The following is a 65,972-nucleotide window of genomic DNA, read 5'->3' as shown; positions in this document are numbered from 1 at the left end:
TGCACATTAACAGTAGCGGCAAAAAAAAACAACGTCCCAATGTCCCTGCGTTATGATTAAATCTTCAGGACACAGCTGACTTTTTCTTCTTTGAGGATTTATGGTAATTACAAAGGACAAGGTTCTTTCTCCAAGCTGGATTTAAATGACTGCCAAAAACGAAGAGGGATTTTCTGAAGGCTCAAATAACTCTTGAGTCTGTTTATTCGTCGTGTTTAAAAATAAAACTCCAACCATTTCTTTTGGCTTCGTGTTTACTCTGTGGTATCTGAGCAAATGGACTAATGTGAACTATGTGATGAAATGAGATGTCAAAATGACAGCCCGGCCTGTTGTCACACAGCTTAACACTCAAGAAGCTGTGGTCGGGGAGCCATACATAACTGTTTATTTTTCTGCAGGTGTGTGTGTGTGTGTGTGTTCATACGTGCATGCATGGGTGTGTTTGTGTATATGTAAGTGCATGATGGATATAAAGTGCTAGCAGCCTCATGTGTTTGGGTGTTTGTGCATTTGTACATGTATGTGCTGTTGGTCATAAATGTGTGTGTGTGTGTGTGTGTGTTGCTGCAGCTCCTTCTGGGCTGGCTTGTGTTTATCTTGGCCCGATCCCAGACCTTCATCACTTCTCTGCTGATAGCTCCATTCCTCCATCCCTCTGTCCCTCCGGCTATTTACAAGTCTACCGCAGACTGCTTTTCCCTGCGTGCCAACATCCAATCCTTTTTATACCCTCTCCTCTCCATGCTGTCGTCATTTGCTCTGTCTCATATTTTTTTGTGTCCCAACGTTGGTCTGAAAAAAAGGAAGCAAAAAACCCCCCAAAACCCCTTCTCTCGCTGTCAGCCAAAATAGATTGAATGATGGCCAAGTGTGTGTCCATCTCCGCCCTTTCCTCATTCTTTCCTTTGTGTTATTGGTTGTTCGTGTTTTGATTTGTGTTGCACTGGAGCACAGTCTTATGAATAAAAGTGACGACAGTGTGATGAAAGTGTGACAGCGATCCAACTGAAACTCAAACAGACTTCAGCCGTGATTAATTCAGTCGGTTACACCTGTGCTCTTCCGACTGTCATGTCAGAATCTCTTCGGTTAAATGGACAGTTTTTAACAGACTGTTTTAAAATTAAATCTCACAGAGTCCCTAAATCTGCCCCTGATGAGAATCACTATTTGTAGTTTTCTTTAGTATGTTTTACTTTGAAGTAAGCTGGGAATTGTAGTCTGATTTGTGAACTCTTAGGCATTAAAAGGAATTGTGGGACACTCATGTTTTACTGTGAGAAGGTTGTATTTAGGGCTGCCACAAACGATTATTTTGATAGTCGACTAGTCACCGATTATTTTTGCGATCAGTCGACTAATCAGATCATGCATCCATTGGACGTAAAACTACAGCTTATTGCACCAGCATGAGTCTGCTCTTATATAACTATCATTAGCTTACAGCTTTAAGTGTTTAAAGTATGTGCTAACTAAAAATAAAGACAAGATGATAGTTTATTCAATTTTAATGAATTTTGCAGATTGTTTCGGTAAAGTTTAATAAACTCCTTGCTATCTAAAATATAACAGGACACCGGAGTAAATTCTCCAGCATCTCACACTTCTGATGATCAGTTGTCTGCTTGACGTTTATTCAGCTGTGTAAAAACTATAACTTTAACCTCAGCTAAACCGATTTACTCAGGAACAAATAAAATACTAAAAAAAGCCAAACAATAACATTTTTAAGTTATCTAAGTGACTTATATTACATGTTTAACCTGAGTAGCGAAAGACGGCGGTGGGTTTGAAAACGATTTGCCGGGAGTCCGGTGTTCTCACCGGCTCTAGTGAGCCTTGAACCCCGGCTAACACTCGAGCTAGTGGGGAACAGACGTCTCCGAAAATATGTGGTGTCTTGATAAACTGAGCAGATATTTGAGGTTTACATAGTTACATTCTCGCCTGAAAATATGTTAAACGTTTATTTTGTGGCCCAAAAAGAATAATAAGAGTACTATTAAAACTAACTAGCTGCTGCCATTGTTGGAAACTGAGCTGGGCTGCGCTATGAATTCTGGGACACAGTCCGTTATTACACTCTTAAATCCTACTATTTATTCCTGCGTCTTTTGTGATCTTACAAAGCTTCAAACGACGCATCGACTTTTAAATCAGTCGTCGACGATTTTGATAGTCGACGTAATTGTGGCTAGTCGACTAATCGTGGCAGCCCTAGTTGTATTTTGATGTAACACATCCTTTCACTGAAATGACCTAATGTTGTGACCATTGACTGTAGTCAATGGTCGTGACTAAAACAAAGATGAGGCAATATTTTAGCACGTGGCACGATTACATAAAAAGTCTATGCAAAGACTGAAGCTGAAGCAAATTTGTGCCGGATGACCAAATATTTCAGCTCCGGTGACAAATTTACTTGACGCCTTGTCGTGAAAGTGTGTAAACTGAGAGCTTCACGTGGACTGTGGATTCTCCTGACAGCGTAACAATAAGACATAGAAAACAAGCCAGTCATGTTGTTGTTTGTGGACAGCTAGTGTGATATTATTCAAGAACAAAAACAGGTGAGGGCACAGAGGCAAGTTTTAAAAACCACAATCCTAAGATCTGAAAAGGCTGCTGTTGCTAAATTCTGGTTGTTGCTCTTTGGAAGGAAGTAGTTTTGCTATTTGCTGGTGTGAAAGTTTCTGGGTGGTGAAATTGGTGTTGCAAGTATGCAACATAAATCTTTGAATGTTTGTTTTCATGTGGTGTTTGGTTGGGTTCAGTCAGCAGAAATAGATGATTTAGTTTTACCCACTAAAACTAAACGTGGTTAGGTGGAGGTAAAAAAAAAAATATAAAAGAATGTAAAGATGGCTTGGTCATGTTTAGGGGTCCGAATTGCTCGGTTAGTTTTTGGAAAAGATCACAGTTTGGGTTAAAATGCAAAGCTTACAACTATATTTTCAACCTGAGATTTTGCATGCACTTCTATGTACAGCCACTAGAGGTCTCCTAAATTATCTGTGTCTGTTTATCACTGGAGTTAATAACAACAGCCTGCTGAGTCAGCGCCCCGCATCTACTGCTGGTATGTATGGGATGGGTGACAACTGATACTGACCATCGCATTTGAATCGAGTGGTTCCTCACTTTCTTTCAAATCTTGGTATGACTACAGTAATACCCACCAACTAAACATGACCCAAAACCACCTCGGAGGCGCTTCGCCCTTGTCAGCTCTTATTGACTGCTTGCTGACAGCACCACGGCATCAAAGGGACTTTTACTGAGACTCATACACACACAGTTATGATCTTGCTAGTAGGCAAAGCTGTCTCATTCCCATGGATTTCCCTGGGAAGTCGCCCTAATTCTGTTGTGCTTGCGGTTTCTACAAGGTATACTGCAGCATTCCTCCGCCGTGTGTTCATCTAAACAGAGCTAGTTAAAAAAGACGCGCAGCAGCTCGGGCTACACAGTTGTGGCAGGGCTCCTGTGGGTGGTTCCTATCTGACAGAGGGCTAAGAAAGTCTTGGGTTTCCTACGCATGTCAAGATAGGTTAGCTGTTCCCAGTGTCGGTCCACTCTGAGGCCCCGGTGGGCTATCAGTCACAGTGGGTCCTCCCTACTCTCTTTCCCCGTGTCCACACCCTCCTCCCACACACCACCTCGCCTGCACTGATGCACAGGCCGTCCTCTGGCTATCATCCTAAGTTTAGTTGTCAGTTTTCGATGTCTCTTCGCCCTTACGTTCCCCTCTGTCTCACTCTTTGTCTTCCACTAAGATCATGACATCTCAAAATACAGTCCTGACACATCATCTTCAATTTACACTTGCATTGAAGCAGACTCCTGCTGTGATCGAACACTCTGCACTTTGCTGTTGGGTAGGTTTCGAAGACACACTGATTCATTTTTTGTTTTCCCAGAAACATAATCTTTGCATATTGTGCAGCCCAAGCTAAAAACAAGAGAAAAGCTAAAAACTAAACACCAGCTTTACTCACCGTCTTCTCTGTGGTGTCATCTTATTCGAGAGATTGCCAGGAAGCGAGAAGGAGACAGCCCAGTCCTGCTATCCCACCTGTCCGCGCATCAACACATAAATAATCACACCACTTCCAGGTTTTCCTAGCTCGTTAGCATCCCGCGCTTACAACACTTTTGCTTAATTGTGAATGCAGGCAGTTTGTGAGTCAAAACTAAAATAACTTTATGCAAAGGAAAAATAAACTGACAGGGATTTTTCCTGAGAGGAAACCTTTAGTTTACTATATGACATGTTTCTTAATAGTGCTAAAGTGTTCAGTGTTCTTTAAATAAACAATGTGGAGTTTTGCATAGTGGGGCATGAAAGAATGCAGGAGTCTCACTGCCCCCTCGCACAGATGTCAGCAATTTGGCTGCCTTGTGTATTTTGGATGTTGAAAAAAAAAAGGAACATTTCAAAGTAAACGAAAGAAGGAAAGTCTTATCCGCCTGGCAGCTGCGCTCTGGACCAAATTGCTTTCAGCTGATGCGCTGCAGCTCAAACTTGCTTGGGTAATGTCAAGTGATGCATTGCAATACTGAGAAAACAACACAGACAAAAAATAAATAAGGAAAAAGAAACGCTGGAAAGTTCCACTGCTTATTCAGGCAGAGCCCAGAAACGCCCAACATGCAAACATGCTTGTGAACAATTTTGTTTTCCGTGTTTAATTTTTTCCTTGTTAAAAAAAAAATTCATTAATTTGTATTTAGTGATCTCGAGTAGAAACATTAGAAGTGCTGCACATACCCAGTGCAAGTAGAAGGACATAAATACATATCTAAACAAGAGCGGGGGCACAGCTTTTCTTTGTCAGTGAACAATGAAAGAAATCAAATATCAACTTTTGCACATGAAAACTACCTTCAGAAATTACATATAGTTTAAAGTAACCACATGAAAAAAATCAATGGATCAAGTTTTGCATTTGCCTCAAACACACATCGCAGAACTGGACGTGATGATGATGATAATGTAATCGACCTCAAATGCAGCACATTGTGTAACTCCATGCTGACATCTCTACCTGCTCGACAAACAAAGACTGGATTTCTGCACAAACTAACAAACGGGCAAACAAATTAAAGGGAGAATTAAGCATCATGCAAGATGTGCCCTTTCTGCATGCTGGCATGTTTTGCAAAGATGTACAAATATTACATCTTCCAGCACATCAATAAAACCCTCAAATCAAAAATGCACTGAAAATACACATTGGATTTAGATATTTTACTCCCAAATGAAAACAAACACACAGAGACACACACAGAATAAATCAAATGATATTTTGGGGATTTTCAAGCTAACAGCTGGAGATCATTGAATTTTCCATGTTAGGGGTCATTTGTAGTGCAAGCTCAATTGTTTCTGGCAGTTTACCCCATCTGTGAATTGAAGACTTTATTTTCTATATTTTATGGAAGTGTAACATTTTTGTTTTATTTTTCTGAGTTTAGTGTACTTTTGGATATATTTATCAGTTTTCCTGACGTGTAGGAGGAATGATTTATTTTAAAAAAATCCTTTGATCAAAATGTAGGTGTTAGGAAATAATGAATAAATGTTTCAAAGCAACAGTAAATATTACCCACTGTTTAAAGACAATTTTTGAATTTTTGAGTGAATTCATTCATTTATGCACAACTTTATCTTTTTTTTTTAACTTGTGTAAAATTCTAAGTGCTACACTTACTGTTTCACTGTTGTATTCATAATTACAGTGAATCACACAAGTCTGGCTATTTATTTATCATACATAATAAATACTACTAAATAATTATGTATTTATTTGCATTCATGTATAAATAGAACTGACATATTTTTAGAAATGAAATCAGTTTTTTTAATGTATTTACATGTTTTTGCACTTTGATAACATCTTTACACTTATCACAGTTATATTTTGTCTTCACCATCTTATTCAGCAAAAACAGGGTTTCAGATTTTTTAGTAGTGTTTTAAGCATTTAGATTTTTTTATTTTAAAGTGGGAAAATCACGTATGTAGAAACCCATATGGAAAAGATATATATAAATCTTATAAAGTTTGTATCTGTCTTGTGTGAAACTTGTATGAAAAGCATATAAGAGTGAAAACAGATATAAGATACCTTAAAAAATTATATAATGAAACTTGTATGTTTTGGATACTTACTAAAACAATATATGAAAGTAATGAGAAAGTGGCCACTTTCATGAGTAATCACATATAAGTTTTTACTATTTCTTTTCCATATGGGAAAGGACTGATGGGAGAGAATGAGTTGCTTACAAACAGCTTGACCTAGAGACACTGACATTATCCATTCAGTAACAAATACCACTGTGGGTGTGGAGCTTGACTCTCTGATGGCAGGGCCAGAAAGAAAGAAATCTACTCCAAGTCAGGAACAGCACTGGGAATCCTCCCCACACCCTCTCCATGATGTGTTGGACAGTTAGAGGAGCACAATCAGCAACCACAGGAAATGATTCCTAATACCTGTGAGCATCAAATTTTACAACTCCCTATAACACCTGGACTATTTACACTTGCCATAGCTAGTATATGTTGTACACAGTATTTTTTGTTGTTGTTGTATTGTTGGCTTTTCATTATTATGTTATATATATGTGTGCTATTTTGTTCTTTTTTATCTATCATTCTTTGTTTTAACATGTTAAATTGCACCTTGAATGGGGCACCTTAAACACATTTTATATACAAGGTTTATATTTTTCCATCTTCTATTTTTAATCTTCCACGTTGATTTTGTAATTGATTGTCTGTAACCAAGCAACCCAAAAATCCAGACTTTTTTTCCCTGTCTTTCTGTCAGCAGAAACAACTTTGGATTTTTACCATTTTTAATTTGAAACATGAAAGTGATGAAACATTGACACTATCCAAGGATATCTGGTTCATCTCAGCACTCTAGCCCTGACAAAATATTTCCCCCATTGAGAGTCACCACCCAAACACATCCTTGACTCTTTGTGCAAATAACAAATCACTTAAAAATAAAAGGAGGGGCGTGGGGGGGGTGTTTGGAAACCTTGGTCCTAGTAAACCAAACCAAGCAGATCGGTCTGAGCTATATTGTGTGACAAGAACACAGCAGGTTCACTTGCTCTCTCACAGCCCCGGCTTTGTTTACATTCTCCTGGAACGGGGATCTGGAAGTGTTTGGCTCAGCTCTGCACTCACTGGGAACTATCAGACAATTCACATTTTAAACTATTTTGATATCAGCTCTGTAGAGAGTTGCTGTTTCCCTGAGAACACGACCTGCCTCTGGGCTCTGGGGCCTGCTACACCACCAGAAGAATAAACAGTAAGAGCGAGAGCGAGAGAGGAGGGCGGAGAAAAAAACAGAGAGGCTGATGGGAAGAGAGAGAGTGCGCACTGTGGATATATTTCTATAAAAAAAAAATATTAAAAAATATAATCTTATGAATGGAGACAACAGTGTGAATACAACATGCAGATATTGGTGACTTATTAAAAAACCCAGAATCAGCATAATAGAGGTTTTCTGTTGAGTAGTCGGTTCTTATGTTGAGGTTAAAGGTGATGGAGTAAGAGGGGAAACCTTCAGCCTGTGTTAATTAGGTAAGTAGTTGTGCTTTAGCCTGCACATACATCGCCCAAAGCAGTTTGTGGATATGTTTATGTGCACCTATAGCGGGGGGGGGGGGGGGGGGGGGGGAAATAAAAGAGGGTACTCACCACCATCACCAGTGTAAAAAGTATCTCAGGATAAACCATGTCAACGGATGGGGCACTGTAATGTGTGGTTACACTGAATGAAATGTAACGAGTTCTTCTAAAAGTGTGACTGAATATTACTGGAAACATCTGGGACAATGTAAAGCTAGCAGACTATAAAAGAATAACATGAAAATGTTACATAGGCTATTAAACAATTAACTCTCTGAGGTCTAGGTCATATGCCCAACATAGCCCCATATATAAGGCTAAACAGAAATCTTTAACTTTTATAAATCTTATAATAGCCACACATTAAAAAATACTGTCTGCATTTAAATTAAATAACCTGCAGTGGTGAACCTATTTTAAACTATATCATTTACATTTAAAATGTTCAATACATTTATAAAATGCAGACATAAGAGCTTTGGCACAGAATAAACCATGGTTTTTAAAAGTAAAGAGTATATAAGGTTACTTAGACCAGCTACAGGATTAAGGATGTGGATTTATAACACAGATTCCATCATATATATCTCATCTGCTCCTTTTCTGCCTAATAAGTAAAGCCCCTTTTCATGCATTTAATACATGATGATGACATTAAGCTGTTTCTTAAACTGTTTAGTACTATGTTCTTTGATTGTATGGTGTTGGTCCAACCTTATTTTGCCAGAGGCTTCTTCCTGTTAAAAGCAAGTTTTGCCTTCCCACTGTCGCCAAGTGCTTTCTCTTAGAGGGTTGTGTGACTGTTGTTGTTGTTTTTAATAACATAGGGTCTTTACCATGCAATATTAAGCAGCTTATGAATTGAACTAAATAATAACATGACATAACTCAATGATATAATAGTTATCATTATTATATTGATCATTAATAATAACTTTGAGGCACTGAACATTATAGTCTTTATTACGCTAATGAAATGGATTTGCTTAAAACACAGAAATGCTTTAAATATACTTGCGTGAAACAATAGATAGGTAACTATTATATCTGTCATTGTCTGACAGTTTCAGGAACAAATTAACTTGCCTATTCCTGTGCAGCTGTGTTTTGTTGTCCCAGATGTTGAAGCATTCTCCCCTTTACAACACTGCATAATTTAAAAAATGAATAACGATCCAGAAATCCAGGCAGGAACTGTCTGCGTCGAAGTGCCTGTGTTTCCTTAAATGCTATTAAAGCTGACACACACACATTGCTAATTGTAAGTCAGCAGTGTGGCTCATATGTGTCACTTGTTTCCTTTGAAACTGTGATTTACAGTGTTTGCTGTAATTTCATGTGACAGACTGAACAAAAACCAAATGCCACAAGCTGTTTTATAAAGTGTTTGTGTTGCTTTCTTTGCCTTTTGTCTTTCCCATTTCAGCACTTCAGAATAAGTAGGCCTACTTAAAACAACCTTCGAGCCAATCAGCAACCCCAACTTCTCCCCTTCAGGTTTGAATGACCTATTAGCCAAATGTGTTTATTCAGTGTTTAGTCACTATTACCCTCGGTATGATCCCTGCACTAAAGGGCTAATGGCTGAAAATTTCCCCCCAGCCTGACTTCAACGTAAAATAATTGATCGCATGTGAGCGCAACTGGCACGCGTTCCCTCTTGTTTTCCTAAAGAGGTGATATCATGCGGTCAGGCTGCTTGTTCGTCACCAAGATAGTGTGATTGCTTCCGGTACTGCAGAAAGAAAGATGGGAGATGGATGAGAGGGCAATGTGGTTCTCAGTGAGGATTTACCGCTGCAGTAAATCACACATCAAATTATTTGGTGTTATCGTTTAAAGGCCGACAAGCACACAAAAAAAGCCCCTCTGGAGCAAAGCCAAAGTCAGAACATGATTTGTTTTGCAAGCTGTGTTTTAAATGCTCCGTCATTACATCGGCAGGAAATTGTCCTTCATCAAAAAACAAACTTTTGTAGTTTTTATCTTTTGAAGATAAAATTTCAGCTGCAGGGATTTATTGTTGGGTTGTTTTTTTTTCCTGAAACGTAATGTCAGATAAAGATTTAGCCAGTCAGAGCTTCCCTTTTTAAAGGCAATTATTAACATTTTTGTTTTAGCCTAGGTTATTTAATTATTTCTGTCCCCATTCAGCCAGATACTTCTTCAGTGTTTCTTCTGTTTATATTGCCTGGTTAATATCTGGCCTATCCTTTATCAGTAGGGATCATACTGATGCAATTATAACGTAGACTGACTTTGCACTTGTAGTGAAGTTAGAAGTCGTAAATGTGTGTTTTTGTGGTCAACGCCAGATATCATGTAGATATGTATGTGTTTGTATTTGCAATTATTTATTGTGTGCATCCCATGTTGTACAACCCAAAGTGTGGCTGTGTCCACAAAGTGAAGGGACATGTGTGTCAGTGTGCCTTGGCTGCCAGTTCGTGTTTGTCTGTATGCTGGTGCGTGCGTGCGTGTGTGCGTGTCCTATATGTTACATTTACCTAAACTGCTGCTCTGTCGTTTTCTTGCTTCATTTTGACAAATTTGCGTTTCCAGGAAGTCTCTGAGGTCAGTGCAGCATCTGTTGCTAATTAGGTGCATGATGCAGCCGTGAGCACCGGCGTGCACACACTCACACAACACACACATACATGATGCAGGAGCTGCCCTGTATGGGTTACTGAGGAGCTGACAGCCAATCAGACATAAAGGCGTGTTTAAAGTTTCTAAAGTGACGTTAAAGAAAAGTCCATGACTAGACGTTCAGGTAAGATGCGATGTGGTGTGTGCTAAACCTTTAGAAAATAATTTAAGCATTATGGCCTTTAAAATAATAGATGTGTCTAATGCTTATTGCATGTAATATTTAAAATGATGTAATGTGAGTGTCGGGGCACATGGCTGCAGTCTGAGAGTGGTTTAGCTTTTCTTCCCCCTGTTTCCAAGTGCTTGCTCATAGTGGATGATTGAATTTATTTATATTTAGGTTAATACTCTGCAGTCTTTACCTTACAATGCAAAACGATAAAAGCTGTTTGACTTCATGCTCCTCTGCATTTGTCTGTTTCTTCTTTTGATATTAGATCACTGACATACAGACAGTAGTGCTTTTCTCTGACTTCACCGAGCAAACACTACAGCCTGATAGTTACACCGACCACATTGGTCTTTCCTTGGCTGCCCACCGCATTAGCTCTTCACCTTCGACTGTTTAACTCTGTCAGTTTTCATTCCCTTTCATTCACGTCTCTTTGCCCCAAACCATATTCATGCCCAAACAAGGCCTGATCCCATCAAAAATGAAGCTTCAGCATACATCAGTGAAAACCCTCTGATATTTCAGCAATGCCACAGCAGTAGAAGTGCATAAGAAGATTACGCCAATTTCGCTTCCATGGTTTCTGGAACGAGATCGAGAAGACACTGGGTAGTAAGATGAGAGAAGCCAGACGTGTAGAAAAACTCTGCAAGTTTCTTTTCTTGGTTTGGGCTGAAGCCACAAGAACTGGGCTTCACAGCCAAGTCTCTGAGCCGAACCGAGGTAACCTCAGTGGGTTAAACAGAACCCAGAACTGCAGATTGCAGACCTCTGTCTCTCTATGTACAGGGGCCGGGATACCAGCTGAACCTCAAGTTTGTTAATAGAATTTGTGCAATGAAGAGAGGCACAGATTAAAATACACATATTTAAATAGATTGTAGTAATAGATCACACAACTAAATTTAATGCACAGCAGACAGCATTCAGTGCCTTGGATTGGGCTTTCTGAAAGCACCATCTTTAGGTTGTCACCATATGCTTTGAAGGCTGCACAGAAAAAAATGCATCAGATAGCAACTTTTAATGTTTTGTGTTGGGAATTGACATTTTGAATGAAGCATATAGCAGCGTAGTATTTCTTTTTCATGCTCAAATCATGCAAAAGAAGTCTCCGGGGTCTCCTACTGGATATTGAACTGATAGATTGAGTGATTAGAATTGATCGTTCTCTTTCTTTAAGAAATGCGGTTGTTTAATTTTGTGAAACTGGTTGTTTATTTTCTTGTTGGGCATTAGAAGAGAAGAAATCACTCTTGTGTTTTTATGCTAGATTTTGTCTTAAGAGCTTGGACCCGTGCTCACTATAAAACTATAGAAGTAGCTGTTGTTTTTGGGGTAGGATTACATGTTGGACTATCACTTGCACGGGTGGAGGACGTCTCATTTACTATTTTCGTGTGTGTTGATTGAAAAATTAGACATTGTAGCAGTGATGAGGGGGGCAGGCAGTGCAGCAGGGCAAGGTTGCCACGGCAACTTCATCTGATCATGTAATTATTTGGAAAAATGCATAGCTTCCCAAGTCTTCAAATGACTTTCTGTGTCCATACATTGGGGTTGGAGTTAGATTGCATAGGAAAGATGGAAGTAGCCACCATGTAGTAGCAGCCGCGTGTGAATGTCCGTCTTCAACAGAGGGAATTAGCAAGTTCTGCTTTGCTAGATGATGTCATCTGGTTGTTAAGTGATGACATCTCAAGTCTGCTTCTGGGCCCAAGCCCCTACTGCATTCATTAATTTTGTTGTGTTTTGATCATGCGTAATGCTTCATATCTTGTTTTATTTAATATAAATAAGCCTCTGAAAAAAATAGTGGTCACTTTAGGCTTCTCTACTACTATTCATGTGCACCGCAGCCTTAGGTTAAGATTTCAATGGGTATATAATGCTTCAGATCAGTAATCCAAACCACGAAGAAGCATATTTGTGACTAACCTTGTGCTAAGGATGGATCATTTCAGGTGTTCTCTTGACTGACGTTTGGTCTGTTTTCAGCATCTTTTTCCTCCCCTGTGGTTGCATTTGTCCATTGGAGATCTTCACATTCACTTAAAGTTAGAGCTCATCCTACATATTCGCTGGCTAGCTCTGTACCCAGCCACCATTATATGCCAAATTCAATAACCAAATAAACATTGCTGCTGTTTAGTTTTCTGTCTTCATTTATATCGGCAGAGATAGGAGAACTGCACGTTGTAGTGTTTTAGGAACCCCTCAGTATCAGCTTTAGGTGGAAACTAGCAAGCTAACTTTATGCTAACTTCAAACTCCATTAAACTTTATAAATCCTGTCTTTCTTATGGATAGTGATAACAATAAAAGTATTTGGGCTGTTTTTAACTCTCAGTGTTGCCACAGTGTCTGTTTGAGTTTGGGAACTGAAGAAGAGTTTGCACCAGAAACGGCTAACGACGTCACGCGTATTGCTCCACATGAAAATAAATAACCCTGCTTCCTATCAATTTTCACATGCTAAACTAACAGTTTTTAGAGTCTTCTTTCTTAGCTGCTTTTGCACTGCTACAGTGAGCCGTGACTGCTGCTTCTACACTCCACACACACATGCAGGGCACACTAAGATGTTCGGATGTTTCCCTGCAGGTGATGGACTCACCGTGGCCTGCCATGTTAACAGGCTAGATGTGTTCAAGGATTGAGGACCACCCAACTGCAGCTTCTCTCCACAAAATTCAACCAGATGTTTAATGAAGGCCCGTGTATGTGTGAGGATGGTGTGTGTGTGTGTGTGTACTGTATGAGTGTGTGTGTGTGTAATCATTTTCACCTGTGTGCTGATACAACCCCTTGTGTGGAGGCTAATGGATGCAGGCTAGCTACACCGTTTCTGCATGTCTCTCTCCCCTTTGTCTTGCTTCCTTCCCGTCACATTTCTGCAGCTTTTACATCGCCTCACCCTTCACTTTTCCTTTTCTTGTGTCCAATCCTTTCATTTTACTATTTGCACCATTTTGATACCCTCCCCACCACCACCACCGCTGTGGCTTACATGAGGAATTAATTTTCATATTCCACTTCCCTTTTTTCCAAAATCCTGCTCAACTGACAGCCCTCCTGCTTCCCTCACCTCCCCTCCGCCCTCTCCTCCCCTTCATCCCTCTAGCCCTACCTTACAGCTGTTGTTTTGGATTAGTCAAATGGCTCCTGTCAGATCCAGTGATCCTTTTCCTTTGCCACCCACTGAGCTGCACTGCACTGTCTGCTTGCTGCCTTTTCTGTCTCCTCCTCGCTGTGTCTTTCCCGTGCACGTGCACACAAACCACACTGATGTCTCTGACAGGTGCGTGTCAAGGTGTCTTTGTGGGCAGAGCCGTGAGTTCGCTGCAGTTTCTTTCCTTTCAGGTCCAGCAAAGCGCGACGGTGCTGGCATACCACTCACACCTCTTAACAAAAAAAACAAAACAAAAAAAGGTTTGTTGTTCTAAACCGGACAAGAAGCCTAACCAGGGTAAATTCCCGACGGCTTCCCTCTCTGGAATTCACCTTACTTTTCAACTACTCCTCGATTCCTCTTTGAGTTCTTTCTTACAACCAACATTATTTTCTTTTTCCTTTTTTTTGTCTAATTTTGACAGCTGTAGGTCTGGTCATCCACGCTGGCTGAGACAAACTGACACTAAAAGGCGTTTTGACATGATGATGGCGAGAGTAATAGTGTTATTTCAGTCATTTGGAGAGAAAGGGGAGCCAGTGTGTGCGCAGAGTCCGGCTGCAATAGTGCAAGCAAAGATATGCATCGAAGCAGAAATGGGAGAGGTGCTATATAATAATTTGACAGATTCACGTCAAATCAGTTATGTTGTTTCAGCGAGTGAAGAGACAGTGCCCCTTAGTTTTCAGTTTCAGTGACACGACACCTGGGTGGCGTGCAATGATTGCAAATGTATTGGCGTCAATGAAAGAGTGCTAGAAATGTGTGTTTTAGATTGTATGACATTTAAATGTTTTGAAGGTATCCTTTTTTTATTTGAAATTCTGTGCAAAACATTGGGTTTTGATGAAGCTTGCAGCCAAAAAGAACATTTTTAGGATGCTGGAGAACTGTGAGCTGGTTTGAGACTGTGTCAGTAGCCACCTGAAGAGATGGAGGTGCTGATGTAGGAGTGGGATATCTAGGTGGGTCCTGTGAAGTATATGTATGACTTTTTATGTCATTGTTTTACATTAAATTCACCATTTGCACCTTTACCTTTAGCGCTTTGAATTCAACTTTAATAATTAACATAGACGTCTTTGACAAACGCTCGCTAGCTTTGTGGCTTTCATTGCTGTATTGCACCTCTTACACAAACAAGCAAATCAAAAAATCAAAAGCCAATCGTGGTTCATTGTTTATGGCCTCCGTATGCTGATCTGGCTGTTACAAGATTAATTGCTCTTGGGGGAATGAATGCTGTGTTGATTTTTTTCCCCCTCGAAATACATTAAAACCTTCTTCAAAAGTCTAGTATTCTTTGAATTAGGCCACTGTTTCCTTTGTTTCAGGCTGCACGCATCAAACATGGTAGCTGTTAACTCTTTATGATTATATAAATACTGTATCAATCACACACACACGCTTACGCACACAAAGATTGATGTGGTGGCTTTAATCAGCTGAATGTTTCTGTGCCAGGGAGGGCATTACAGTCCAGTTAGCCGACTCTATTATAATGCCATCAGATCCTTGCTTGTGCGATAGAGGTGCATTTGTATGTGTCAGAGAGACTGCTGACCTATATGTTACAAAGACTGACACAAGTTTTGTTCCCCTGCAAACATAAGCTGTCTCGACATAAGAACAAAATATTGTGAAATTTGTTAACTCAAAAACTGAACTATTTCTTTGATCTTTGTTGTGTACGTACACATAGATTAGCTAACAGTTAAACCTGGCCTCCTCCTGTTTTTTTGGTCCTACCTCTTCTTTCTTTATCTCCTCTTGGCCTCATCTTTCCATCCCTGTGTTTTCTCTCCATCAGTTGCCCCATGTTGCCCTCCAGCTGAGGGCAAGACTGACCTCCTCTTCCTCACAGGCATCCTCTGCAAGACAATGGCAGGACAAAGGAGGCGTGTGTACAGAAAGTTAGCAAATGAATGCATGAAGGTGTAATATTATTGATCAATAGTGTGTAACTTTTTTTTTACTAGTGGTGGGGAGGTATTTTAAATATCTGTGCATGCGTGTAAAGTAGGATTTTTAGGGTGATTAAGAGGTGTGATTTTACTTATAAATTACTTGAATGTTATTGAGTGTGTGTGTGTGTGTGTGTGTGTGTGTGTGTGTGTGTGTGTGTGTGTGTGTGTGTGTGTGTGAACATGCAGATTTATGATGCAGGAAACAGCAACTGTGTCACTGTAAAACAATAGAAGATTCACGGCGCTACTGCAAACACACACACGTGCACTCTTTTGGCACTTGTCCTCAGACCCCTGTGCGTCTACGGCAAGGAACTCCCTTCCTGCTGCATTGCTGGAAGAAACGCACACACTGAGTGACACATCCCCCTGGACTCACAAGTCATCCGGATAGCTTCGTACATCCTCTTTTCCAAAGTGGGTACAAAAAAAGAAAGAAAGAAATAAAGCACAGGGGAGACGACAGAGACAGGATACAGGATATAAAAGTGAGATGTATGTCAGCATGTGTGTGTTAGATTTATGAAGCTGCGAGGGGGGCAAAAAAGAGAAAAGTGTGTCAGGTGTGTGTGCACCACTCATACATCAGCTCGCTCGCCTCGTGTGTCATGTGCAGCCATATTGCAATCACTGCATTATTGTTGCAAAGAAAATGATAGATTCCCAGGGTGGCTTGTGCTAGCCTATAGCCTGCCCGCTGTGTGTAATCGTCATGAGACAATGGCGTTGAGTGCCAGTGTTCACTTATAATAAGCTTTCTTTCATGTAACCCTTCCCCCCTCTGTTTCGATGGAGGCACTGAAGGCCCTCTTCAGACGGTCAAAGATGTTGCAGCCACTGTTCCCCTTCCCCCTGTGAATAGAGACAGTCAGCCAGAGATAAAGGTGATCGAGAATACAAGAGATTATGGTTGTTTCATTGAGCTTTTCCTCCAGTTCTCTTTCACAATGCAATAACAGTCAATCACCTGCATAAAGAAGCCTAAATATAGGGTTTAAGACTTGTTACACCACTACCCGCAGCCTTGGCTTATAATTGAAACTTTTCCATTCTTTTTTTTTCCCAAATGCTTTGGCTGCCGAGGGGAGATTGGCAGCTCTGAGTGGCCAGCAGATGAAGCGGCTGGCGCGGTAATGAATAGAACGCTGATTGCAGGATCCCCAAGATGCAAATTACCATGCCTGCCACCCCTGACGACCGGCAATTACCGGGCCGCCGCGGCGGACGCCTCGTGCATATTCATTGCACCCGCTGGGCATATTGATCAACAACTTACTTCAAGCAAGAAGCACTGAAATGTATCATGTCGCTCTGTCACTGCTAAAGAAACACTCTTTCCTTTCCTGTTGTCAAAATTGACACAGTAATATCTGGTAGGACAAGCCCTTTAACTAGGCAAGGAGTATTTATTTTAATCAGGCTCAGGTACAGGCTAATTGTTAACGTGTCACATTGAAAAGGAAGTGACAAAACATGCCATTCATTAAAAAATAGTCTTAATTCAAATATTAATTCCTGCTTGTACTTAACCTAATTAACTGCACTTAAAGTTCACTGCCCCTAACAATGCTGTGCCGGGTTAGAATTAAAAAAAAAAAAAATCTTTCACAAACACTTGTATATCAGGCGTTTCTTCGTTCATTTATAGCAAACCGATGTGCGTAATACATTTATTTCTTAAACACTCTACATCAAAAAAACGGTTTTAACTGAATAATTAGTCTTATTATCCTTTACAAAGTGTGTTTAAAATATTTTTCCCCTTTTTTCATGCTGCTCAATATTTAACCCTCAACTTTGGACTGCAGGAGACTTTTTTTCTTTTAGTTATGAAATCATTCCCGAGGAAATGCACACACACAAGCACACACACACAGAGTGAGTGCAGACTTCAGAACATGGCATATGAATATGAAAGGGCTTCTTTCAACAACAACGGAAAAACAAGAGTGCTGCCAGCAGTTAATGGGACCAAATGAAGGAAAGCTGAGCAACATCGGATTTTGAGCTCTCTGCCTCAAAACAAACATTCAATGATCGCATTAGCGATGGATGACAGAGATATATCATTATTGTCTTGTGTGTCTTCTCTGGTTTACGGCCTCAGCCTCACTCGTTTTCACCAACATAAATACATTTTTGGAGAGTTTCAGTAAAATTAATTTACACCGGTTTCTCATGGCCAGTGTAAGATGACTGACCTGCAAGTGACATGTGTGCTTTATGACAACAATTTGGATTTGAGCTCCTTATACCATCCGCTATGCACAGTATGGAACTTGTGGGACCCAGTGCTGAAAACATCAGCTTACTGGAAACATCATGCTTACAGTTTAACAGTGTCTAACATGCGTCTGTGCACATTTGTTTATACCTGGCTTCATTTAAAAATGTAAAAAGTAAGCATCTTGAAATCCCATGAAATCCTGTTGTCACATCTTTAACATTTCTATGAATATTTGTTGATATATGTCTAAATTATTAAGTTACAGGGTTAAAAAAAAAAACCCAAACCCCCATCTGACTATTTTTTAATGAATTTAACGGCCAAAGAGTCAGTTAAACTCCTACAGTAGTGCGCAGGTGTGGATTGGTCAGACTGAGAGTGCTGGCAGTGTTTCCAAAACTGTCATCACAATTTAATACAAATATCATTTAATTATGTGGGGTGTGCAGCAACATGTAACAGCTCCTGTTCTGTAACTTCCTATAAATGAATCATCATGTGAAAGAAGAAGAACTGCTGCAGCAACACTTACAGAAAAAAGCTGTTGTGGGAATCATGTAAGACAGGATGTAGATGTAAGGCATCAAATCTAAATACTGTTATTATAGAAACACTTCATATCAAGAAGAAGCGATGGTCCGATGGTTGTCTTTCAAATATGGGAACAGAGTACTATATACAAATTTAGATAAAAGTTGAGGTCATGCCCAGTATGAGATAAACACGTTTAATTGTATGCAAAATATGTAAAAACCACGCAATGGATTAAAACAATCCCACACATTCAAACTGAGAAAATAGTTTTCAGAGCATTTAAAACTTAGCGGTAAACAAAAAAAACTCCCCTGTAATGCAAAACCTGCATCAGTTGGTTGTACTTCACTGGGAAAAATGCCCAAACATATTCCATATTCATCAGATTTACATAACTGACAGACGCACGGTTAAATAGGTAGTTTTGTGGTGGGACAGTTGCCTGCTATGCCCATTCAGCTGGTACTGCTGCCTTGGCAGGTGAGCTTGAAATCAGAGCCTGTGCGGTTCAAACCCTCACTCTGAGTGTTTGTGGGAAATATTACAGCTGCCAGAGCGCCACAGAGCACAGCACCAAACTCAATACAGTGGTTCAGCTGTCGGCAAGATAGGTTTGTATCGCAAAGCGGCTCCCGAAGGTGCCGCCCTGCCTCCTTCTGTTGCTACTTCCCCAGGTCATGTACAGGATAAAACAGTTCTTAGCCAAGTTTCCCCGTGGTTTAAACACACACACACACACACACACACACACACACACACACACACACACACACACAGACCTCTTTCCTTTCAACTTTTCATACAGTCACCAGCAACGCATATAGATCTGTATCTTAAATATTGCCAAACCCCTTTTGATAAGAATCTACACACACACACAGAGGTCTGACGTGTTTCCGTCAGACAAAAGCAACCTGCACTTAGGCGGCGGTGGGGGAAAGGAAAGCCCAAATGAGGAGGGGGGGACCTGATAGTAACAGAAGAAGAAAAGAAAGAGCAAGTGCAGGTGCTGACCTCCAGAGTTGCTCACATATGTTGTTATCTGTGTGTAATTTCTCCACTGCAGATTGCTATCTCCTTATCAGAGAACGGCTGGTGAACTGAGGTCCGCCTATCAAACGCTGACTTGGGGCCCAAATTACATCAGGGTTTGGAGTTCCTTAAACCACGGGAATAATGAATTCACTTCCACTGGTTACCTTAGATTTAAACATTTGATGAGGAACTGGAAGAAACAGAGCTTGAGAAAAGCCTGCAGGCTTGTTTGTATTACAGTAAGGTGTTATGAGTAAGGTAGTCACAGTGTGTTATGGTAATCAACACATTGCTTTATGCATAATTCAGGCAAAGAGAGATGGCTCTCAGGAGTTTGTTACATTTAAGAAACCTCCCTTTATGCTCTCCTTCTCCCATCATACCTCATTTGAAGGAGGACAGATATGTCCAAATGAAAGGCTTTATGATATGAACAAAAAAGGAAAGCCTCTGTGTCGCTAACACAGTAGCTGCTGAATAATAAAGTTGGAAAAAGTGTTATTAGACAAATTATGATATTGTCTGTCATTAAACTTTTAACATCTTTTAACATCTACCACGTCTCCGGAGGTATGTTATGGTGTAGGACTGAATAATTATTTGGCCAAACTTCAAGCAATGGGCTTTGTTTAATAAGAAAAAGCTTGTGCTTCTAAAGCTTGTGGCTAAAACACTTCCTAACATGAAACCTGAATGGGTCATCGTGGTCTGGCGGATGTTAAAAAGTTAATCTGAGACATGACTAAACACAGAAGACGAGCATAAAATGTTTGCTAGTCTTATTGGGCATGAAATCCATTATTTTAAAAGGTCTCATATTTTTTTAAAGAGGCATCTGTGTACAAAAAATGCACATAGTATAATATTTGTATATAAAGTTAAGGATAGACAGACTCACAGATGATGCGCAGAGATACACTAGACATTTCCCCAGTTATGAAAAGCATGTGCAAGAGTGATTCCAGGCACAGGAAAATGTTCGGAAGAAAATAATGCCGAAACGTTTTGCCAAGCAGTGAACTGAAGCATTGAAGCACGTCTTCACACAGACTACCTGCTTAAAAAAGGTTTTTCCTTAATTTTTACAGACTTGCCCCCCTAAAGAAAGGAAACCTTTATATGTAGCTTGATTTCTCAAAGAAGAAAACTCATTACATGGTTTTCACAAGAGAGAGGAGCACTTCACTTGGATCAATCAGTGAGTGAACTTTAAACTTGGACTTGAATTACTACTAGTTTTCAATCATCCCACGTTTTTGGTTTGATCAGCATGAGAAACGAAACCCTGCATTTTTCTGAGCACACACACACACACACACACACACACGCACACACACGCACACACACACGCACGCACGCACGCACACACAAAAGCTGAGATATTTTTCAGTCTTACATTTTTTTTCTGGACTGAATTATTATGGCAGGAAGGCTCCAAAGCTCGTGGAGCTAAATTTGTCTGTGTGTCTGTATTTGTTTGCCTGTCAGCCAAGCAACATGAAAGCTTGTGAGGGGAGCAGCAGAGCTGTAACAGGAAGCAATATCACTTCAGGAGCAGAATTATTATTGGGAGGTGACTTTTCACGAGAGAAGAAGCGAGGATGATGCACAGCTCCAAGTCATCTGAAGTTAGTTTCATGATGGTGACCTGCTCCACAAGCCAAAGAAAGCACTTCTGTGGTTGTGTATAAGTGATGGCTGTCACATTTGTGTATTTCTTATGACTTTAGTCTGCATGTGGTCATCAACTTACAACACAATATGTTCCCTGAAATTAAACGGTTATATTCACAAAAAGTATAAATCATAAGTGGTGTTTTTTCACACTGATTTCGGCGTAAATTCAACATTTCATTGTAATATTTCAGAATCAAGATGAACCATCGAAAGACTTTTACAAGTGTAATTTGTTGCATATTGCTTTAAAAGTGATGATCTTACCTGGACATCCTCAGTACCACAGTATCACAGCTCTACTTTCTTTTACTGGTGTGCAATTTGGCTGATATGGCCATATGATCATTTGTGACAGGGGTCATGTGGGTCAAGTGGGGTCATGAGTAGTATCCTGACATCCTGGCAGTCTAATCACCTGTTTATTTATTTAACAGCCAAACTCTGATCGACACCGACTAAAGCAGAGAGCGAGAAAGTGAAAGTAGCAGGAGGGGTTGATTAAGGTTCAGAGCTCCGTGGCTGGTGTTGGCGTGCATATCTCATATCCAACTGTTTGTCCAGCTTGTTATTCATTTTATAGATTGCAAAAATACAGATCCAAAAGTTCATAAAGATGTGAAAAAGAAATTTGGGAGGAAATAAAAAAAAAATTAAGCATCGTGTGCATAAAATGATGCCCGATTCATCTACCTGTAAATTATTTTCATCTGAATTAACGTTTCACCCAAATAACAGAAAAAAACTATATTAATTAAACTGCAAAACTATATGTGAGAGGGTTAAAATAATACTTTTTTGTTTTTAATATCAGTCATGAGCTCAGTTATTGTGAATTTTGCCCTTACTACATTCAAAAAGGAATACAGCCTTTCATCTGGACTGTAAGGGAAGTGCAGGAGCAAAGCTTGCTGCTGCCCTCTTTTGGAAAGCTCTGGTGCTACTTTTAGATTAAACTTCGCTTGTATTTACAAGCCTTTGCCACACAGTGGAGACGCATGATGGACTATTATTTCAGTATTTAAACACCTCTTTCAACCACTCACATAAGTATGTCCACTTTGGTTTTTGGTTATCTTACTGCAAAGTCTTCCTACATAAATTTCTGCACTTTATTATTTTAATGATCAGTTCTTAAAACTAAAGTTTACCCATTTGTTTCCTGTTTATAATAATAATAATAATTATTGCATTGGTTATAGATCTTGTGTAATGACTACAGCTGAACAGGTCGTCCACTGATGTCGGAGGTTCGATGCCCAGCTCTGAACCTGGCCTGAATACATCCACCAGCAAACAGTGCGTATGGCGGATGAGGCTCTGGATGAATGTGTGTACAAATAGGCAAATGGGGCCTAAAAAAGCAGGGCGTGTACAGTTACATTCATCACAGGACTGATGTCATCTTTCTGATGATATGGTATTTAGCCAATCACAAGAGTGCTTGGTGTTTATAAAATCTATTTTTTTCCTCCTTTCTTTAAGGAGGAATCTTGAGTGTTGATTTACTAGTTTGCACAAGACACAAAATGTAAAAGTTATAAACAAATGTGTTTTCATTTTATCGCATGCAGGACTGAAGAATTCTGAAAGTCTAAGAATGAGATGCAAATAAAGATATTTGCTATGCTGTGAGACGCACGCGTTATTTTCATCAGACTTCAATTTGAATATGATAATACAGGCTGGAATCACATGCTTTACCCGCATTTTAATATCAGCAGCACCACTATTTCTCTGAGACTTTGCATAGACAAAATTCACAAGACCAGAGTAAATGGAGTCCCTGGTCTTTCTTCCTCTGTGGGAATTTGAGGGTATAAGCATGAAAAGGAGCTTCCATAGTAAAGAACGCATACACAATTAGTTTAGAGGTTAAAATTTTAAGTACACTGAAACATTTTTCTGTCTTGTTCCTCAGTGCACCAATTACAGAAAGCACTGATCGTTTGGCTAATTTTCTCATCCTCTACCAAATTTGTGTATAAGTGCTTCCACCAGCAGCTTTTCCTTCTCTGAGTGACTTTTTGAATATTTCATCTCCAGCGTGGAGAAGGAGGGTTGAGTTACAGCAGGATGAGTGACTGCAGGGCAGGAGGGTTGCAGAGATCCACAGGTGGAGCCTCGCACACATACGTGCTAGCGGTAAAAGGCTGGTGGGGCTAATTAGATATTCAATAGCACAGACACATGAGAGCACACACATTATTGTGATGAGAGGTGGAAACTGAACAGCACAGTAGCTACGTTTTGAGGATATGCTGGTTAAGGAGTATTAGTTACTCAGAAAGTTACTCTAATCAATGTCTTTATATCACTAATAAAAAATTATTGTAATGCCTTGCGAGCATCTTTGTGCTCACTGCTTTATGGTTTTACACCGCAGCTCTTTTACTCACTACTTTCATCAGCCAACCACAACAAGCCATTGCTACCCAGCAGACAGGTTATCAGCCCACGGAATGACTGTTATCATCTGTTAGCGTCATTCAGTAGGTGATCATGCAGGGCAGCTCTTGTAGCCGTGAGAATATGTAGGCTTACTTGTAAAATTTCATGCTTGGAGGCTTTTGGGGCTTTCTATATGGTGGAAGTCTGTTTTTACCCAAACCCTGGCTTTCCCTAGTTACAACCAAGTAGTTTTGGTGTTTACGCCTGACCAAACAGCAAAAAACCCAAAACCTAAAACAAAAGACATATGAAACTCAAGTCTCTTCAGTGAACATCACTGATTCTCTTAATGCAAAATTTTATTGTGCTTATAAAGCGGAAACACTGGGCCTGAACGTCGTTTCAGTAACACAGGACTAACACACCTAAATGAGGTGACATGAACTTAGTTTGTGGAACAGGCCAGATAGTGTTGATATGTCTGGGAATGACAATAACTGACTGCAATCAGTGAGGTGATACAAACAAATGCAAAGTCATCGGCAAAAGAATGACCACAGTGGATCATTTAGCTGCCAGTGAGACTCGTATTACTCCCAAAAAGACCAAAATAGAAGTCCACCACTTAGCCACAAAATGAAAATCATTTCTGCTGAATATTGTGCGTGTCCCTCTCAAACTATACAGATCAGAGCCACAGAAAGGTCTCGGTCAACTTCTTCCCTATGCTAAACCAACAAACGATGAAATCCACAAGATTGCTGAAGGTGTCTAGTGGTATCAGACAAGTGGAATTAGCTGTAGATCCTGTGACTTTAAAGGTGAGGCCTCCATGATTTTATACTACTTTTTTCCAAACACATCTCGTAAATGCTTGTTCAGATTGAGGTCTTGGGAATTTTGAGGCAATTTCAACTCTTTACTATGTTCTGCAAACCATTTATGAACATTCAAGGACTTCTGTTGTTTCAGTTATGAGCACAAGTCACTGTAACGGCCACATGAATGCCAGGTTTCCTAGCAGCACCTGTCAACCTGGCTTCTTCCTGTACTGCATCACATTGTCACCTCTTCTCTCAATAAATGACACACATGCGTTTGTTGTCAGTCGCATGAATTAAAACAAAATGTAATTCCTCAGACCAACTCATACTATTTCATTGATCGGTGGTAAGTTGAGCACACATGCCAATTATAGGCGCTTAGGAAAGAGGTTAGCATAAGAACTTTTGGTATGTTGCAATGCGTTCTGCTTTCTTTCTATTATATCCTTTTAGTAGTACCTGCCATTCTGGAGATGATCTGACCAAGAGTCTTGCAGTTTCAGCCATCAACAACTATGCTGCCCGTTTTTCCTGCTTCAACGCAGCAATTTTAAGAACTGCCTGCATGTTGCTAGTAATGTTTACAGGTGTCATTTTCCTGAGATAAACAGTGCTACTCACTCTGCCTGATAGTGGTTTTAAATGTGTGCCTGATGCTGTGAAACCCGATGACTCCATGAGTGTCTGCAGAAATCTATAGAACATATTATCGGGTTTATGAGGAGATCTAAAGCTCCTATCCCTACCATCACCTCCCAAAAATGTAGCACCTGGTTTTTTCATTATGTCTTGCGTTTAGTTTACCTGTTCACTTTTCATCGGAGTTTAAACGCAAATAACAATGACAAAGACATAAAGTGAGCAGGCATGAGTGGGAAGAGCACCCTACCTTTCTCAAGACCTTCAGGTGCATTAAACACACCTCTACTTGAGAGTTAGATCCTCCCACTCCCGCTCACCTGCATATAAGCACACCTGTAGCATCAGCAGCAAACAGAGCCTACTACATTCTTCTGGATCGTAGACTGACTCTACCTGAACAAAGTCCTGGTAAGGAGAATATATATCTTGTTGGTTTTATTCTTTTATTCTTTATTTTTAGGAATCAGACTTAAATGAAACAGGTAAATATTAATTAGTGGTTTTGCTTGCTTGTTTAATACATTTAATTAGTAATAAGGTTGTTATCATGGAATAATTATAATAATGCACTGACATGAATCCAAATAAAACTTCTAAACTTCTTGCTCAGTTTCATTCAAATGGTCAGCACACATATTAGTCAGTTGATAGCGTGATGATGATCCCACATTATAAAATGCCCATTTCCTGCTGTACAGCGTGTCCCGTTGTGTTGCTGGAATTCACTCTGAATATTTTCTAGATCATTTTCCCAAGCTCTATCTCTCATCTGAACAAGGACTGTCTGTCTCCTGCTGGGTCCTTTGTAGTGTTGTGGGAACGGTGTTGTGAGGATCAAGTGACAGAGAGACAGAGAGGTTCCCTTGACCGCTAATCTGCTACTGAAACTTTGCGAGCGTACACACACACACACACACACACACACACACACACACACACACACACACACACACACACACACACACACACACACACAAAGCCACCCTGTCCTTCACTACGTTTGACATCCAAAAAACAGTTAACCTTTTGTAAAGTCAAGGAAATACCATGAACACCTGTTGCGTTGGTACTAATATTACTGACAGTAACATCATTGATCATTAAAAACCGATTACAAAGACGTGCCATTTGAAGGCGCATAGACACCTGTATCCTTCTCTGTTTGCTTCTGTTCTTTTAGAAATCCTCTATCAGTCTCTTCTTGAATATAAAACACATCTTATTATCAGACGTAAAAGAATATGTGAGAGTCCCACAGTCTCAGTGAGAGGCTCTTCTTCAGCCCATAGCCGAGCTGTGGTCATTTGCATTTAGATTTTATGCTGACTTGAGTTGAATTATGTCTGCACAGAGCTGAGACTGACAGACTGAAGAGTCTCCGGCCACGAAGTCAGTCATCTCTTGATGCAGATGCTTAGGATGAACAGCCACGAGGCAGCCGTGCATACGCTCATTGAAAGACTCCTTTCATCATTTTCAGTGGGCGATCAGTGGTCTTGAATATAAGACCCTACTTGTATTTCCATCAAAGTCTGCTGAAATGCTAGAATAAAGCACATTTGCTCAAGGATCACAAAAGAGCTTTTCTACAACCGGATCTCATGCAACACTACATTTAAATGACTGCCAAAGGTCAAACAGACTGGCTTTTGAAGTTATGATGTGTGTAATTTAAACATTCATCTGCTCTCTTCGAAGATATGAACCTGTAAGAGACTAAACCTCTGTGATTGTGCTCTGGTTCTGTTTCTCAAGTTTATGCATTTCCTCCGTCTTGTCTTCGTAGTTAAAAATAAACGTATAAGTACCCCAAGGGTAAGTCATGCTACATAGCCAAACTTAGCTAATATGTAATAACAGAAATTAACCATTTAATGTAAGATGAGAGCAGGTTTCAGCATTAAAGACAACTAAAAGTAATGGCTAGCAATGGAAATACACAACCAAAATAAATGTACATATGCTTTAAATACAAACAACTGGCTGAGATTAGTAGCTAACATTATAGCTAACTGTCAGCTAATAGCACAGAACTACTAAAATCAAGTTTAAGCTGCTCACTTGTTAACTTATAGGATGGATAAATAAATAAATAAAACACATTTAAAAGTTGTCATTAAAGTTATTCTAGTCAGTCTTGAGGAAAAAAATATCTATTTACCAACTGGTTGGCGAGTGTTTGCTGGAAGTCGCTGGCTGTCGGTATGAAATCAGCTGCAAAGAGGAGGCTACCTTTTTAATGTTTAATGCAGATTGCCACAGTTGCCTGTAGTTTGCTTGGAAGGTGCCAGTTGTCTGCAAATAGTCACAAAATACTTGCCGAGCAGTAGTAGAAGTTTTAAAAGTTTGAGGCAAACCTTAAACGAAGAATGTTCATCTTTAAAGTAAAATTTGTACTTCGTTGCCCCAACCAACACGTTTCAAAAGGTGCAGCTTTTACTCTGAAGGCGCTCAGAGAGTAGTTAGTGAATCTTTGCACTCAAGAGCACATGCTCCACGGAAACTACCAACCAACAAAATCAAGCTTTTTGCCAAATGGTCGGGTATCTGGCAAGATCTGTCGCTGGCTGACGGGGCAAGGCCTAGCATCAACCTCCAGCGACCATTTGCCATCAGGTTGGGGAATACACATTTTGCCCTTGCGACCAATGGTGTCCAGGGCTGTGTAATTGGCGTCTTGTTCAACTGACCTGACATTTGTCACATTTACAAAAAATGCTAGACAAGTTAACGCCATGCGGTTAGTGGTCACATGACTGCAAAACCTTGATATTGTAAGGTAAAAGCTGTCCAGATCCAGTTTAAATTGAGTTGATAAAGGGGCCGTGAGGCATATCAGAAAGGTTGGGAACCACTGGCTTGAAACACAACATTGTTTAACCCCCGAACCTTTTTGCTTTGTTCTTTACGCCTTCACAGCCGCCAATCATGGCCTCCAGTATTTCAATGAAAAGCTACTCTATTGGCCGTCAGCCCTCCTTTTCCAGCCGTTCGCTGATGGACACCGGCCGTGCTCGCTCTCGGGCTTCTGTGTCTTTCGCTGTAGCGAGCCCGCTCACCCGTTCAGCTTCCATCAGCCAGGATCTCAACGGGCCAGCAAGCCTTCAAATTAACGGACTGCATGGCAACAGCACCAATGAGAAGGAAGCTATGCAGAGTCTCAACAACCGTCTGGCCAACTACCTGGACAAGGTCTGACAATAACACAGCACTCCACTGTTACGTTATCAGCCCAGGAAATAACACAAGCAGTAAGCTGAAAGACTTTGATCATTAACCTGTGTCCTCCCTTCTCTGTGGCTCTTTGTATCCTCCAGGTGCGTTCACTGGAGCGCTCCAACGCTGATCTGGAAATGAAAATTAAGCAGCTGATGCTCGAACGCATTCCCAAAGGTCATGACCTCGATTCCATGATGGCCCAAGCTCATGCTGTTGAGCAAGAGGTAGGCATCGAGTGGCAGGCAGGCAGGGGAAAATGTCAGGTCAGCATAAGATCTGAGTTTAGAAGGGGCAAGGTTATAATGACTGATCACTTTACATAGACAAAACATTCATGCAAATATCAGATCTATTTTAGCAGGAAGTGCACTAGGAGAGTCATCACAGGCAGAATCAGCTCATACTTCTAGTTAACAAGTAGTAAAAGAAGCCAGGCCAGAGTTAATGATTGTTTTGTGCTTTTTAAAACAGAATTAGTCACAGTTCAATGAAGCTCGAACAAATCCAACTCTTAATGTATCATTTAGAAACCTTGTTGCTATTAGTGTAACACACAAAGGTAACATGAACATACACTAAAGTTAAATTATATTATATAAGCTTTAGTCCAGGATTTAATGCTATTATTGACCTATGTTAATATTTATCAGGTGAGGAAGAAGACCTTGGAAAATGCTCGTCTCATGCTAGAGATAGATAATGCTAAACTGGCTGCCGATGACTTCAGAATCAAGTGAGTGATTAATGATTGCACCATGGTGATATAAAGCTGTTTTCGCAGAATGATACAAAGAGATGTTTCTGTTAATAATGTCATTGACGCCTCTGTCATGTTTTGGTCAAACATTTGCTCAATCAACAAAAAAATGTTTGCACATTAACACAGCGTTCTTTGGAAAAAGTTATTTAAGTACTGATTATTAAATTAAAAGATTACTGTAGGAACACTAAAAAGCATAAAAAGGATAGTATGTCAGCTAACATACAGTTTTCATTACATACAGCCAAATATTTATCAGTATATATCAGTAAATGTATATTTAATACAAAGTTTTTCTTATTATTAGAAAATGTTTGTGTTCTTTGAGTTTTTATTGCTGTATTAATTAATTTCAGGCTACTTTTGTAAGACTTCCTGACTGCATAGGCATTTCTTACTACTTTGACTAATAAATATTATGCAAAGGGAAGTCAGAAGCAGAAGTACAGCAACACAAATGCAAATGTTTAACTTTAATTATGAAAAAACAAAACATTAAAGTACTTTTTCCTGCAAACATGTCATATCCAATCATATCCATAGGCAGTTTCTACCGCAGTAAAAACAAGGGGGGGGGAAAGCAGTTTATCTGTGGAGGTAATGAATAAAAGTTTACTGTAATATACGATGCTGCTCGTCTTTCCAAACTACTAGATGGGAGACTGAAATGGTGATGTGTCAGTCTGTGGAGCGAGACTGTATTGCCCTGAAAAAGGCCAAGACCGATCACGAGCAGATCATCGCCTCTTTGAGGGGAGATTTGGACAGCCTGAAAGAGGAACTTTACTTCCTCAAGAAAAACCATGAAGAGGTTAGTGTGTTTGCCACCATCCCCATGTTCTCGTTTTCTCTTCTCACTACTTGACATTTGTGTAGTCTCATTTTCATTTTGGCCCTCTCCCTTCCCCAGCCTGCCCTCACAAACACTTGCTTGAAACACGCTTGACCCACTTTGGTGGACTCAGTGGGCTTTTTTAGCGCCAACATAGACAGAAAACGATGTGTGGTTGAGGAGAGCGCAGCGATAGGTGGTCCTCTGGTTACTGTGGACAAAAGCAGCAGGTAGATCTGGTTGCTCACACCTGCTCTCTCTGTCCAGTCAGCTGATCCGAGGTGTTCTCCAAGGCAAAGATAAACTTACCCCCTCACACCAAAGGAGGAACTGATCTCCCTTTTACTGAAACAAGACTGTGTAGATCCTATTTAGTGCCACTTAGAGGCCACTAGAATAATGTGATGCAAAGAAAGAAGCAATATGTCCGAGACTGGAGGTTTTTAAAACCTCATTTTCACAATGAAACAATGAACTGCTGCAAATATTCAGCATGAATTTAACCAAATAAGAGTAGATTATTAGAACAGATCACATATTCTTAATTTTTATGTATTTTACCCATGTGGTGCTTGCTTTGTGAATGTGAATCTCTGGAATCTATGCCTTTTTGTTGAATATATGGCAACTCATTTAGATAAGCAGTGTCTCTTTGGGGAGCATTGGGACATTAGATAGACCCTAAGCAAGAATTCAGTGACTAAGCATGAAATATATAAACTATAATTCAAGTTTGTTGCCCAATAAAGTTTAGAAAAATGTGTATAAACATATATCAAGAGCTTTAGTAATACACTACTTTAGAATAAAACAGACTAGTGACAGAGAACAATGTAACAAAGAAGAGAGAGTGAAAGAAATCCACCAAGCATGCTTGAGCAGGATTATTTGTGTGCAAGTTGAAAGGCCAGGGGTAAGCTGAGCTCTTTCCCATTCAGTATTTATGAGAAACATCTAAATAATTAAAGTGCCATCACATCCTCTCTGTCACTCTGCGGTGTAGGGTTCAGCGATCTCTTCCACGCCTTCTTCATATGCTGACTGTGGAAACCAGTGTTGGTTACATTTAATTAGAAGTGACATTTAATACACAGTGCAACTAAAATAATTTGGTTTAAAAATGACAATGTGAGCAATGTAATAAAAACAATCTCCTGTGTGCCTACAGGAACTCGAGCAGATGAAGTCTCGTATTGCCAGAGATGAGGTGAACGTGGAGGTGGACTCTGCCACCGGGCCCGAGCTGGGCACCATTCTGTCCGAGCTGCGTTCCCAATATGAGGGCATTGTGAAGAGGAACAAGGAACAGGCGGAGCAGTGGTATCGCAAGAAGGTGTGGGGAGTAATATCTAGTGTGAATCACTGTAATAATGTTGAATGGTCCTCGCAAAGTTACACAAAAGGTCACAGAAAACACTTCTTTGCCAGCTGGAGACGATGCAGAATGAGGTGAAGGAGAGCAACGAGGCTCTGAGGGGAGCTCAGGGAGAGCTGACCGAGAGGCAGCGCTTCCTGCAGACCCTGGAGGTGGAGCTGGAGAGTCTGCACAAACAGGTGAGCTGGGATGCAACAGCAAGATGAAACAGCGCACGGACATACTGTAAATTCCTTTAGCTTCCACTCATCACCAACTGGTCATGTTAGATGGTTTTTCCTTCCGACTGTCTTGTGCTTGCTCATAGGGGTTGTCTAATTGTTGGAATTTTCCCAGTTAGTGTATTTACCTTTAAATACAAAGCACCTTACTGTCATTTGACTGTATGTAAAATCGAATTGAAAAAGTCACTGTGTAGACAGAGAATGTCTACACAGTGACTACAGCAAGAAAAGTCGCCCATCCCTAGGAAAGGTTGTGGTGTAGGTGAGGGTGTGGTCTTACTTCACTGCTGTTTTTCCTTTCTGCAGGCAGAAGAGTGACGTGTCTGTGTTTCGGTTAAAAAAAACCATTTTGAGTTGTGCAAACATAGCCTAATACCCGCAAGAGCAGTGCAAACACACCTCAGGCGTGATTCTAAATTTATGGTTACGAGTATTAACTTTTCAAAAAGCCGCACTGAAATATGGTGTTGTATTAAAGAAAGAGATTTGTCCAACAGCAACAGAAAATCCTTACAGATGTCCAGATAGGTTTCGTGTACATTCTTTGTACATTTCCAGACCACTGCATCTTATATTCTGGGAAAAAATCATTTTGTTTTTCTTTCGTTTAATCCTGTGTTGACAGTAAACATGTTTTACCGTGCAGGGACATATCACATTCAGTTGCAAAATAGTATGGGGTGAGGTTCAGTGGCGAGGTGGGTTAATTGTGTCTGAGCAGCAAATGTTTGCTTTAGGTGCCAAGGACTTGTCCGTTCACAGGAGTTTGTTGATATGGGCTTGGGAAGCAATTTCAGAATCAGGCGACCTACTATGTCATCATATTACTGATCGCTGGTTACAACACAACACAGCAGAGTCACTGTTATGAGGAGAATCATAGGGTTATCATGTCCGGTGGACATGCCGGTGTTTTTTAACTTGATACTGATATCACGACTATGAGGAATATTCACGGCAATTCCGGATATAGATTGCTTTGTTTTGTTCCCTTTTGCTCCTCAGATAGCAGCTCTGGAGGGAAACCTCGGTGAGACGGGTCAAAAGTATTCTGCTGAGATGGAGCGGCTGCAGGTCACCCTGAACCAGCTGGAGGAGGACCTCTCTCAGCTCAGGCTGGACATGCAGCGCACCAAGACCGACTACGAGCAGCTTCTTCGCATCAAGCAAAACCTGGAGATGGAGATCGCCACCTACAGACGCCTGCTGGAGGGAGAGGACTCGTAAGTATAGCAATACTAATAAAGATGTAGCGCATGTCTCAAAGGGAAATTATAATTAAGTATGCTTTACCCAGCCCTTTAAAATAAATCTGTATGTTAGCTTTGGCCAGCAGGTAACACAGAAACTTTAGTGAAGAAGTTAGAGAAGGACAATAACACACCTGATATACTCAGAGATTATGGTGCATCCTTGTAGTTTGATGTTCAGTCAGAATGGGGATAATTTGGCTACACTGTTGCCTTGATCACAATACCTGTATGATCATCTTACATCAAGCGTTTCTTAGCCTGCCGCCTGGCATTGTTGGGTGTAGCCGTTCTCAGATGTCAGCTTTGGTGAGAACACTGTTACTGTGGCAATGTTCTCAACAGACAGGAAAACTGACGAGAGTGTAAACTGTACTGCGTTGTTTATAAAACCTAATCACAAAAAAATATAATGATAAGCAAGTTGTAAGAAACTGAAGCTTGCTGTCAGTGTCCGGGCGTGTTTCATGCTAAGAGTCCTTTTAGGGCAGTGTTTTTCTGATTGGCTGCCCCTAACAAACCGAAGGTTTGAACAACAAATGGGTGGGGCTTTTGCACTCACAGCCAGATCTGTGTGCCTGAGGTGACTATATTAAGGATATCTGCTCTCACTGACATCAAAAAGAGCTAAAAACTGAAATAAAGCTGCATGAAACCAGCTATTATAAAATATATATAAGTTCCCTTTAAATGATTGCTTTGATTGTGTTAGTCTTGCTTTAATTGAAAGGTAATTCTAACAGGTTTTCTTTCTGCCCTTCAGAGTCAAAGAAGTCCCTCCTCCACCAAAAAGTGAGTGAGTTATTGAAAACTTTATGGAAGGAAAGAATGACCAAAAGTGAAGTTATGAGAAAGATAAGTCAAGCAAAAAAGGAAAACTGTATTCAAAGTCAAATGTGGATCTGAGCCAGCATTGTAGTAGACAGACAGACAGACAGACAGAAGGGTATATCTATCTTTTACCACACCCAGGAGGCCCACAAATAATTATAGTTATGTAAATATCCAAACAATGCACAAACCACTTACAGCTCAGCTCCTATAGCAACTAATGTGGGTCTGAAAACATTTCCCCCGTGTTGTGTGTCCTAATCTCTCTGACTTGCACTGCTGGATTAAGAAACTGGAGTGTGATGTGATGTGAGATGAATAGGTAACACAACTTTTACAAACTCTGTGCTTTAGTAGCAGTCACATATCATCCTATATGTGAAACTACTGAGATTTTACATTTTTTTAATGTATTTATATGCGTAAAAAACTAGTTTAGTCAGCCTCACATTCTCTTCTCATGTCTTTTAAACACAGAGGAGCCCGAAGTCCGCACCAGAAAGATCGTGAAGGTGGTGACTCAGACCGTGGTCAACGGCAAGGTGGTGGACGAGTCCAGCGAAGTGGAGCAGATTGAGGAGTCGAAGAAATAGAACAAGCAAAGAGCCAGCTGAAATTTTAAAATAAACAAAATAAGTAGAAGTTAGAACTTTTTTCAAAAAAAAGGAGAAAAGGAAAAACAAGAAAAATTAAGAGTCCGCCCTATTACTCATGAATTGTGAAAATGAAGCTGAGAGCATTGTTGGAGGTACAGTAATGACTGACTATGAATGTCCTGTGTTTCCTATCATCTCACATGAAACGTGATTCAGACGTCACTACAAACAAGCTATGCTTTGCATGAGTTCATTGACTTTTAGATAGAAATGTGTGAAAACTGACTGATCACTGCTAAACTCTGTTTTACTAATAAAGGGTTTTGTAGTCAAATGATGTTTAATTCCTAGTGCGATAACATTCATTTTACTAAATGCACCTCTGTTCCTTTTACAACAATTTCATGTCTGCTGTTTACTGTTTGCATTCTGAATACAAAGACAGAATAAATCCACAATGTGTCCACCTTCTCTATTCTTACATCACCTTTGATAATGGCCTAGATTTTGGGATTTTTTGAGTCTGAATTGAGCAACTTAGAGTCAACCTAAAGGCTTCATGAGGCTATTCTTCAGCACAGAAGTGCTTTGCCATGTTAAACGTCTGTGAAGGTTCTCATTCAACCAGGTCATCTTAGTCTAAGAAGATTGGAAAGAAAAGCGCCTGGACTTCTTTAAGTTGTTTGAAGACATTTCACCTCTCATCCGATAGCTTTTCTTTCCCAGCTCCTTAGGCCATGTTTAAAAGATTTTATTTAATTAAACAAGTTTACTGAAGTTAAGCATAAAGTGCAGCCAGGTTTAAAGGGACAATATATAAACAGTCATGAAAAGTACAACCTAGGGCGATCGTGGCTCAAGAGTTGGGAGTTCGCCTTGTAATTGGAATGTTGCCGGTTCGAGCCCCGGCTTGGACAGTCTCGGTCGTTGTGTCCTTGGGCGAGACACTTCACCCGTTGCCTACTGGTGGTGGTCAGGGGGCCCGGTGGCGCCAGTGTCCGGCAGCCTCGCCTCTGTCAGTGCGTCCCAGGGTGGCTGTGGCTACAATGTAGCTTACCATCACCAGTGTGTGAATGTCAAATCAAATCACTTTTATTGTCACATCACATGTGCAGGTACATTGGTACAGCACATGTGAGTGAAATTCTTGTGTGCGAGCTTCACAAGCAACAGAGTTGTGCAAAATACAATAATGTAAACAAGCAAAATACAAGAATGGCTACATCTGAAACTAATAAATATATGTACAATATATAATAGTGTATGCATTTCTGGATGTGTATACTAAATATTTTTCTACGTGTGTGTGTGTGTGTGTGTGTGTGTGTGTGTGTGTGTGTGTGTGTGTGTGTGTATACACATATTTTACAAATTAAATAGAGTAAACAATAAATAAAATATATAAAATAAAATGTACAGAGTTGAGACATGTGCAAAACAGTGGCATTACTGTACAGTGTGGAGTGCATAATGTTGAAGTTCCAGTAGTGAAGCTGAGGTGTCTATGACGTGTTCAGCAGTCTGATGGCCTGATGGAAAAAGTTGTCTCTCAGTCTGCTGGTTCGGGACCGGATGCTGCAGAACCTCCTTCCTGATGGAAGCAGTCTGAACAGTTTATGGCTGGGGTGACTGGAGTCCTTGATGATCCTCCCCGCTTTCCTCAGGCACCGCTTCCTGTAGATGTCTTGGAGGGAGGGAAGCTCACCTCCAATTATCCGTTCAGAGCACCGCGCTACTCGCTGGAGAGCTTTGCAGTTGTAGGCGGTGCTGTTGCCGTACCAGGTGGTGATGCATCCAGTGAGGATGCTCTCAATGGCACAGTGATAGAAGGTCCTGAGGATGCGGGGGCTCATGCCGAATCTTTTCAGTCTCCTGAGAAAGTAGAGGCGCTGCTGGGCCTTCTTCACTGTTTTGTTTGTGTGTACTGACCACGTAAGATCCTCAGCCAGGTGTACACCAAGGAACCGGAAGCTGCTCACTCTCTCCACAGCAGCGCCGCTGATGGTGATGGGGGTGTGTACTTCTCTGCACCTCCGGAAGTCCACTATCAACTCCTTTGTCTTTGCGACGTTGAGGGTGAGATGGTTGTCTTGACACCAGTGGGTCAGGGCGCTGACCTCCTCCCTGTAAGCCGTCTCATCACCATTGGTGATAAGACCCACCACTGTAGTGTCGTCCGCAAACTTCACAATGATGTTGGAGTTGTTAGTGGCTGTGCAGTCGTAGGTGTGGATGATGTAAAGCGAACTGGATGTGTAAAGCGCTTTGGGGTCCTTAGGGACTAGTAAAGCACTATACAAATACAGGCCATTTACTTGTGGTACCAGACAAAAAGTATGGCGATACCAGAAGTAGTAGGAATCATCCAAAGTAACAGACAGTGCACACGAGAAGTGCGGAAGAGAGTGCAGGCGGGTGGAGATGAGTGTCAGGGGTTATTTGTGACAAATAGATGGCAGCAAGAGTGAAAGGGAAGGTTTACAAGATGTCAGTGAGACCTTCTGTGATTCATGGTTTGGATACGGTGGCACAAAACAACAATAATGTGGCATATAGTAGGGTGGGCCTTGATGACTGTTTCCCTCTTTTGTTACAGGATTGTGCCATACTGCTGCTGTCTTGTTGTGTCTTGTTGTTGTTATCTTACAAGCGTCTATGGACTGGCCATGACTGACTCCCGGTTTTATGGTCTTTTACTTGGAATTGTTTGATATCTTTTAATCTTGCTTAGGCTGTATTTGTTTTATTTATATCTCTTTTACTAATTTGTTTAACGTTTTATGCTTTGTTTTGTTGCTTTACTGGAGGTGCGGCCGATTGTTGAGGGGCTAGGCACGTGAGGTGGAATCCCCTTCCCAATGTATGAGATTGTACACATACAGATGGTAGATTGCACCATTTAGATTTCAGTGTGAGTGACAGTGAGGTTTGCAGTGGAACTACACGGGTGAGTAATTGGGGGCACCCTTGGGCACTGCTCTCTGTAGGGTTGCCTCCTCAAGTGGCCGGTCTCCACCATTTTGTTTAGGTATTTTTATTGAGCCGTGATTGTTCTAGGGTAGCATCGTGGCAGCAGCCTGGTCATTTTAATCATTGTTTGTTAAAAAGGCATTTTAATTAACTGTCTTGCAGTCTCAGCCCTGCTACCTTAAGAACTTTTCTGATTTTACAGTTCTATGCTTTTAGTAGTTTTTCTTAATACATTTTGATTTGTGGAATTGATCTGCCTCACCTCTTCTGGGCTTGGTAGCTAGTGTAACATTTACATTGGCTATAGAAATCTGTCCTGGGGTGTAACTCCCTCTCCAGGTGGCGTTGTCAGCATCTCATAGTCACCTTCACTGGTTATCCCTCCTTCACGCCACCACATGATTTTCGTTGGGAATGACCAGAACAGACAAGATTAGAGCATCATGGGTACATCAACTCACGGTGTGCTGCAGGGGGCTGGTGTGACAGAAGATGATGTGATGGATAGGGTGAGATGGAAGTAAATGATTTGCTGTGGCAACCCATAAAGGGAGCAGCAAAAAAAAAGAAGATGAAGAAGAAAATAATACTAATCATTTTTAGGGGTGTGCAGTTAAATTTTAACACAAATTTTGTATCGAACCACAATTTCTGTGACTCATTAAAAGTAAAGAATGATGATAGACAGACCTGGAGGGATGGTCTCACTAACTTGACATATATGAGCACAATGTATATGCTGTACAGTCTTTTTATTTATTTTTATTAATGTTTGGGTTAATGGTTAACCTAAAATCCATCCCCAGAACTATCTTAATATCTGAAAATGATGGGCTCAGTCAAAAGTCTAATTTTCTCTGCTGGTGTCATCACAGTTGCTCCTTTTCAGGCAATGAAACCACGGCCTACAGCCCGAGCTATTCATAAACAGAAAACTATATTAAATTGGGCTCAAAATCCAATCAAAACACACTGATTAGAAAGCAGGATTTGTGAATAATGCTTTTGTTGTTTAATAATTGATTGTTGTTAATTTTCTGCAATAAATGTTTATTTAAAGAAGGCCAAAGTAAATTTCCAAACATGTTCCTCCATTAAAACATTGTTGGGAAAACAATTTCACTCTAAGAAAATGAAAAGAAAAAAATCAGAATGAAATGAGTATTAAATGGATTGTAACAGTTAGTTTAATTCAAAGGTTCAATGTCCAACAGGATCGCTGAGATAACGCAGAGAACAGGAAAGTACAAGGAGCCCACCTGGAGTAACTATCAAGGGGAATCCCGTTCAGATTACATCACTGTCTTTTGTTCTCAGTGTATTGTAAAGAGGATAATTACAGTCATGGTTCTGAACCAAAACCTGACTTTATTTATGCTTTATACATTTTTCTTGTCAATTACATTTTAGTTGCAAATACACTGAACAAAAATATAAACGCAACACCTTTGTTACTGCTCCCATTCCCCATGGGATGGACGTAGAGACCTAAAATTCATTCCAGATACACAATATAACCATCCCTCCCAAACAGTGGTCACAAATCAGTCCAAATCTGTGGTAGTGGGCACATCTGCTATATTGAGATAATCCATCCCACCTCACAGGTGTGCCACATCAGGATGCTGATCTGACATCATGAGTAGTGCACAGGTGTACCTCAGACTGCCCACAACAAAAGGCCACCCTGGAATGTGCAGTTTTGTCTCACAGCAAAATGCCACAGATGCCACAAGCAATGAGGGAGCGTGCAATTGGCATGCTGACAGCAGGAATGTCAACCAGATCTGTCGCCCGTGCATTGAATGTTCATTTCTCAACCATAAGCCGTCTCCACAGGCGTTTCAGAGAATATGGCAGCACATCCAACCGGCCTCACAACCGCAGACCTCGTGTAACCACACCAGCCCAGGACCTCCACATCCAGCAGGTTCACCTCCAAGATCGTCTGAGACCAGCCACCCAGACAGCTGCTGGAACAATTGGTTTGCACAACCAAACAATTTCTGCACAAACTGTCAGAAACCGTCTCAGGGATGCTCAACTGCATGCCCGTCGTCCTCATCGGGGTCTTGACCTGACTCCAGCTCGTCGCCGTAACAGACTTGTGTGGGCAAATGCTCACATTCGATGGCGTCTGGCACGTTGGAGAGGTGTGCGCTTCACGGATGAATCATGGTTCACATTGTTCAGGGCAGATGGCAGCTGAGAATGTCCCAGTTCTTGCATGGCCAGCATACTCACCGGACATGTCACCCATTGAGCATGTTCGGGATGTACCAGTTCCCACGAATATCCAACAACCTCGCACAGCCATTGAAGTGGAGTGGACCAACATTCCACAGGCCACAATTGACAATCTGATAGACTCCATGCGACAATGTGTTGCACTGCATGAGGCAAATGGTGGTCACACCAGATACTGACCGGTTCTGGGTCCCCAGACCCCCAATAGCGCAAAAAACTGCACATTCCAGGGTGGCCTTTTGTTGTGGGCAGTCTGAGGTACACCTGTGCACTACTCATGATGTCAGATCAGCATCCTGATGTGGCACACCTGTGAGGTGGGATGGATTATCTCAATATAGCAGATGTGCTCACTACCACACATTTGGACTGATTTGTGACCACTGTTTGGGAGGGATGGTTATATTGTGTATCTGGAATGAATTTTAGGTCTCTACGTCCATCCCATGGGGAATGGGAGCAAAAACAAAAGTGTTGCGTTTATATTTTTGTTCAGTGTAGTTACTCAGTCATTTTGTACTCCACTGATAAAAACTGCCACCTTTTCTCAAAAGTTTTAAAGTCAGAAGATGATGTTGCTCCCTGCCATTTGTGCAAAATGCCCAAGAACACAAACTATGCAAACAAACAACAAACTCCAGAGAGTGTCTCAGCGCAGCAGCCTTTTAAATTATGTGCAGCAAGCAAAGCAAAAACTAAAAAAAAGAAAAAAGTGGTGCTTAAAAGAAGAAGAGGAGAGTGCAGGATGAGGACATTGCACTTTGGATTTGAGCAGTTCTGTCAATGACTTTGCTGCGCAAAGAGTCTGAGTATGAGAAGTTGTGTTTGCTCTGGTACAGTGTGGTGGTAAGAGCCCAAAGAAATATCTGCCCCGGGGCCTATCACAGAGTTATTACGCCTGCGGTTCAGCTGCAAACATGTGAAGCCCAAAGTCATTATGTGGGAGGGCATGTTTGTTGTCACTGAGGTAAAGTGTTGAGTAATATCTCAAAAGCACTGAAAACATACTGCAGTTCTTTCACTAAAGACATTTTTGAGGTAGCTCCTCTAATGCCGAGGCAAATATAGAAAAAAATAGGCTGAAAATAACAGGGTCCTATAGTGACGGGTGATGTACTTGTAAGTCTTTCCTGTCTGATTTATATGAAGCACATTATCTAGAATGACTGACAGCTCTATAGTTCACACAGACTTAGTAATTAGTTTGGTTGTATAATCTTTATGAGTGACATTTAGGGTTTTTTCCTCTGGCATGATAATCCTTTAAAAGCTCATGCTATTATATGAATGCACACTTTCATGATTCTACAACCAAACCGTCACAACAAACCCAAACAAAAAAATAAATAAAGATAAATCAGGACAAAAGCAGGTACCAGTTATGACAACACTGTCAACTTGTTTATAAAAAAATGTATCATCCATGTGTAACAACAAACAATCGCAGGAGCCACTTTTACACGGGTTCAAACGGGAAGACTTTTTTAGCGGTCAAACATTTTGTTTTTGTGGAAAGGAGCATGATAAAAAGGAGCAGACCAACAAAAAACATAATAAGACATCAACAGGCTTCCTGAGATCATGTTACAAATATACATTTTCTGTGAGTGTTTATAGAAATCTGTGGTTTTAAAAGGCCACAAAACAAAGTTTTGTTTTATTTAATCAGATTTTCGTGTATAGAAAACTGAAACACCACTGACTCAACGCCTTTTCCCGTTACTCTGAATAAATAAGACAGATACATGCAAGTCCTGTTCACAGAGCACTGAGTTTGTAAAGACCAAGGCTGATGCATTGTCGGCCAGCTCACAGTGTTATAAAGCAATTGACACAGAAGTCTGATAAACTTTAGGACAAACAAACTCTGAGAACTGCCTCACACTAGTGCCACATGGTCACATGGCAAGAAGCAGCGAGATTAATTATTAATATGCCTGAAATAATTTCTAGATTCATGGATTCAGAAAATGAAAATCTTCTTTGTACAGACCAATTGCTGTCAATTTGAAAACAAGGCTTTCAGATGTTGGACAGTTTGGGGCCTCTACTGTAATATTTCCAACTTCATAACCTGCCAGATGTTTTCAGTAGGTGACTGGACTGCAGACAGGCCAGTTGTGATGACCCTCATAATCTCCGTTCTAATTCAGTTCTGTGCAGGCCAGTCAAATTCTTCCACATCAAACTTGCTCGTCCATTTCTTTATGGACCTTGCTGTGTGCAATCCTGTTTTAATAGGAAGGGACAATTCCAAACCTTTCCCACAAAATTGGGAGCATGAAGTTATTCAAAATGTCTCTTTATGCTGAAGCTCTAATAGTTCCTTTCCCTGGAATTAAGCTTGATCCCAACTCCTGAAAAACAATCCCACACCATAATCTCCTGGCAACCGCCAAACCCAGACTCATCCGTCACATTGCCAGATGGAGATGTGTGATTTATCATTCCAGAGAACAAGTCTCCGCTGCTCCAGAGTCCAATGGCAGTGTGCTTCACGACACTGCGTGCTGATGCTTTGCATTGGATTTCATAATTTAAGGCTTGGATGTAGCTACTCGGCCATGAAAACCAATTCCATGACTGCTGTTCTTAATCTGTAGGCCAGATTGGAGGTCTGAAATAAATGACATGGTGGGCCGAGTAAACACTTTTGGCAGTATAGTGTAGCAGATTTATGGAGCTCAACCTGCTTGTAGATGTTCATCCTTTGTTGTGTCCACTGAAGTGCAGAGCAGTTACATTACTTCTTTAGTGTAGAGAGAATCACAGAGAATGTGCGAGTAGATGACTGTAAAGACGAGGAGACAAGCAGATCTGTGGATTAAGCAGTCTCGTGGTGTTTCAAAAACAAGCACTGCAAGTTTTCTCTGAGTACAGACGATGGTTGGACAGCATTTGAAAGATTTCATCTCAGCAAAATATTGCCGTAAATTAAATCCATTATATTTCATGCTCAAGTTTATCCTTCTGTTATTGTGCTATGGGAAAACGTTTCAAGGCCATTCTCTAATAATTTATTTTCTATTTTTCATGCCTTGGTCTCTGATATAGTTTGTTTTTTCTGCAGAATTGTTTAGCCACAGAGGCTGTGAGCAGTCATGTTGGAAACTTCTGCTTGCTTTTCTTTGGATTTTGTGATGACATCTGTCATCTGCAGACAAGGCAACAAAAGAAATGCATTAGATATAATAAGCAACTGTTTAAATATTTGAAATCACCAAAGATTGCACACATAAGGAGTATAAAAGTTTATGTTTTACTGTTACCGTGTTGGTCACTCCAATCATCCAGTAATTTATCAAGGGAGATAATAGTGAATGAAATGCTTCATGAAATTGTCAAGGTTGTGTAGTATTTTTCAAGCCTGGGGTTTAACGTTTAACGTTATTTAGCTGCCCTCTGCTGGACAGATTTTATTGTGGTGATTAATTTGTAAAGAAAACATCCATCCAGTGCATTTAGGTATATGCCAGTATGGACCAAAATCTCAGAAATGTTTTCAGCAATATGTTGAATCTCCACCATGAAGAATTCACACAACTCCCAAAAGGGACCCAATGTGGGACCAGCAAGGTGTACCCAAGGAAGTGGCTGGTGAGTGGGGGGAAAGAGTTTATGAGGAAGGTCTAATAATGATAATAATAAACTGGGATTGCAGACTTTTGTCACACAGAAGCATAAAGCGCTGCTGGGACTTAGCAGATCTGATGGAAACTAGGAGATGGTGTTATTGGCGTTAAACAATCCTATCAGAGTTAAGCCTGCTGCCTAACCGACTATTTCTAACTAACACTGTCCAGACTGCCCTGCCAAACATTCCTCTTACTAATATCCACGATCCCCCGAATCTCTGAGCAAGAAAGACCCAACAACAAAATATTAGAGTCCCTAAAACTCCCTGGTTCTATCTGAGTAAATACATTACTTTCCAGCTTATTGTAGAACACCAACACAATCACTCACCAGCTATAGAAAGCATTTCTGTCTCTGTCATTCTTGAAATTAAAGACGTATTATTATGTTGACAGATGTCTTTCCTCTTTCTCTTGCAGCATTTGATCTAACTTGTATTGTAACTTTACAAAAAAAGAAGGGCACACAGGGTCAGTTGATCTTTGTGGTTGTGAGGCCTAACCTGCTGACACAAACAGTCCAGACAAGAACACTCCTAATTTGATCCATGACCCTAGAGTACCCTCAGCTGAGTTAGTATAACAGGACTAAGATCGCAAAACATTAGTAAGCTCATTACTGCTCGAGTGTATTGCGTGGTTTTGGCTGCATTTTCGTGGGCTCAGAGAGGATTACCCACTTACTTTACATGGCTGTGTTTTCAAAACTGGAGCACTGACAAACATTCCCTATGTTTCTGTGGTTCGGTGTGCTACTTAACATCTTATCTTAGTCCGTTTAGGTTGAATTTTCTTCTTTATGGGCCAGATTTTTGAGCAGCATAAAGAAGGATGTTTTTCAGACATATTTTGTTTAGAAAAAACATTTATTTTAGCTTTCACATTCACACGAGACTCTGGAAGACTGATGTTTTCCTTTAACAGACAGTAGATGGATTTGAGAAACAGTGGAAGATCTCAGATATTCCTCTACTTTCATGTGTTCCTCATGCACATTCACTCTCACATTCTCCCACTTCTTGGTGTCAAACCACCTAGACTGCAGCTAGCTGGCACACTCTTCTGCTCCTCACTCTTTCTCTTAATCCCTTTCGATTCAGCAGGCTCCAGACTGCAGGACAGGTTGGAACTCTCCAGCCATGCAGATATCGTCCTGCTTTTGGCGGACGACACGCTGGATGGCGGGAGGAAGGCCACGGGGGTTCCTGGAAAAGACAAGGGCGTAGCCGTCCTCACAGCTGCCGTCTTCTTTCAGGGTACGGCAGGCGTAGGTGATGGCGTAGTTGTCGTAGTCTGTGTCAATCACCCAGTAGTTGTCGCCTGAGTTATAGAAAGGAGGAGTGTGAGGAGGAATGAGGGGATAAAAGAAATATACGGGAGGGTTCAAGTGTGCAGAACCAACCTCCACTGGACAGGTAGCTGGCCAGTCCTTGGTAGTTCATGAACATCTTGCCGGGTGTGGAAGGGTCAGGTACAGAGTACTGTGCAGCCATGTCAGCACACACAACCCAGAAGCTGCGAAACAGTGATACAAACACAAATATGTCTAATACTATATTTTACACTTTCTCTAAACAAAGCCTAGCTCATTGCATGCTTATCTAAGCTTACATTCCTGTATAAAAACCCTCTCTCTAAACTGTGTTTCTTCCTAATCCTTCCTAATCCTGAGAAAGCCAAGCCTGCAGCTAATGCTGTCCAGAATGTTCTTCTAAAAAGTGTATGTGTTTATGTCTTAAAGCTTTACTGGAACTCAAGCACCACGTGTAAGCTTTTCTTAACCGCTGACCTGATAAACTGAAGGTTCAAGTTACCTTCACCTCATCAGGTCTTACAGATAATGAGCAGATAATGAGATAATGAGTGTAATACAGCAATATGGATGCATACATCAACTGTGAGGGCAAAAAATCTGCACCCGACCTTTTAACTTACCCAAACAGAGTGACGCGTCCCTTGGAGGAGGCGGTCATGGAGCCATCGTCATCGATGGTGTACTCTGCTGAGATGTTGTCCTGCAGGAACAGGCCTTCAGGGTCCTTCTTCTGCAGTGCATACCACTTCCCTGCATACTTCAGTGAAAATGAAACGAGAAAAGCAAAGTCAGAAATTATCCTTTTGTTGTTCATCATTGTTGCTGTCTGTGTATTTTAAATTCACTCACCCTCTTGGGGTCAAAGTCCTCTTTCACAGAGAAGCTATCAACAACGCAGGAGGCAGACAGACAGCGTTCCACGCAGGACACCAAGACCAACAGCAGGGCAAGCTTAGAGGATCCCATTCTGTAATGAACTTATATATCAGTGTTTTCAGAGTAATCAAAGATTCAGTACAAGAGAGCCCGCAGTATTCATTGTAATAGGCTGTTAAATACAAATTTGAATGAATAAGTTCCACCGATGAAAGAAAAACATTTCTGGAAAGTTCACGACAACGCCTGGAGTCTGTATACTAAAATCGGAGATACAGTCAGTCAGATCTCATTTTACACTCGAGCACTATGTTCCAGTCTATCATTAATGATATCATGTAAGACTATAGGAAAATGACTAATTCACAGCTATATATGTCCAGCTCACCACTCTCAATAATTAAACCTAACGGGAGCTGAAGGAACATAAATCACACAATTTCTGATCATCACGACTGACAGAATTAAAAGAAATTCCCGAAAAGTAGCTGAAAGGATATTTTTTTCAAATAAATATTTCAATGTCATACCTGTTTTGGGTTAAATTAGCAATAGGAGTTAAAAATAAGTTTTCTGTGTGCAGTTATCCACCAGGCTGGGTCTTGTGTCAGAAGCTGCCTTTATATACATGCACCACAGACAAGCTTATGGCTGATTTTCATTGCCTGGGACTAAATAAGGTGCTTAAATCTAGAGCTAATCCTGTTCGTCTGAAATCCTTAACGTAATCTGGCTTTTACCTTCAAACCTGCCCAAGACTTACTATAAAAACAATTAGACCATTATGTAAGTGACTGGAAGAGCTGTAAAACAAGACACATGCTGCCAACAGATGGCAAGTGAAATGTGTCTGACTGTGTGCAAAATACAAGCAGTGGTTGATTTTTAAACTTAGAGATTTGATAATAGTAATGAAAATGCATGTCTGAAATCCAAACAATGAGGTCAATTGTTTGGATTGTTTTGTCCATTTTATTAAAACCAGGAATCTTTATTGGGAGTTTAATTAAAGGACAAAACGCCAGGCTACACAATGAAGACAGAGGGAGACTAAAATCACTGTGTGACACCACATTGAAAAATTGAAAATTCCAAAATTTACTGGATTTTGATAAACCCAAAAAGGTATTTTATGAGGAAGCAGGTTAGTCTTTTCTTTTTAGTAGATAAAATAATGGCAAAAACAAAAGAGTTTGGGGTCAAAAAAGGGTCAAGAGGTCAAAAGTCAATTTCAGCAATGGAAAAGTGCTGTGTTAGCATAGTACAAATTCACCTGAGAAACTTCCGTGTCTGTTTAGGATGAGAAAACAAACAGGAAAGAATGAGTACATGCTCCCTTTTCCGACATGCATTTCTTGAAAAACAGCCATGCAGTAAGGAAATAAGCTCTATCTTAGATCCCACATGCAACATTTGTGTGTGAAGTGAGAGAAAAAGAACAACTTGGAGCTCAAACCACCAAAAAACCTATGTTTTTATCAGCTGTATAATAAAAACGTGGTCAGAAAACACTGATTTGAGATGTGAGCTGTATTCTGTTTTGCTTTGATACTTTGGCAAGTCTGGAAAGTGTTGTAAACAACTGAGATGCACTTCATTGATAAGCACAATTTAATGGACACTAGCTCAGGCCACCAGGCAGGAGAGGGTGAATAAAAGTAGACAATCTAGTTATGTCATCTTGTTTTGGCTGAACAATCAAGGTGTAATGCTCTTTAAAAAAGTCCAAAAATACTGATAGATGAGTAAAATAAGAAAATGTGCCCCACCTGTTAAAAAAAAATATATATTTTAAAGAATTTTGGTAATTTCAGAGAATTGGCCTCACAAGAGTACAAACTAAGCCCACAAGAACATACCGGACATCGCATTGTTATTCATAAACTTACACACAGACCCCTGTTTGTGATTTCTACTTTCCTGGATTGACCTTGGTCACCTGAGATTACTGCTGGCATTTTACATCATGTAATAATATCCACAGGTGTCTGTTTTAAAATTTACCTTAGTGTCTGTTTGTTTATATTCGACTTACTACTGTTACAAATCCTGTTTAATCCGATATCCGGTGAAAAATTAAGCAATCGGTGTAAACTAGTGCAGCTCCGAAAGTAAACAGCGTCTTCAGTGAGGACACACACAGACAAGTCAGTCAAGACAGCAGCTCTATTTTCTCCACTGACTGGAGGAATACAGTTTAATCCTGCTTGTAAGAACAGAAATAGATCCCTGATAAAAATACGTACTCTACACCATCGTTAAATTCCTATGTGAAGAAATACAGTTAGTTCCCTTATAATACTGTTGTATTTTCATTTAACCTTGAAAAAATCTAAGCGTGGTATATGTGTATGTAAAGGTTATGAAACTGGCCACAGTAATTACTAACAGTTAAAAAAAAAAACTGGTGTCATTGTTTGACCTTCAACTACTTTAAATCTCAAGAATGATCTTCAGGTAATTTTTTTTTTACACTTCTGGCGTTTTGGTCTGTGAGCCTTTCTTTAGAGTGTGTAGGTCTTAGGCTTTAAGAGCTCTAACTAAAAATATGTTTTCTATCCTTAATGCAAGATGTTCTTTGTATAAATCTGAGGTTCCTTGTTTGAACAAAATGTTTTGATGTGACCGTAAATGGAAACAACATGGTGGCAATCTGGTATCGGTCATTTTGCTAATTTGCTACGATATGTATCAAAGGCGAAAGCCCCAAAATGTAAAAAAAAAAAAGTAAATTTTTTTTAAAGTACTGGCAGCTTTGTAAAAATACTTTCAGTAGCCTGCAAAAAAATACAAATAAAAAATAAAAATGCAAAAAAGTGGAATAAACCCAAATCACCAAGCCTCAAACAATGGATGGATGCTGTCAATGATATCTACAGTATGTAGTGGAAAGTTCACTTTTAGCCCAAGAGGAGAAATCTTTACGAGAAAATACACTTCTTTTTTTCAGTGAACTCATTATGAACAATCCAGATTCATAATTCATTGAGGCAGAGTTGTATTGACTGATGTGCCCCAATATGTATGCTTAATAAAGACTAATAAAAAAAAAAGGAAACCCCCCAAAATAAAGAACAAAGTGAAAAGTATGGGGAAGTCTGTTAATCCTTTTCGGCAGCACATACTTTGTAACATATGCTTAGATAACCACTGCATGTGCCCACACAGAAGGAAAAATAGGAGACTTGCAGATCATGGATCACTCAACATCTTTCTAGCCTGCGTCTGTTGCCATCGTGTGGTGCATGGCAGGATTGCAATATAAGAAAGCTAATATGTGAGTAAATCTTTCAGTTTATTTTCATTTTTTCATGTACTAAACTAAAAGTCTACATCTTTGGTTTCATCTCTGTTATTGTAGAGTCTTTAGGTCACAATATAAAGCACTTTGAGATGACTCTTGTTGTGATTTGGTGCTACATAAATACTATTGAATTGAACTGAATTGAATAGCTCGACAAATACTGAAATAGTAGTAACATTAATGACCATATGGCTTTTCATCCAGACCCATAATTAGGTAACATTTTCTATTACTTGGTTCATGATCAACACATGCAAAACAAATGACACTGACATCGGCTTTATATGTGCTTTGTTTTGCTAACAGTGCTAATGAAAAAATGTTCACATGCTAACAGAAGGTGAAAACAGTAGACATTACTATTCATTAGCATGTTGAACAATGTCATTGATTCAGTTCAATTTGTCTCTATTCAAATTAACAATTAGATTTATTTCAAGGAACTTTACATTATAAGCTGTTTTACTTGCTATGATTAGTGCTGTAGCATGCTGATTGCAGCTGTTAGCTTTAAGTGTTTGCTCAAGTACCGTATTAGAGACCACTGATTAGGCACAAGGAAACAAGTTTATCTGACCTAAAAAAGTTAAGAATAAACTTTGGGCTTTTACAAGAGGTCAGCTAAAAAGAACTAAATTCAGGATTTATCTGAAGTAAATTGGGACATACCTAAAAATAACACTGCTAGCTAATGTCTAAAAAATACTTGACCAAAACTAAACAAAGAATCATGGGAAACGACAAACAAGAACAACAAAAAAACAGTTAGTGTAACAGTTACTTTTAACTTAACATTAATCAAATCCAAACCAACCACATACAGAACATCAAAACCAATGAATTAAATCAAGGTATTTTGACAAAACAATTCCATTCCACCCCTGTGATGTGGCAACACTTGGTATATTCCAATTACCACTTCCTGTATTTATAGGAGCTCCATCCACTTCATTCAGAATATACCACCAGAAGCATTAACAGAGCCAGAAAACAAAATTATATATGTGTAATTTAGCCAGACTAAAAACTAAGATGATTCAAATGCGTGTTCAAGTGTTTTTAGGTGACTTATACTATACTATTATACACTATAGTTGTGTGGCTGATAATGTGGCCGTCTCAGTACTTCACAGAGCTGCTAACATGGTGATGGTGGGACGCTTTAGTTTGCTGGTCACTGTGTAAGATTTAAGCATTCATTCATATTAGGTAAACTAAAGCACTAAGAAGAGGAAATATGCTGGTGCACAAGTGAGCATGCATAGTGAGGCTCAGGTGAGTGCGTACATGATTCCTGTGTAGATGATACATGGAGTAACACAACCGGTGCACATCATACACATCCTTATCAAACTAAATCAATAAACACCTCCTGACCCTATCATGAATGTGCACAGATACGCACTCACACAGACACACACAGTACCAGTAATCTATTGTAGTGGAAGGAGATTATGTATTTGACCTTTTGTTTAAGATGTTTATGAAACCTTATTATAGACAGGACCTCAGTGCACTGAATCAAAGGATTAATTTTCCCACAGAAGCACACAGCGTCTCATTTTCCACTGTCTATATGTGCATTACAGGTTTAAAGACTACATGAGGAGAAAGCCAGAGTTTGGGTGCTGACCTCATCAGGCAGCGTTTTAACTAAACAGAGCTTATAAAGAGGAGGTCGAGATTAATGAGGAACTAAAGAGCTTTCACAGGTAGACCTAGGAGAGAGAGACAGAGAGAGGGAGAGAGAGGCAGAACTGGCATACTGTAACTGAAAAATATAACATATACAGTAGACATGAAAAGCAAAGGGTGTGTATGTAATACAAATATATATCTTATAATTTTGTAGATTTTATAATCATTTAGATTTAATAATGCAACAAATTTTTCATTCACAGCAGTGCAGAAATATGGAGACAAATAATATTTTATTTACTGATTTTATGTTTCATTAAAGTTTTCAGTAATCAGTCAGCTAATTAATTTGTTTTTTTCATATTTGTTTTTCTTACTAGTCATTTTTACTGTGGATCCATTGCTATATCAGCATTTACAAGTAAATTTACACATTTACAAATTGTGTTTATCAGTGGTGCACATCAATTTTGTATTAGCTAAATATTCCTAGTAAAATTGAGTAAAATTGTATTATTGTTATTATTTATATTTTGGACTAGCACAAAAGAGATAGAAAATATATTTATACTAATGATTATTAGTGGAGAATTTAAAAAATGTTAATAAAATAATAAAATTGCTATTTTAAACATCTGTATTGACCCAGAAATTTAAAAACAGGACCATCATTTCTATTTATTGGTTTCAGAGCCTTTAAACCTATATCTGTATATCTATAATGCTTATATATTTAAACAAATGTTTAAATGTTTAAAACACCTCAATAAAAAAAACAGTCTGAGACCAACGAAGAAGACTCGCTGTTTTTTCATTGGTTTTTAAGCTTTTTATTATATTCTCCCCTCAGAATTTTAAAGAAAAGTTATAGTTATTGAGTATTAAGTTATTGTGCCACGATGCTTAAATGCGTACATCAACAAAATCAGTAATTAACAGCAAAAAATGAGCCAAGTTGAATTTGTAGTGCAATGCCAGCAGAAAACCTAAAAAATAATTATTCCTTTAGGGACCTGACAGTATATATTTTACTTTTGTTTTGGACAAAAGCACAATGGTGTCTGGATCCTTTGGCCTACATATCCCTTACTACATGATTAGCTGATGAGTTTAGTGTAGGCAGATCCCCACTAACCTTCAGCACTATCTGCTGATGACAGAGGGATTGTTGGATTCAGCCCGCTGCCTTCTCCTCAGGGATCTCCCTTTCTCAGTCTGCTTATCCCACTAACAAGAGGGGATTATTTATTTTTATTTTTTTATACCTGCATTTGAATGTGTCCACTTCTGTTTCCCACCTTTGTGTGTAGTATTTGGGTAAGATTTCTTTCTTTCTTGGGGGGTAAAGTTTAGAAAGTTGTCACTATGCAAGTGTTTCCTTTCTTATTTTGTCTTCGATTTCTAGGTGGGGAAGTTGGAGGAGCAGTGTTGGACGTAGTGGGAGCTCGATCACTGAGCTGAAGAGGGAGAAGACAGGGACACTTGGAAGAGGACAAGGAAGAAGCAATCATGGGTGTACAAAAGGAAGACGTGGAAAAGTTCCTGAACGGGAATCCTGATTTTGCTAAGAAGTACTTTGCCAAGAAGATGAACACCTCCACCATATCGAAGGTTTCAGGACTCCCAGAGAAACAGATCGACTTCAGCCAGTTTCAAGAGCTCAGTCAGGTAAGTTACAGTTTTATTTTTTGTTTATTATTAATATTATTTTTGATCTTTAGTGATTTTTCTGTCCTTTTCAAGATCGAGGAAAGCAAAATCATGTATGACCTGATCAAAGACATGCAAGAGAACATCAACATGGAAAAGGTGGTTTTCAAGATCCTGAGAAGAGTCAGCGCACTCTTGCACGCCGACCGCTGCAGCTTGTTCATGTACCGCCAGCGCAATGGCGTGGGAGAGCTCGCCACACGACTCTTCAACGTGAGCAAAGACTCCGAGTTTGACGATTGCATTGTGCCACCAGACTCTGAGATCGTGTATCCGCTGGACATGGGAATAGTTGGCAATGTGGCTCTGACCAAGAAGTCAGTTAATGTGAAAAACGTCAAGGAGGTAAGGAGGAGGGAGGGCTAATTAATTAGAGGGAAAGCTTAGATGATGAAGGTGTGATTCATATTAGATCACCACCAGGTGACACACAGTGGCTAGAATTAAGAATTAAATCAGTTATAAATATATCACAATAACAGTTTTGATTTATATTCTCATTTATTCTCTCCAATGGAAGGTAAAGGTGGTGGCAAGTTACCCATGATCTGTTCAGTTCTGTTGGATAATCTCATTGGTTGCACATGAAAGAGGCAAGAATGTCAAGATTTGTTACAGTCTCTTTAAAATCAGCCTCTTTAAAATCAAACAGCAGGAGCTGCCGCTGCTCTTTTCCTCACAGAGTAACAACAAAGTAACATTTTTGCACGTTTGCTTTCGTAAATATTCACATATATTAGATATCATACCCTAAAGCCTCATGGTTATAGGGCGAGTAAAAGAAAAGCTAGTCACACACTACACTTGACCACCTGAAGGTGTAAATCCCCTTGTCAGACATAATCCATTTATTTTCAGATCCCATGAGGCTCTGCTCTAGCTGTGGATTAGACACCTCTGGCATTTAGTCAGCAGGAATCTAAAACAGATCATTTCACTTTGATAGCTTACTTTTATATCCCTGTATAAACCTTATATTGTTATTTACACTGTTATATTTTAAAGGAACAGTAGCGTGCATCATACGTTTTGTAGTTTCATAATTAAATTGAGTTGACAAACTAATAAAAATGTGGGATTTGTGGGCCATATCATGCGTTCTTACCTACACACTTACCTCTTATTATAGACTCTATTTATTCTCTAATAAATCTACTCTTGGCTCCTGCAGAACTCTGCTGTATAAAAGTTGTTCATTGTCTCTATGTCACCGTGTTAAGTTGGAGTATTTACTATAAGTGTACACACATTAACTGTAGTACATTGTAAAAGTCTTCTGTCTTCAAAACAATAACCTTAAATGAATTTTTCTAGCGATGTATTCGGCTTTCAGTAAGGCCTTATGAAAGCCTTTGCGGTGTTATATTAATAATGTTTTCTGGATGAGCAATTACATGTCTATGTGCTCTGAAGGCATCTTTCCTGCATTTTAGAACCAGCACTTCAGCTCATTTGTTGACGAGCTCACAGACTACGAGACCAGGAATATTCTGGCTACACCCATCCTCAACGGCAAAGACATGGTGGCAGTGGTCATGGCTGTGAACAAGACCACAGGACCACATTTCTCTGCTGAAGATGAAGATGTGAGTCCAAACCACAAAAGCACACGTGCTTGAACCACTCACAGTTGAAACTAATGTGCACAATTCTGTAAACAATGTTTTTCTGCTTTAAGGTAAAGACAATCAGCTTTAGACAGTCAGTCAGCCTTAAGATTGTAATTAAAGACAATTAGTTTCTTATTACAACTGATAAGTATTGCATGAAATATGGGCAAGGTCAGTATGTTCTCTGTTTAAAAAAAGGCACAATAATAAATATAATAATAATAATAATGTGATGTTGCTGATTATATTTATAGTACATTATCTTCATCACCCCTCGACCTTCATTTACAGCATTTTTTTGTACCACAAATTTAATTCTGCCACTTATTTTTTATGTTATTTTGACCCCGTTTCCTCCATCCTCACAGCTTTTTTTGAAGTATATGAGAGTTGCCACTTTGAACTTGAAGATCTACCACCTGAGTTACCTCCACAGCTGTGAGACGCGTAAAGGACAGGTACAGCAATTTTAATGTGCTGTCTTTGATGTAGATACAGAAATATTACTGCAGTGTTACACTTGCACCATGTATTAACCTAATTTTCACCCTTCTTTAATGTATATTTTGCATGTTTTGTAGCTGCTGCTATGGTCAGCCAACAAGGTATTCGAAGAGCTGACAGACATCGAGCGACAGTTTCACAAAGCCTTGTACACAGTCCGAGCCTACCTCAACTGTGACCGCTACTCTGTTGGTTTACTAGACATGACGAAGGAAAAGGTGTGGCTTCTTTCTGTATCTTTGTGTGTGTTAAGCCGTATTTTTGTACCACCGTGAAGTTACTGACTCGTTCTCTGCTTCCAGGAGTTCTTTGACATCTGGCCAGTTTTGATGGGAGAGCAGGCACCTTACTCTGGCCCTGTAACCCCTGATGGCAGGGTATGTTCTTTTATTTTATTTATCTAACATTATTACCAGCACTGCCTTTGCTAGTAAATGTCTACACACTGCTTCCTCTTTCTTCCTGTTTTATTTTGATTTTAGGAGGTAATCTTCTACAAAGTGATTGATTATATTTTACACGGAAAGGAAGACATCAAAGTAATACCGTAAGTGGTTAGATGAAAAAATAAAAGAGATTAATAAAGTTTTAGTGAGAGATAACATCTGTTGATTTACTGCCTGTGTGTCTTATAGCAATCCTCCCGCAGATCACTGGGCTTTGAGTAGTGGCCTTCCCACTTATGTTGCTGAGAGCGGCTTTGTAAGTTTCTTTTTAATTACTTGCAGAAAGCTGTCAAACCAGTTTAACCTAATAAATATTTCCAAACTGATCAGGTTGTTCTCTTCCCTCTCGTAGATTTGTAACATTATGAATGCAGGCGCTGATGAGACGTTCAATTTTCAGGTAAGATATTGTAGACGTCACTGTGTAGAGAGGACGCTACTTTATTAAAAATAAACAAACAAAAAACAAGCAAAAAACAGTGCAGAGTACTTTCAGAGCAGTGGCAGTCACAGTGGTATCCGGGAACGCCCAGGGGTCTGTGACCCATAGCCAAGGTTTGTCGTAATTTTAAAACGTTAATATCTAAAACTTCAGTCGGGGTTTATCAAACCTGTGCTGCTTCTTCCTGGTTTATTATCCAGGTGACTAGTGGGCAAGAGGGATATCTGAATCAGTTATCATCTTTAAGTTATTCCAGGAACAAACTGGTTAAACAGAGAAAATATGCAGACAATCATACTAAGCTTGAATTTTTTTGAAAACACCAAAATGCATCATTAAACCAGACAGAATGATTTACTGGAAAATTAACATGATTAAAATGAAACCTGTTTCTTCATTATTATTAAGACCCCCTGAAGTATTTGGGCTACAATGTTTTAGATTGTAGTTACAGTTCTAAGCTTAAACAGGCCACGCAAGATGTTCTGCTTGTAAAAAAAGCTAAAGAACCTTTTGCATGTAGACATATGTTATGAGGTCTGCTTGTTTCTTGTGTGTTGCAGAAAGAGCCATTGGACAGCAGTGGCTGGACAATAAAAAATGTTCTCTCGCTGCCAATCGTCAACAAAAAGGAAGAGATAGTTGGCGTAGCCACGTTTTACAACAGAAAAGATGGAAAGCCTTTTGATGATCAGGATGAGCAGCTCATGGAGGTAACAGTAATCTTCACAAAATCATTTAGTGCAAATAAAGACAAATACAGTCCCACCAATGTAATCTGGGAAGATAAAGTGTCTATATCTGTTTTATGTTTATGTGTGGAGTCCACTGCCGACACTGTTTGTGGTGAAGGCTGTACGTGTAACATAGATGGCCATCTTCTGATGATTTTCCTGTTTCTCAGGCTTTGACTCAGTTCCTGGGATGGTCAGCGTTGAACACAGACACCTACGACAAGATGAATAAGCTTGAGAACCGCAAAGACATCGCTCAGGACATGGTGCTCTACCACGTCAAATGTCGAGATGATGAGATTCAGAACATCCTGGTTTGTCCTGTTTAAATGTGTTTTCTCTCCCAGCTGTTAACTGACTGTAAACATTAGAGTATTTAGATGAATGACAATAGAAAAGGTTTCCAGCCTCATTTGAACTCCCACCTCACCAAAAGACATTGCAAACCATCCAAAAAGAACCAAAAAAAGCTTTTCTTTTTTGACAAGATTCACTAATTTTTCTCTTTGTAGGAGACCAAACTAACACTTGCCATCTTTGTACTTGGCGTTGTTGCCTCAGTTTAAACCTATAACATCAATGGTTTTTGTAATTTCTCCCAGTACACCAGAGAGCTCTATGACTGTGAACCCAGAGACTGTGAAGAGGACGAGCTCCTAGCTATCCTGGTATGTCCAACATGCGTATTCTGATGTCCAGCACATGAATTTGTCCCTCAATTTGGCATATGTTACCAGAAAAGTTTGACATTTTCCATATATGTCTCTTTTTCATTCATTTCCCTCACAGAAAAAAGACCTTCCTCCACTAATTAAGAAGTTTGAGATCTATGAGTTCCGCTTTTCAGATTTTAATTGCACAGAGATGGAGTTGGTGAAGTGCGGGATCCAGATGTACTATGAAGTCGGTGTGGTCAAGAAGTTCCAGATTCCACAAGAGGTAATGCAGATAAACACAAGTGTGCATCTTTATCTTCAGTTTGTGAACAGCCTTTTGGAGCTGTGTTGTTTTTAAATAGATTTAATGATTTGCTGCTCTCCTCTCAGGTGCTGGTTCGATTCATGTATTCAGTCAGCAAAGGGTACAGAAGGATCACCTACCACAACTGGCGTCACGGCTTTAATGTTGGACAGACGATGTTTACGCTACTGACGGTATTTCTTTAATTTTATTAACCTCCATTTACCTCAGCTTAAATGTATATCTTTATACACAGCAGGGCAATATCTTGTGTGTCTCTGTGTGCTCAGACAGGAATGCTGAAGCGATACTACACTGACTTGGAGGTAATGGCGATGATAACCGCAGGATTCCTTCACGATATTGATCACAGAGGGACAAATAACTTGTACCAGGTCAAGTAAGTGCTTATGGGAACTTTTTGATTTCTCACAACAAAATAAAGAAAACTGCTTAAGGTTTGCAGCATTATATAGCATTTAGCAATATATTGTACAGTACCTTGTGCAATATAATTACAATACCTTGTAATCCGAGTAAAGAGATTCTCCTCTTTCTGAAACAGTTTGAATTTTGTCTCTAACACAAACAATTACAGAGTTATGGTCATTTAAAGAGTGCTTGTAAAGTGGGCCTGCTGGCAGGTCGATGATAAAAAGAAAAGTTAAGGAAGGAATTTTTGACGTAGTCACTATATTAGGTTTATTTTGAAAGGGGGAAATGATGAGGTAAATTCTCATTTACTTTCCAGCAACGTGTTCTATAAAGTAATTAGCAACATGCCCTAAAAAGGAAAAAAACTACTGGCCGTTTAGCTTCGATGCTACTCTGCTGCATGTGCTGCAGATGTCACTGAAATGGCTGCAAATGGTGAAATCTAAGGCACAAATCAAGTAATTACACGATTTCTGAATTATGCCAAGCAATCAGCTTGTAAACAGAAACAGTGAGTCGTCATTGTTCTGTTCATTTGATGAACCATAGCTACACATATACACACACAGGATATAGTGATCCACAGTCATTACTACAGTGATTATGCATTCGCTTGTAGTTCAGAATGAGCATTAGATCATCTTAAAAGTTCACCTGCACATTTTAACCTTTCAGGAGATCTTTTGAAAACAAATGGGGAAAAATGTGGTAATAAACTGAATGATGTTTTAAAAAGCCTGTAAATTCTTTTAAAATCTTTCATATATAGTAACTATTATGATAACCGACTTCAGTCCCATTTGAAATCTTGCTGGTATCTGAGGATTTTTATTTTCATTCAACAGATCTGGTAATCCTCTGGCCAAGTTACACGGCTCTTCCATTTTGGAACGGCACCATCTAGAGTTTGGAAAGTTCCTCTTGGCTGACGAGGTGAGTAACAAGACGCTAACGAGAGATTAGCTTAGGTTACTTGTATTCTTTATTCGGTCACTAATGACATTTCTTTGCTCCTCTCCTATGCAGACACTGAATATCTATCAGAACCTTAACAGGCGACAGGTTGACCACGTGATCCATCTCATGGACATCGCCATCATCGCCACTGACCTGGCTCTTTATTTCAAGTCAGTACTACTTTTCATTTGCCTGCCCTTGCTCCCTGACGATAAATGTCTTATTTTTCTAATGTTTTTACTGTCAAACTACATTAAAAAGTAGACAAACAGTAAGTAAATGATTCTTCTCCTTGCACCTTTCTAGGAAGAGAACCATGTTCCAAAAGATTGTGGACCTCTCACATACGTATGAGGATGAAAAGAAATGGGTCGACTTCATGTCACTAGAAACAACCAGAAAAGAGATTGTCATGTGAGTGCAGCTAACATGCACAGTGTTACTTGCTCCTGCACATTTCTCTGAGGCTGCAAACTGTTTTCTGTTTCAGGGCCATGATGATGACCGCATGTGACCTGTCCGCAATCACAAAGCCTTGGGAAGTTCAGAGCAAGGTGAGAAGCACAGAAATTATTGGTGTTGATAGTAAGCTGAGTCACAAATGAGTAAATAATGATTTTTGCATTATTTAAGAGCATAACCACGTTTGTATGTCTTCCAGGTCGCCTTGTCTGTGGCAGCAGAGTTTTGGGAACAGGGTGACTTGGAGAGGACTGTACTGGAGCAGCAACCCATTGTGAGTTTATTTACTGCTGGAGTGTATTTGTGCTCATAAAAATAGACTTATTTGTTTCACATTTAAATGTATAATTATTCATTTGTTGTTGTTTTTTTCATGATACTGCCAGCTAGATACAATGTCCAGCACTATATTTCCTAGCTTATTACAGATGTGTAAAGGGCAGAATAAAGTTGTAGTGTCTCTTCAGCAGCCCACACACGTCACTTTAGGGATCGCACTCATTATGTAGCTGAGCAGAAACCCACCTGAGGAAAGGTGAACTACTCGTACAGAGGCAAAGGACGTCATAAGACAAGTTTCAAGTAAAAAAATAAAGCTTTTTCAGACAAAGTGAAGTGACTGGGGGCGACCGTGGCTCAAGAGTTGGCAGTTCGTCTTCTAATCGGAAGGTTGCCAGCTCGAGCCCCGGCTCCGACAGTCTCCATCGTTGTGTCCTTGGGCAAGACACTTCACCCGTTGCCTACTGGTGGTGGTCAGAGGGCCCGGTGGCGCCTGTGTCCGGCAGCCTCGCCTCTGTCAGTGCGCCCCAGGGTGGCTGTGGCTACAATGTAGCTTTCCATCACCAGTGTGTGAATGTGTGTGACTGGGTGGTTGACTGAATGTGTAAAGCGCTTTGGGGTCTTTAGGGACTAAGTAAAGCGCTATACAAATACAGGCCGTTTTTACTATTTTAAAGTAAAAATGTAACCATGTGTGGAAGTGTGTGTGATTAGCTACAGACTTGCACTGATTTCATTAATTATATGACAGTTCTGACTGCGCTAAATGTTTGTCCCTCCCACCAGCCCATGATGGACAGGAACAAGTCAGCTGAGCTTCCAAAGCTTCAGTGTGGTTTCATTGACTTTGTCTGCACGTTTGTCTACAAGGTAATAATGATTATTACATTCTTGCTCACCGAATATGTGCACTGCATGGCTCCTGTCACTGTTTCTGTGCAAAAACTAGGTTAGTCTGAACACATTTAAACCACTGGGTCAATTCTTCTTCTTATTGTTATTTTTTTTTATTATGTATTTGTGTTTTCAATGGAGCATCACCATCTCCTGTACAGCTCTTCTGTGCTGCTCCATGCTAATTTTTCATTTCTTCTTTGCATCTTATCTTTAAGGAGTTTTCTCGCTTCCACCCACAAATCCAGCCCATGCTGGATGGCATCTTAAACAACAGGAAGGAGTGGAATGCCAAAAAGGAAGAGTACGAGGCTAAGCTCAAAGCCATCGAAGAAGAAAAAGCTGCTAAAGAGGCAGCGGCAGCCAGCAAAGGTAGGGTGTGTCTTTACAATAATCAGAACCCTACAAGGAACTGTTAAAAAGGTTGTTGACTCAGAGAGGCAGAGCACTGAACCCAAACAGGTGGAACAATGTAAAGTGCAAAAATAAAAGAAATGCAATGATTTGAAAGTTATTAAGTAATCTGAAGGTAGCACAGAGACAACCTTTCACAGTGCTAAAAAAACAAACAACAACAACAAAAAACCCCACTTTTAAATCGATACCAATTAGCCCAGTTTGGTGTCTGGACTGTTTAATACATGCAGAATTCAATGGATAGCTGAATATGCTGTGCCCAAACCTTCAAATATCATTCAGCATTAATGGGGCCTTCATAGAAGGGCAAGTTACTCACATCATGTGCACTAATCCATCTCTACACCGTTGAGCTGCATGCTGATAGTAAGCCAGGTTGAATCCTCCGTCTTTAGTGTGGAGGATTCAACATTTAAAAAAAAACAAAAAAAAACAAGAAATAATGTCAGTTTTCTACTTTTTTTCCACCTCAGTTCATCTTGAATGGGTTCAGGCCCAGAGGAGGTGATAGTGCTTTTAATTTGCTTCACATCTGAAACACCAAACCTCTCTGAGGTCTCTTTTTCTACCTAACTATGTCATTGACTTGTCATGAAACTTTCCACCAGGTTTTCAGCCTTTCTTTGGTCTAACACCAATATTTTTGAACGGTGTTGTGTCTATTTTTAGTTAAATATCTCGTTTGGATTGTAGAATGGGTTCATATATTAAAATTAGCCACAACACAAGTGATCATTTGGTTTCTAGTGCTTTAATTGTATACTTACCCTTTTGTTGAATATTTAATTGTTTAACAGCGGCTGCAAACAACCCCAGTGGTGGGTCTGGCTCCAAGACCTGCTCTGTGTGCTAATCAGCCAAAGAACTGCTGACATTCCTGGGGTCTACGAAGACACTCATGACAGACTGAGTCTCACCCCAGCAGAAACAAACAAAAGAAAAAGTCAGGGAGACGGATATATGAATGCACAGCCCTGTAGTAACTCTTCAGAAAAGGGGGTCCAGTCGGAAAAGGAAAAACCTGAACACGGCGAGATCTCCACCAAGAAGAGCAAAGCTTTATTTTTAAGAGGCCAGGTGAGCCAAAAATTAATTCGGATCAAGGAAAGACTGACCACATTTTGAAAAAAGGAAAAAAATCCTGCGATTACATTTGAGGCAAAATTGCTGCTTCCTGTCTTAAAATAATTGTACTTTTATGAATCAAGACTGAAGATGATTTTTGCATCTCGTGTTCCTCTGATCTTAAAAAAGTTTGCTTATCTTTAAAGGATTTGTGTTAGTGACAATGTGTGAATGTGTGTGTGCTTGTTGTGTGTTTCTCATATGTACAACTTTTTTATTTTTTCCCCAATTCTTCCAAGTATTTATTTACATGGCAAACATCTCAGGAGGACACAGCCTACATCTGTGTAGTAAACAATAATCCTGTACAGAAAGGGAGTGCAGTGCTTTTTTTTAAATGCTCGGGCCTCTTTAGATTATTTAAAATGTTTGGGCTTTTAATTTTCCATATATTTACTATTATAGTACTTTAGTTTTCACAGAACATAGAGTTATTGTTTAATCATATTCAAAAGTAATCCACTGTTGACTACTTCCAGTCACTATTTACAAATGAGAGTCTGTTTACTTTGTCTGCAGAGAGCCAAAGGTAAATGTTCGGTCGTGCTACAGGAACAGCTTTTAAAAAGAGTTTTACAGTGAACACTTATGAGTTCACAGTCAGCAAAAGTCTGTAGATGCTTATTCATGATGCCTTTATATTGTAAATATACAGTATGTAGTCTATGAGTGTGAGACGGTAGCCTCGGATATGTATTTTCCAAATATAGAATTATAAATGTCTTATTAAATAAGAGCGGGAAATCAGGTGGTCACACATAAAACTGATTTATTTGGTTGATTTTGTCTGAGATTTAATTAATTTTGCTCTGTTCATATCTGCTACAACATGAGCACAATCAAATACTGGGATCAGAAAGTTTACTCAAACTGCTTTAGAGGGAGTTGTACTACATCAATCCCTGATTGAAAGCTTCTCCCTGCACTGGACTCCTCCCAAATAGGACGAGGAGTCAGTCAGAGCTCACCTGCTCAGCATCAGGAAGAGTAACCATAATGACAAACAACCATGTGGCTTATGTGAAAGGATACAAAAGGAAAAGCAAGAACAAGCAAACGCCACACGACTGGTCAGGTTTCGAGACCCAAACCCAGGACTGTTGTGCTGCGAGGCAGCAGCACTAATCGCTGAGCCATCAGGCTATTCTTATAACAATCCCTGAGTGCAGGCCTCGAAGGCAACAAGGACACAGAGCTGTTTGAGACAGCATGAAGAAGCAACTGAGCTTTGTGTATAGACTTGTACATACCATCGCCCTTCCTGTAAATATAAAGATGCAAATATTTTTCTAGTTTGATGCTAGAGGGCCTTACCTTATTATTTATAAAGCACTAGAAAAAGAGTCATAAAGCTGAATAACAAATGCATTGTGCTAGCTTCAATTTACAAATATTTAAAGTGTTCCAGATATGGCACTGGTATGATAAAAATGCCTGTGTGATAACATTAGGTCCCAAATCAATTTAAATGTGCTTTGGATGTACCGTGGATGTTTTTTTAATAGACTTAAATTACTTTTTGGTCAGCATTTCAAAGCTTGCCTCCTCATGTGCTCCAAATGTACAATGATGACCCCAATAAAAGCAAGTGTATTTTTAACCGAGTGGATTTATTTCCTGTGATGGTGAAACTTACCAAGAGCCAACATTATTGTTGGAATCTGGTCATTTATTCATCTTCCCCTCATCCTGAATGCAGGGGTCAGTTAAGGCGCGTCCTGGCCTTAACTGACCCCCAGCCATTATGATTATAATGCAAGAACATGTTCTATATAATGCTATAATGCAATATGGAGTTCATTATGAAGGTTACAATATTACACAACCCACAAGAGTATTGAGGGATCGCTTCTGTCCACACTGCACTTTCTACTACTGGTCCCTGACCCCAATCCTAGGATTGCTGCTAAACTAGGCCAGGATTACAACCACGCTCCTCCTCCAGACTCAATTCCCACTGAAGGACAGGTGTACACACAAACACAGACTAGCTCGAGTCACGAAATGTGCATGTGTGTTTGTCAAACGCAACTAGAAGGTTCAAAAGGCTTAGTTCAAAATAAGAAGTGACGACTAATACGAGGCAAATTCAAAAAAAGAAAAAAAAGTAAAGGACACTTTATTGATTACATTGGAAATATTTATTGTTCAGCAACATAAGTCAGGAAACGGTTCATTTGAGGATGGTGTCAGAATTTGCTGCAGAGACAGAAAAAGAATGAGGAAACATGAATATGTTGGCATTAAAACAAACAAACCTAATTTCATGTGACAGACAAACAAAGGCTGTGTGTGATTCTGCGTTACCTTCAGAGAGTTGTTTGTAGATGCGTTCCTGCTCCTCTCTGGCCTTCTTCTCCGCTTCCTCAACCCTCCTCTCCTCCTCAGCAATGGGCTTCAGGTAATCTTAACAAAAATTACAGAGCCCATCACTAAGCATTCTTAGAAATCACAGTGGTATTCTTAAGACACATTACATAAGTGTATCTGAGCATAGATAGCCCTCATTTTCTAAGACTTTTGTGACTTCATAAATCCATCCTTTAGTTCCCCCTCCCCATGTGCTAAAGACATCTTCATGGAAATTAAGGGTGCCCTAAAGTACAAATAATCCTTGCAAGCACATATCCCTTCCTCTGTGACATAAATTTATTAATAAGCAACTCCTGGAGTTAGTAGTAGTTTTCGCAACTGTTTTTCCTTCTGTCATACTAGTCTGTGTCTAATTATGTGTGCCTTCTTACATGCTTCATTCTTAATATAATTTTAGTAATTCAAGAATTAAGGCGGCAACGTCCTGAAGCTTTATGACTTTCAAAAGATAAAGAGTTAAATGACTAAAGCAGATAAAATTATCTTAGAATAAAAAGAAAGCTTTCTATGAAAACTTTACTTTAAAGAAAATGTATGTGTTTTAAAAGACCCTGGAAATTTTAGCTAACAAAAGCAAAGTGGCTAAACTACAAGCATGAAGTCTCGGTGTTAGCAAAGGAGCTCAAAGCAGCTATGAGCTATGAGCAGCTATGAAACAGAGAAAAACAAATCTGTTGCACCTGCTTTTGAGCAACACCTAATCAGTTGTTTCAGTAAGAGAAGATCCTAGAAATCAGAATCAACCACGAAAACTGCAATTGGTGCATCTCCTGTTTAGGGTATAAATGCTGTGATATGTGGTACAGTAAAAAATAAAATAAAACCCTTGCATCTGTCACAAACAATGTACATTCCTGACTTTCTGTTCCAAGTTTTTCCTTTTACGCACTGACACAAACCAGTTAACGCATGCGCACACATGGACTTACCAAATCGCTGTTTGCCGTAGATCACGCCGAGTAGCAGGGCAGACCATCTGGCCGTCTGAAATGGAAAACATATGGTGTTAACAAACATGTTATCAAGCGAAACATGTGTGAATAACCAGCTAACCATGCGTGATTCATATGTCGCAGCTCACGCACGGTTATCTTGTTCATCTTATCATCTTGTTCATATCATATGAACAAGATGAACTTAATTTCCACAGCCTGTTCTGTCGTTACTGTCAATCGCTGATATATAACTACCATTTTATGCTTAATTCTGTAATTTCATATTTAAAAACGTCGTGTGTGGTCACGATACCGTACAAAAACCTAAACGAAGTGCGCCAAATGAGCCGTGACAAGGGACGAAGTCCAGTTTTTCTCTGACCTTTCAGCATACGTAGTGAACAACAACCACAACACTATTAACTATTACTCAGCCTAACAACATGGCATGGGTATTACTAGTCATAATACCTGCCTCTGTCAGATGTGAAAGATGCCGCAGAAAGCAACCGTTTGCGAGGAAGCATTCACCTCTCAATGTCACTGCTAGCAAACACTAGCTAAGATGCTAATACATTAACTTCCATTAACGCGAGTCTGCGTGTATTAGGGACAGACTGTGGCTTAGACATATTTGTCCATTTACATTTACAGTAATAAAAGCTATACAAGCTACAAAATTAATGTTTTACCTTGATGAGCGGCGACACTGCAACGGGGGGAACCATGTTGAAGCTAGGATATGACTTCCGGTCGAAGCGGAAATAGTTTTTTTTCCCTTGAAGCAGTGCAAAATTGGACTTTTAGCGGAACATGAAATAATAATAATAATAATAATAATAATAATAATAATAATAATAATTATCATCATCATCATCATCATCATCATCATACGTCAATGCAAACAGTGGGCTAACACAACAGATATAAAGCTGCAATGTCGTGCCAACTTACCACACGGACAAGGTAGAGTGCTTTAACAAGTTAGAAATAAATAATTATTTGTTGAATATCTGTTGCAAACAATATTTCGTTAGACAACACGGTTTAATTCAAGTTTTTCTTCCATTTATATCTAACCTTTTATTAATGGGGCAGTGTTTGTTTGATAAATCTCAGAACTTGCATTATGTATTTTCAGAGGACGTTTCCAAAAATGTGTAAGAGATACTGATTTGGTCCGTTTTAGTGTTTATTTCAGTTCTGTTTAGTTTCATTTAGTTTACACGTTTTTATTTAGTTAGGATTTACTTTATTTAAATGTTCATTTTATTTTTGTTTTGGGCAATATTTGTAAAAGTCAGTATTTATGAATCTTAGAATATACCATATAGAACATACCATAGCAATATACCAATATATCCAGACATGGACAGAAATATGTCAGATTAGTGTGCTTTCTTCAGCATATGAACAGTTATTCAGTGGTAAGCTTGGCTCAGAATGAAGGCCTGATAGTCAGAAATAACAGGAAAATCCAGAGTATCTGATAAACAAAAGTGCATTATACGTGAGTAAAACTAACATTTCTGATGATAAAAGCATCTTTGTTTTTAAAGTTTTTAAAGAGTTTTACAATGAAAACACTTAAATTGTTCACAATTTAGTGTTTCATTCGTAAGTGTTTCAATTGAATCACGTGGTTTAGGTGTTATGTACGTAGT

The 65,972-nt window shown here is 39.8% G+C and overlaps 3 protein-coding genes across 3 annotated transcripts; 2 read left to right on the top strand and 1 right to left on the bottom strand.

Moving 5' to 3' along the window:
* The first annotated feature begins 25,313 nt into the window (after positions 1-25,313).
* On the top strand, positions 25,314-34,504 carry LOC113027320 (keratin, type I cytoskeletal 18). The gene is made up of 10 exons (XM_026176935.1): positions 25,314-25,361; positions 27,873-28,145; positions 28,271-28,396; positions 28,823-28,905; positions 29,587-29,743; positions 30,933-31,097; positions 31,193-31,318; positions 32,369-32,586; positions 33,377-33,405; positions 33,922-34,504. The coding sequence occupies exons 2-10, from the start codon at positions 27,882-27,884 to the stop codon at positions 34,035-34,037; spliced, it is 1,284 nt and encodes a 427-aa protein (XP_026032720.1). The 5' UTR covers positions 25,314-25,361; positions 27,873-27,881; the 3' UTR covers positions 34,038-34,504.
* A 9,235-nt stretch (positions 34,505-43,739) lies between these two features.
* Positions 43,740-45,696, bottom strand: rbp4l (retinol binding protein 4, like). The gene is made up of 5 exons (XM_026176934.1): positions 45,614-45,696; positions 45,057-45,174; positions 44,828-44,964; positions 44,295-44,407; positions 43,740-44,212 (listed from the first exon to the last, which is right to left on the bottom strand). The coding sequence occupies exons 2-5, from the start codon at positions 45,171-45,173 to the stop codon at positions 43,989-43,991; spliced, it is 591 nt and encodes a 196-aa protein (XP_026032719.1). The 5' UTR covers position 45,174; positions 45,614-45,696; the 3' UTR covers positions 43,740-43,988.
* Positions 45,697-51,150: 5,454 nt separating this feature from the next.
* On the top strand, positions 51,151-62,600 carry pde6b (phosphodiesterase 6B, cGMP-specific, rod, beta). The gene is made up of 24 exons (XM_026174015.1): positions 51,151-51,342; positions 51,431-51,693; positions 51,769-52,080; positions 53,169-53,321; positions 53,714-53,803; positions 53,927-54,067; positions 54,152-54,226; positions 54,332-54,396; positions 54,485-54,551; positions 54,648-54,695; positions 55,301-55,450; positions 55,642-55,785; positions 56,074-56,139; positions 56,261-56,410; positions 56,518-56,625; positions 56,722-56,831; positions 57,712-57,799; positions 57,893-57,993; positions 58,130-58,237; positions 58,314-58,377; positions 58,485-58,559; positions 59,351-59,434; positions 59,677-59,830; positions 60,673-62,600. The coding sequence occupies exons 2-24, from the start codon at positions 51,535-51,537 to the stop codon at positions 60,726-60,728; spliced, it is 2,568 nt and encodes an 855-aa protein (XP_026029800.1). The 5' UTR covers positions 51,151-51,342; positions 51,431-51,534; the 3' UTR covers positions 60,729-62,600.
* Positions 62,601-65,972: the final 3,372 nt, after the last annotated feature.

Source organism: Astatotilapia calliptera, chromosome 7 (genome assembly GCF_900246225.1).
Source record: "Astatotilapia calliptera chromosome 7, fAstCal1.2, whole genome shotgun sequence".
Classification (NCBI taxonomy): domain Eukaryota; kingdom Metazoa; phylum Chordata; class Actinopteri; order Cichliformes; family Cichlidae; genus Astatotilapia; species Astatotilapia calliptera.
The sequence above is the reverse complement of the archived record's forward strand: the minus strand, read 5'-3'. Positions and strand labels throughout refer to the sequence as shown.

Bases quoted from the DNA above. Each gene is read 5' to 3' on its own strand.
- LOC113027320 (XM_026176935.1), top strand. From the start codon at position 27,882: ATGGCCTCCAGTATTTCAATGAAAAGCTACTCTATTGGCCGTCAGCCC. The intron at 28,397-28,822 runs GTAGGCATCGAG...AATATTTATCAG, and splicing joins CTCATGCTGTTGAGCAAGAG to GTGAGGAAGAAGACCTTGGA. The intron at 29,744-30,932 runs GTTAGTGTGTTT...GTGTGCCTACAG, and splicing joins TCAAGAAAAACCATGAAGAG to GAACTCGAGCAGATGAAGTC.
- rbp4l (XM_026176934.1), bottom strand. From the start codon at position 45,173: ATGGGATCCTCTAAGCTTGCCCTGCTGTTGGTCTTGGTGTCCTGCGTG. The intron at 44,408-44,827 runs GTAAGTTAAAAG...ACTGTTTCGCAG, and splicing joins GGACGCGTCACTCTGTTTGG to CTTCTGGGTTGTGTGTGCTG. The intron at 44,213-44,294 runs GTTGGTTCTGCA...TCTATAACTCAG, and splicing joins CAGCTACCTGTCCAGTGGAG to GCGACAACTACTGGGTGATT.
- pde6b (XM_026174015.1), top strand. From the start codon at position 51,535: ATGGGTGTACAAAAGGAAGACGTGGAAAAGTTCCTGAACGGGAATCCT. The intron at 54,552-54,647 runs GTAAGTTTCTTT...TCCCTCTCGTAG, and splicing joins ATGTTGCTGAGAGCGGCTTT to ATTTGTAACATTATGAATGC. The intron at 56,140-56,260 runs GTATGTCCAACA...TTTCCCTCACAG, and splicing joins ACGAGCTCCTAGCTATCCTG to AAAAAAGACCTTCCTCCACT.